General features: G+C 39.0%; 1 protein-coding gene and 2 pseudogenes across 1 annotated transcript; 2 read left to right on the plus strand and 1 right to left on the minus strand.

The window, feature by feature from the left end:
• The first annotated feature begins 4,937 nt into the window (after positions 1–4,937).
• On the plus strand, positions 4,938–25,751 carry TERB2 (telomere repeat binding bouquet formation protein 2). The gene is made up of 7 exons (XM_069105934.1): positions 4,938–5,052; positions 5,193–5,274; positions 8,858–8,997; positions 10,523–10,584; positions 16,283–16,371; positions 18,690–18,778; positions 24,322–25,751. The coding sequence occupies exons 1-7, from the start codon at positions 4,989–4,991 to the stop codon at positions 24,462–24,464; spliced, it is 669 nt and encodes a 222-aa protein (XP_068962035.1). The 5' UTR covers positions 4,938–4,988; the 3' UTR covers positions 24,465–25,751.
• Positions 25,752–31,847: 6,096 nt separating this feature from the next.
• LOC138175317 (large ribosomal subunit protein uL29-like) lies at positions 31,848–32,621 on the minus strand (annotated as a pseudogene).
• A 26,733-nt stretch (positions 32,622–59,354) lies between these two features.
• LOC138175319 (nucleoside diphosphate kinase B pseudogene) lies at positions 59,355–60,801 on the plus strand (annotated as a pseudogene).
• The last annotated feature ends 11,288 nt before the right edge of the window (positions 60,802–72,089 follow it).

Genomic DNA, 72,089 nt, shown 5'->3' on the forward strand with positions numbered 1-72,089 from the left:
AGAGGAGCAGCCCTCAAGTTCTCAGGATCCCTGTTCCCAAACGGCTCTGGGTAATAGAAAGGTCATATTGAGTTGGGGTTTTGGTTTGTATAATCTTATTCCTCACAGAGGGGCTTACCTTCAATAAACCCAAAGACAGCAATTACTGTGGGAAGAACTCACTATTCCCAGTTAATGGGGTAAAAAATCTCTGTAGCAAGTTTCTCTAATAAGTCTCATTTCTAAGATATATAAGAAGCAGATTGGAATATCTAAGAATCACAGTTATTCTCCAAGTCAACAAGATTAAGTGTCTCGTATGTGCTAGGCACTCTGTTAAGCTACTGGGATACAAGGAATGGTTAAAAACAGTCCCTAAAAGGCTCCTAAAAGTGCCTACAATCTAATGGGGCAGACAATATGCAAACCATTATGTACAAATAATATCTTGGAGATATTCAATAGAAGGAAGGCGCTAGCATTAAAGGGAGTTTAGGAAAGGCTTCTTGTAGAAGGCAGGATTTAGCTGAGACTTGAAGGAAGCTAGGGAAGTTTAGGAGATAAATGAGGGAGAGAATTCCAGGCATGGAGTCAGAAGAAGAGTCTTGTTCCAGGGACAGCAAGGAAGTCAGACTATGAAGTCAGTGTCACTTGATAGCAGAGTATGTAGAGGAGAGTAAAATATAAAAGAAGTGGCCAGGTTATGAAGGGCTTTAAAAGTCAAACAGAATTTTATATTTGATCCTGGAGGTAAGAGGGAGCAACTGTAGTTTCTTGAAAAGGGAGATGACATTGTCAGAGCTGCATGTTACGAAAATCATTTTGATAGATGACTGGAGGATAGACTGAAGTGGAGATAAACTTCAGGCAGGGAGACCAACCAGAGGCTATTGCAAATCAATAGTCCAGGGATGAGGTGATGAGGGTCTACATCAGGGTGCAGATAAATGGAATATATATAGGCAGTTCTTGAAGAAATACAAGTAATCAACAGTCACTAGTAAAAAAAACATTCTATTAGAGAAATGGAAATTAGAGCAATTCTGATCTATCTTAGATCAGCAAAGACGAGAAAAAAGGAAAATGATAATTGTTGGAGAGGAACAGGAAGACAGGCCTACTAATGCATGGTTGAGGAACATATGAATGGTTCAACTTTTCTGGAAAGCAAACTAAACTGTGCATACCCTTTGAACCACTGATAGCACTGTAAGAGCCATACTCTTTTAAGAGAGAAGGGACCAATATGTACAAAAAAAGTGTGGCTGGAACCAGATTAAAAAGTTAACTGGGAAATATATATTACATATAATATATAAATATATTATTACATATTATTTTTATATACTATATTAAATTTAACATACATTATATAATATATATTATATAAGTAAACTTATAAAAAGTTAACTGAGAAATATAATATAGATGTTAATTTGTGTTTTTTTTTTTTCATTTAAGTCAATACGTGGCTTGCAGGGATCCCTTTCTATCTGGGTTTGACATTACTGGTCCAGAAGTCAAAGTCTAGAAGACTTTCCCAATATGTCCTTTCATCACTTCACTGAAACTCAACATATTCAGAACCAGTCATCTTTCTCCCCACCCTCAACACCAAACAGACTCACTGTCAATGGCATTACTTTTATCCTAGTCCCCAGAACAGAAATTTGGAGTCATAGGACCATCTCTGACTCTTCCCTCTATTTCACCCTCTTTATCCAAGCTTCCTTTAAAATATTTCTAAGATCAAATCTCTCTCTTCACTCCACTGTCACCATTCCAGTCCTGGCTCTCATACCCAGACACTTAAGTAGAGCTTTCAACATAGTGTGTTGAGCTCTGGTTTTTCTACCTTCCAAAATATACTGTTCACTAGAATGATAATACTAAAGCAGAGATTTGATCACATTATTACCATGAATCTAAAATAGCTTGCTATCACCTATTCCATCAGATTTAAATTCCTCTTCCAGGTTGCTAGTATTCCATTATATCATGGTAAAACAGCTAGGAAGTTAACTTGGCAATCAGGGAGACCTCTGTGTGAATACTGCCTAGAGTTCAAACACTCCAGACACTTCCTAGCTACAGGACTCCATACTCCCGAGGTTCTGCCTCTTACCTGCAAAATGGAAATAACTCGGGACTTAGTTCACTGGGTTGTTGTAAGGGTCAAGTCAGCACTATATGTCAAGGCTCTCTTCTCGAAGCTTTGAAATGCCATAGGAATGTGGGCCATTATTACTCCCCAACAACAATCCTTTGCTCCAGTGAAGCTGGCAACCTCATTTCTAATCACTATGCTAATTTCAACATCCACCTTCTACTTTTCTTTCCATGAGCATCTCAAGTCCCAAACCCTGCATCACTTCAATGGACGTTTAAGTGCCTGGTACATATGTGGGGGATACTTGTTGACTGACTGAATATACTTGGTGCTAAGCTACATGCAGTAAGATTTAAAGTAGATGAACACCTAAATAATACCCTTAAATGCATGCTGGAACAATCAAAAGGGCCAGACGGAGCTCCTGGCTTCCTCCAGTATTCTGAATCCCATTCTCTGAAATCCTAATGAACTTCTTAAGGTCATTGCATCGGTGATCTCCCAAATTTATTGTAAACTTATTAAAAGCATGGTACCAAGTGAGGACCTGAGGCAGCCTAGCACCTACCTAGTCTCAGGTTTGGAGTGATAGGACCAGGGTTCGATTGAGGCCTCAGTTTCTTCTTCTGTCACCCCAGGAGGGCGGCCTAGGAGAAATTTTTTTTTAAAGCAATTGGGGTTAAGTAACTTGCTCAAGTTACACTGTTTCTGGGTGGGTGCTAAGTGTCTGAGCCCGGGATTCGATCTCCAGGTCTTCTCAACACTGGAACCAGTGCTCTTACTCACTGTGCTACCGTGTTTCCCCGATAATAAGGCCTATCCCGAAAATAAGCCCTACTGAGATTGCTACTGTAGTGAAGGTGATCCCCTGTGCTATATGCTACATTACGGTACCCTTTGTATGCACCGCCAGCGACCCCAGCAAGCAAATCACTGGGAGTGAAACGCATGGTGCGCTCCGAGCTGCATCAATCAGAGCTGCAGCAGTGAGCGCACCATCCTGTTCTTCCCCAGTGATTTGCTTGCTGGCGCCATTGAGAGCAGTGCCACGCAGGAGAGCTGAGGCAGGACAACATAAAAACCTGGTATGTAAGTGGGAGTGAGGGGGCATGATGGAGGATAAAAAGGGCATGATGGAGGAAAAAAGAAGAACTCAGGGGGCATGATGGAGTGAAAAGAAGGACTGATGGTCATAATTTTATTATTCTGTCTGTTTTGACCCCCAGACATGAGTACAAAAAGGAAGAGCTATACTGTTGAGTATAAGAAAGCAATTGTAGAGGAGTCACATGGCAAGAATCTTGCAGTTTTCTGTAAAGAAAAACTTTTGGATCTTTGAATGGTCAGAAAATGGAGAGCAGATTATAATAACCTCAATCAACAGGTGGATGAGGGAAAAGGGAAAAAGCGCAGGTCTGGATCAGGTCGGCAGCCCTTATATCCTGACTTGGAGATCCTCATTGGTGAATGGATTGCTGACAGGAGAGCAAAGGCTTTGGTTGTACGCAGGGCTGATATTCAAGCATTTGCCCTTTCAATGGCACCAGAGTTTGAAATAGTCTCAGAAGGATTCAAAGCATCACAACACTGGTTGGACAGTTTCCTTCAACGGTATGAACTGCCCCTAAGAAGATCAATAACACTGTTTAAGCTGGAAGATGCTGAAGTTATTAAACGTGCATTTGCATTCAAGTCCTTTATTGATAGGATCGACATTTCCAAGTACCAAACCTGCAATATGATTGCTATGGATGAAACTGAAGTGTTTATGGGACAAGGATCTCAAACAACAATTCATCACAGGGGTGCAACGTCAATCTACATTCCCACCACTGACTATGAAAGTGCACAGGTCACCTGTGTTTTGGCAATTCGTTTGGATGGAAAGAAAGCCACACCTCTAATCATCAGTAAGGGCAAGAAAGATAAGATTGAACGTGTATCTGGCATTTATGTTCTTGAAACCGAAAAAGCCTGGTGTACACAAGCCGTTATAAGAAAGTGGGTTGATTTAATGCTGCCACTTGTTATGCGAGGTAACCAAAGAGGTCTGATAGTCTGGGATTCAGCCAGCACTCACCGCGCTAAAGAAATGAAGAACTTCCTTGCAGAGAGAAGAATAGATCAAGTAATGATTCCTGCAGGAATGACTGCCTATCTCCAGATCCTTGATATTGCAATAAACAAGCCATTCAAGGACCATTTGCTCATGGAAGTCAATGACTACATTGAAAATAGAATGCAAAGAAATCAGCGTGGAAACTTTGTGAAGCCCTGTCTGCAAGAAGTCGTGACTTGGGTGAAGAAGTCATGGGATAAAATTACTGACAGCTGTGTCGCCAAGGCACTTCGAGCAGGTTACCTGGACAAGACATACTCATTTAAAGAGAGCTATATTGCTGGACATGACAGATTGGGTCCACTTCTTCTGAAGGAAATGGAGGTGCAAGACATCCAGGATGGAATTCAGGGTATGGACACTTATGACGATGTTGTTGAAGAAGATGACATGATCATTATTGAATAAAGGTACATTTTTTTGTTCACATTTACCTGTTTATTAAAATTGCTGTCAATGTTCATTAAAATAAGCCCTCCCCTGAAAATAAGCCCTCTGGTGTTTTTCTGTCCAAAAAAAATTAATAAGACAATGTCTTATTATCGGGGAAACACGGTACCTGGACGCCCCCAGACGTGACTTTTAAATAGTCATGTTAAGGTTACCCAAAGTCAGGTTTAACCTTCGTGGTGGAAGGCCGCGTCCCTCCCGCCCATCTCCTGGCGGAGACCAATCAGCGAACTGGCAGAGACCAATCAGCGAGCTCGGAGGAGGCCCCGCACGCACGCGCACAGAGCCCGGGGCGAAGGCGGCGGCGGCCGCGGCTGCAGCAGCGGCGACATGTTCAGGGGCCAGCGAGCCTGGTTCTGCCGAAGCGTGGGCCACGATCTGCAGGAGCTCTGGGGTAGGGGGGCGCGCGGCCTTTGGGGTCCCGCCAGGCCTAGCGTCCCAACCCCTCGGGGGGCCTGGGTCTTAGGGAGGGACGGGTAAGGACGCTGCAGCCTTCGACCTCCCCCGCTTACACTGGAACCCCTCACTCCACAGTGGCCCAAGGCGGCGTGATCTGTGGCGCTCGAGAGGCGGACTTTCTGTTCAGCAGTGACTCCTCGCACCCCGACACTATGAGGTATCCTTGCGCATTGGCTGCTCGCCACATGGCTGCTCAGCTCCGTCCCGGCAACCTCTTTCTCCTGGACTCGTCTCCTCCGCCCACTCTGGGGCTGGCAAAGCAACATAGTCCTCGTCTTCTCGTCTTACAGATGAGGAAGCTGAGGCCCAAGGCTGCGCAGTCTACAGAGAATGCCATGGCCGACTGGCGTCTCGTTGATCAATATACATTTATTAACCATTTACGATCTTTCTAGGAATCCTCTTAGGGTTTGGGGACTCGAGAATGCAAAAGTGAGAGTTCCAGCCCTCAGGGAACTTATAAAGAGGTTAGGGGTGCTGGTACCCCTAGAATGCCAAAGTGCAGTTACCTGGAATGTATTCGCATACTCAAGACCGTTTTTCAGTCACGTGGCGGTTTCTTGTAATGCCAATAGTATCAGGCGAAGCTCCTTTAAGGAACTTGAAACATAATGGGTGTGCATCTAAAACTTCTATAGAAAAAGGGCAGGTGGCAGTGATCTGTGGATGAGAAAGTGTAGGGAGTTTTGCAGAGATGACTTTGTTGATACCAGATATGGAGGGAGAAAAGTCAGTTTTTTATTTAGTTACCAGAGACATGGCCCTTGGGGATCTAGTGCCAATAGATTCTTTGGGCCAGCCAGGGACAAAAAGCCTTGGGCCAGGCACCCATGTGACTGTTCTGATAAGAGGATGTGTTTTGCAACAAGGGAAAATTTTTCATAGGACAATGACCAATTGAGCGATTGGGAAGCTTCTAGGGACATGATCTGAGGACTTTTTGGGGTCCAGGTCCCACTACCCCATCACTTAGACTCTACCAGAGGATGCAGCATGTTCACTCATAAAATAATGTGGGTTGTAAACAAAAACAAACACAGTTATGGGAAGAGAGAAAGGGGGAAAGACTTTACTCTTTTTTTTTTTTTTTGCTTTTCGGAGGGCAGTTGGGGTTAAGTGACTTGCCCAAGGTCACACTACTAGTTTTTGTGTTAAGTGTCTGAGACCGGATTTGAACTCAGGTACTTCCCTCTTCACTTCACCACCGAGCCTCCCGGAAAGACTTTATTCTTAACAATTGGGGGAAATCAAGAAGTGGGAGTGGCATGGTCTGAGCCTTGAAGAAAGCTAGGGACTCCCAAGTATCTAGTTTTTTTTTTTTTTTAAGCAATTGGGGTTAAGTAACTTGCTCAAGGTTACACGGCCAGTTATTTCTGGGTGTGGTGCTGAGTATCTGAGGCCAGATTTGATCCAGGTCATCCCGACACTGGAGCCAGTGCTCTTACTCACCTGGTCCCAAGTATCTAGTTGAGAAAGGTTTGAAGGATGGAATGTGGAGAACATCATGTAAGCTAATTAGGCTGGAGTTTGGAGAGTTAGTGCTCCATCCACCGGAAGGTAGCCTGGGGCCGGAGAACAAAGGCATTTGCACTTTATGCTAGAGGTAATTGCAAGTCCCCGAATCTAGGGAGAGATGTGGTGGAACCTGTGCTAAATCAAAGCTAGATCCTTTGTATATTAGGAGGCCAGGTGAGAAATGATTAAGGGTGATTGTAGGGTGAAAAAAAGAGATAAGGAGTTGGAAAAGAGAGTTATATAGGAGGTTGAATTGACTGGAGCTGGCCTTGTATTGGATATGGTGAACTTGGGTTGCTGAAAGAATGTTGGGGTCTTTAACAGAAAGAGGGAAGTAGAGGAGGGCTGAGTTTAAGGATAATAAGGGAAAAGATACTATGTTCTGTTTCAGGTGAGATCTGAGAGGACATCCAGTAGACAGACATTCGGAAATAAGAATTGATCTGATCATGAAAACTGATGCTATCATTGAGAGGGATTCTAAGGAGAAAAGATGAAGGGACAAAGGTCAGAGAGCTGGGGTACAGTCAATGATCCTGAAAAGGGGACTGAGAAGCATCTGTCAGACAGCTGGGAGGAGAACCATAAAAATTGAGGGAAGAAAGTTAACCAGGTCAGGGTGGCCATCTACTGAGGGATACAAGGAGAGGTAAAGCACTCGTTTAGAGGGGTCAGCCTTGTCAAGGAGAAGAGCCATCTTCTCCAGACAGCAAAAGAGAAGAAGATGTGGGATGGTGGTGAGATTATTTAAATGTGATTTGGGGAGGAGAGGGAGCCTCAGTTTTTATAGAGAATGAGGCAAGATTCTCACTCAATAATTGGGAGGAGTATTGAGGTGGTGGAGATGACTTGAAAACAGAAGGTTTGGAGCAGCCACTGTGGGAAATATGGTAGAGTCAATTAAGGAAAAGTCATGAAAAATTAAGGACAAGGCTTGAAGTCTTCCGCGAGGCCCCCTGGTGACTGGAGAACATAGACTTGTAGTGGACCCAGTGGGCACAATTTTGAGTTCCTTCAGTGGCCCTCAGCAGCATGTGAACAATTAGTCAACAAACATTTATTGAACAGCCACTGTGTGCCGAGCATTATTCTAAGTGCTGGGGATTAGAAAAGAGGCACCAGACAGTCCCTTCCCCAAGGAGCTCACAAGCTAATGAGTAAGACAACAAACAGACGTGTACAAGTTACATGCAGGATGAATGGAAAAGAAAACAGGGAAGGTGCTAGAATTAAGAGAGGCTGGGAAAGTCTTTATGTAGAAGGTGAGACTGAGAGGAAGCCAGGGAAGTCAGTAGTCAGAGTGCAGGAGGGAGACTTTCCAGATGTAGGGAAAGGCAGAGAAAATGCCCCAGAAGTGTGTTGTATGAGAGTGTCTCTTTCATGGAGCAGCCAGGAGGCCAATGTCCTTGGATTCAATAGTATGTGTAGAGGAGTAAGCTATAAGAAGACTAAAGGTAGGAGGGGGCTTGGTTTACGAGAGACTTTGAACCAGAAGCAGTGAAGTAGAATTAAGAAGGTAGGTGACGGAATAATCCAAGGTTTGTAAAGAGATGGGAAGTAACAGTTTATAGCCTCTGATGCTTATTGTGAGTATAATTTTGGGTAAGTCACTTAACCTTCTGGGTTCAGTTTCTTCTGTAGAATTAGGAAACCAGGCTAAATGGGTTCTGAGGTCCATTCTAGCTACAGCTGTGTGACCCTGTGTAGGGTTCAAGGGTCAAAGGTGATGTAAAATTGAATTGGTTATCTAAAAGGTTGATGTTTGTGGGGGGGGGGGGAAGTGAGGCCAGAGCACGCCTAATGGCCCAAGAAAACAGTAATAAAGACAGAGAGTGAGTTTAGGAAGGGTGAGATCCTGGGTAGATATGAAAATTTACTGTCACTTCAGGCTTTAAAATTGAAGGCTGCCTAAGTTGGAAAATTTGTGAGTATAGCAAGTCATCTAGGTTTTTTTTTTTCATCTGTGGGGGAAAAGATCATATTAAATGATCAATAGGCTCGTGTTTATTGGAGCTGATTAAATTATCTGTGTGGACTCAGTAGCTCACTTCTTTTCTTTTCCTCTAAAATTTACCCTCTTTACCTATTAAAGATTTGAAGTTTGAGTTTTAACAGGTCATTTCACCTTTCTCTTCTATTGACCGGATCTGTTCTCATGTTGACTTGATATTGAGTGTTTTAATGTCCATTTTACAAATTAAAAATATTTCCCTTTTTTCTCCTAGAATATATCAAAGCTTTGATTACATGGAAGATAATGCTACAGTATTTCATGCTTATTATCTCTCAGCAGTAGCCAATGCTGATGTGAAAAACACGGTGCCTTTGGGTCACTATGTCCTTCCACCTACCTGCCTGCAAAAAGGTTAGGAAAAGTAAAAAGTGTATTAAAGGTATTGAAACATTCTAACAAGTTCAGTTACTCACCCCAAACCAATTTCTTAACTACTAATGTATTCTAAATCTTCTTTTATGCTGTATTCTCCTACTTTGAGATCTTTCTTCACTAAATTTTATTTTCCTATCTTATTGCAAGAAAGTTCTTACTTATTCACAAGGTATTCATGATACTGTTTATTTTTTTAATTTCACATTTAATGCTAATTTTATTTTTCTCTGTTACATGTAAACAAAAATTTTTTAACATTACTTTTTAAAAACTTTTGAATTCCATATTCTCTTCCTCACTCCCTGCACCTCACCTTGAGAAGGCAAGCAATTTGATATATCGATTTTATATATACAATCATGTATGGAAATGTTCTGCATTTCAATATTAGCCATGTTGCAAAAGAAAACACAAACCAAAAAAACCATAAGAATAACAAAGAAAGTTTAAAAAAAGTGTGCTTCAATCTGCATTCAGACTCTTACCAGGTTCTTTTCTCTGGAGGTGGATAGCATTTTTCATCATAAGTCCTTTGGAATTGTCTTAGGTCATTGTATTGCTGAGTAACTGTGTATAGTGTTCTGATTCTGCTCATTTCACTTTGCATCGGTTCACGTTGTCTTGAAATAGAATGTCTAGGCTTAAAAAAAAACACAAAAACTTGGGGCAGCTAGGTGTCGCAGTGAATAGAGTACCAGCCCTAGACTCAGGAGGACATTAAGTTCAAATCTGACCTCAGACACTTAACACTTACTAGCTGTGTGACCTTGGGCAAGTCACTTAACCCCAATTACCCTGCCTTCTCCCCTCCAAAAAGACAAAGTATATGTTGAGGATCTGTGCCTGTAGATGACACAGCCACTCAGGTACCTTTTGTCCTGACTTGGATTAGTAGCACTTGAACACAAGGGATTATGTTATTTTATACTTAGTAGTGATTTAAAAAAGAGAAAAAGGAACTGGCATTCTTAACAAATTTATAGCAAGCAAACCCCAAGTACTTGTCATGAATGGGGTAGATTGTGATACATATGTAGATTTAAACAGTTCTTTTGGTGTTACACCTATGGAATAATTATTCACTCTGGTAATTTCTGCCTATGTGTTTCCCCTCTACTTCTCTACCTGATCTGATCAGACTACCTCAAAACCGTAAAAGAAAATTCTGTTGTGTCATTCATTGTTCTTAGTCACAATTACATTAAAATAGCATAATAACAATCGTGTTTTTTACTCAAACATTTGATGAGAATTAAAGTAATCCCAGAACTTATCCCCAAAATCTTCATACAGTCTGGGAGTACAAGCAATCATTAGAAGCAGATATAAAATTTAAACATTTGTAATCCTGATTATCCTACATATGCAAATATGCATTTAATAGAATTATCCTGCAAATTTTACAAATTGGAAGTTTCAGGTAAAGTTCTAGAAAATGCTGTAATGTCATATTAAAAATGTGTTTTTTTTTCTGAAGAGCATTTCTTTTTCTGTACTACAGAAATAAGAAAAAAAATCGGGAGTTTTATTTGGGAGCAGAGCAATCATGTAATGACAGAGAAGGTAAGAGTAAATGAATATGACTTTGATTAAAATGTGCATAAAGGTTTTGGGAAGAGAATAATGTGGTGATTTTTTATTTATTTGAAAAACCAATGTTATTGACATATTTCATTTATTATTATTATTATCTTGATGATGGTGATAGTGATGGCAGTAATACTAGTAATAGCTAGTGTTTATGAAATACCTACTGCCCCAAGCACTGTGCTAAGGGCTTTACAAATATTATCTCATTTGAGCCTCACAACCCTGGGACCTGGGAGGTAGGTGCCATTATTATCTATGTTTTAAATTGAGGAAACAGAGGTTAAATAACTTGCTCAGTCACATGGCTGGTAAGTGTCTGAGGCTGGATTTGAACTCAGGCCTTCCTGACTCTAGGACCAGAGATTTATTCACTGGATCGCTTAACTGCCTAAATTGTTTTTATATAACTTTAATTTTCAAATATATTCATCCTCACTCCCCTACCCAGAGATACATTCCTTATAATAAAAGATTTAAAAAGAAAGAAAAAAAAATAAGTGTTTTAGCAAAATAGGACAAGATGATGATTAAATATGTGAGTTGTTGCTATCATTGGGTTAAATGAATTCAGAAGTGCTTATTATTATGGTATGATTAATCAGCTGCTCTGTTGTGGTAGTTATGTAGATTCATGTAAATGTAAAATTACACATAAGAGAATCTAGCATGTGACCACATTTATTCCATTAAGTAAGGAATATCTATATAATCCCAGTAACTCCACTAATATAATCTTTATAACTCTGCCTTGTAAATTGTACCCATTGGATGGATGCCTTTTTTTTCTGTGCAAAAAGTGAAAATTAGCCAAATTTTCTACCAGTTTCAAACTGATTTGACACTTCTAATTATATTGGGATAATTTTACATTTTTTGCACTTTTCTTATGTTATTTTTTTGTACTCCCCCCATTGTTTTTCCTTTGGTAATGCCTGTATATACATAGTTTTATTTATTTGTGTGTATTAAAAAAAAGACCCTGAAGAAATACTGTTTAAGTTTTTGAAATTGTTGCCTTTGCATTTAGAAAAATTAAATTAGAATTTTTTGATGTTTTACTGATGCTTAAATTTTTTTTAATCTTAGTCACTTGCTAATCCAGCCTTCTCCCAATTGAACCTTACTTTAAGCAAAACCAATTGGCACAACTTGCCTTTGATTCCAAGCAGATTTCTAGGAATTGTTAACAAAGGGATGATTAGTGAATATCTAGACAAGGAACTTATGATCACAAAGAGCCGGATTCATTAAGAACCAGATATAACAAACTAATTTTACTTCCTTTTTGAATTAGGCTGGTAGATCAAGAAGATTCATTCTATGGACATGGTTTGCCTAGATTTTTAGCAACGTATTTGAAAAAAAAAATCTTTAATGCTTTTCTTTTGGAAAAAAATGGAGAGAGATCTTTCAGAAGCTAATATAGCTAGGTGGGTTCAGATTGGGTTTAATGACTAGACCCAAAGAGTAAACATTAATTGTTCAATGTCAGATTGAAAAGAGGCCTCAAATTGAGTGCCCCATGGATCTGTGCCTGGTTCTTAATGTTGAAAATTCTTGCCATTGACTTGAATAAGGCATAAGATGATATGCTTACCAGATTTGCAGATTAACAAAACTGAGCAGGAGAGCTAATGTATAAGAGTTAGGATACAAAAAGATTTTGACAGGCTTAAATCTTTTTTTAAACTGTTGCACAGCATATGTCTAAAAAATAACAGTGATTTAAAAGTATAAATGAGGTCCACTTTAAATCCTGTGTTCTTAACACTTTTTAAAAATAACTACTGCCTATCCATTCTCAATGACAGTAATATCTATAGCAATCACACCCCATTAAAGGCAGTGCATTAAAATGCTGTTTTTTTGTAACAAGATATGTAGTATATTTTCATCATTCCTCTTTGGTAGTGCCTGAGTTTTCATTCAGAGCAACACCAATCGATGCATAGCAATAAATTATATTGAAATTGGGGAGGCCAGATGGCGCAGTGAATAAGAGCGCCGGCCCAGCGGTGGGTGACCTGGGATCATTTCCGTCCTTAGATACTTGGCACCCACACAAAAAATAACTGGCCGTGTAACCTTGAGCAAGTTACTTAACCCCAATTGCTTTAAAAAAAAATTATATTGAAGTTAATGTGGAGCATCATATCATAAATATCCTTTTTTTTTGTTTTTAAAAAATAATTTGGTTCTCCCATTATGCCCCTCCCAAATAAACAGTTTTTTAATTTTAAAACAGAATTTTAATGAGAATAAATGTAAAGTTTTATACTTGGGTCCAAAAAAATTAACTTCATAAGATGGAGATGGCATGACTAGACAGTAATTCATCTGAAAAAGGTTTGGAAATTTTTATAGATTGCAGGCTCAACATGAGTAAGGACTGTGAGATAATAGCCAAAAAGCTAATGTGGTTTAGGGCTTCATTAATCGAAGTAAGAGTGTCCAGGACTAGGGAGGTGACAGCCCTGCTATATGCACTCAGCTCTGGTCAGGTTATGTTTAGAGTGCATGTTCCGTTTTCAGGGGTTGCTTGTTAGGAAGCACATTGGTAAACTGCAGCACATCTACAGGAGAATAGTAAGGACAGTGATGATGCCTCAAGATCATGCTATGGGAGGAAAGGGTGGGGTTTGTTTTAAGCTAGAATGGAAAAGTCATAGAGGAGACATGATAGCTGTCAAATATTTGAAGTGTTGTCATGTGGAAGATAGACTGGATTTGTTCTGCTTGGCCCTAGAGGGAGAAATTAGGAGCAATGGGTGGAAAGTTCAAAGAGGCAAATTTGGGGCGCCTAGGTGGCACAGTGAATAGAACACCAGCCTTGGAGTCAGGAGGCTGAGTTCAAATTCGGCCTCAGACACTTAACATATACTAGCTGTGTGACCTTAGGTAAGTCACTTAACCCCAATTGCCCTGCAACCCTTCCAAAAAAAAAAAAGAAACAAATTTAGGCTTGATAGAAGAAAACACTTTTTAGCAAATAGAGTGGAATGGATTGCCTGCAGAGGTAATGGTGGTTCCCCCTCATTTGAGGTTTTCCATTAAGGCTGGGTGATCACTTTTCTGGGATGTTGTAGGGGGCATTCTCATACAGAGAATTAGAGCAGTCAGAGCCCTTTCCAACATTGAGAGTTTGTGATTCTCTGAAGCAACTGTATATGTAGTGTTGCATACCCATAGTCCACCACTTCTCTTAGGAGGAAAGTAGGTTACATTATTTGTCCTGTGGAGCCAGGATTAGTCATTATATTTAGCTTAATTCTTGTCTCCTAATCTTGTTTCCATTTACATTATTGTAATCATCATGTATACTGTTTTCCTGTTTTTGTTTTCTTTGCTCTGCTTCAGTTCACATAAAACTTGTGTTCCTCTGAATTCTCTCTCAGTTATCATTTCTTGGGCCACAACGATATTCCATTCCATTCATATACCACACTTTTTTCAGGCTTTCTACAATTGATGGGCAGCTGCTTTGTTTCCAATTATTTGCTGCTACAAAAAGTACTGATATGAATATTTTGGTAGGTGTAGGATGTTTCAACATATCAAAGATGATGAAGAGTATAGTAATTTTTTCTTGAATAATTCCAAATTGCCTTCATACTTTATATGATAGAACAAGAGAGTCCATCAAACGATGCCCTTACGTGTTCAAACTTTGATTAGTAATGGAAGTTTGAGTCTGTATTTGCTGGGATGTGTAGTTGTTTGACAACCAACTTAGGTGTATAGAACTATTGAGCAGAAAGACACCTTAGCGATCATGTTGTCTAACTCACTAATTTTATATGAAAGGAAACTGAAGTCCAGAAAGGTAGTTATTTGTCCAAGGTGACACAAGAAATAACAAAACCCAGAACCAGAACTCTGACAATAATTAGGAAATTATTTGTTTGGACTATAATTAATGACCATAATCAGTGACCTGAATGGAGGCATAAATGGGCAAGCTTTTCATATTTGTTGATGACACAAAGCTGAGGGATAGTTAACACATTAAAGAATAGAATAGGGGCGGCTATGTGGTGCAATGAATCGAGCACCAGCCCTGGAGTCAGGAGGACCTGAGTTCAAATCTGGCCTCAGACACTTAACACAAAAACTAGCCATGTGACCTAGGGCAAGTCACTTAACCCCAGTTGCCCTCCAAAAAGCAAAAACAAATAAAAAAAGAATAGAATAAAGATCCAAAAATAAAGTAATAAAAACAGTTTTAAAAGAGTAGACTGAATCTTAATATGGTGGAATTTAAGAGTTAAATGCAAAATCCTGTAAATGGGTTCAGAAAATCAGTTGCCCAGGGTCAGGGTTTAGGGAGTAGAGGGGTAGACACAATGCTAAATAACAGTCTTTGTATAAAAGACCTGACAGTCTTAGTGGACACCAAGCCCCACATGAGTCAGCAGTATAACATGGCAACCAAAAAAATTAATTCTGTTTCAGTCTTCATTAAGAGAAGAATAGTATCCAGAACCAGGGAGGTGATAGTCCCATTGTACTCTGCCCTGGTCAGACCACATCTGGAGTGTTTTTTTATGGTTCTAGGCACCACATTGTTTTCTGTTTCTTTTTTTAAATAAGTTTTGTTGATATCTTTCAGTTTTACTTTATCTACATTTCCCAGTGTACCCTCTCCCTTTACTAGAGAAAAATTATAACAAAAAAAAAATGGGGAAGATAGTGAAACTAACTGACATATTGAAAAAGTCTTACTATATTCAGTGTTCCACATGCCTAGTGTCCTTACCTCTTCAAAGAGATGGGAGAGGAAGGAAAAGAGATTAGGAGAGAAAAGTTTAAGTTCTTCCAGATGGTGAAGGGATCAAAACCATGTCATCTGAGGCTCCCTTGAAAGAACCATGGGTGTTTATATTAGTGAAGACTTACTTGACAATAGGTGGGTGAGAAACCTTGATAGATGCCTTCCTGTATTTGAAGGTTTTCTAATCAGACTTGTTTTGCTTTGTCCCAAAAGACAGACTTAGGCACGATGGGCTATAGAGAAGCAGATTGAGGCATGATGCATGGGAATAATGATTTAAAGAGTTCAGAAGTGTAATGTATTGCTTCAGGATGTCAAAGGGACCTCATCACTAGTAATCTTCAAGCATGACCTTTGGGGGATATTATTGAGGGGATTCCTGATAAAGTAAGGTTTGAACTGGATGACTTCTGAGCCACCTGTCAACATTGAGATGCTGTGATTATAGGGACTGTTTGAAAGTTAATAGCTTATTTAATTGATAGTAATCCTCTTCTCAAGGGGCTGTCTGATCAAAATATTTTAATAAGCATTTGTGTATTAATGTTGGTGACAATAACAGGGAAAAATCCTGTAAGTTTTGGCATCCAATTCATTACATTATGTGAGGATACCAGTAATAAAAGTACTTGTAGTATCCATCCTTTGAATGATATTTAGTCCCTATTCAGTTACTTTAGAGCTAAATGCTCCATTTGGAACTTTAGGTTTTCATTTCTTATATTTCAATTTGATTTACTTCCCTGGCTGGTAACCATTATGGAATTTATCAGCCTGCCAAATGAGTCAGGAGTATTAAAAATTTTTTTTGTTTAAAACATTTTACTTTTGTTTAAGAAATTTTAGTAGTTAGGTCATCTGTGAACTGTCTTTTTATACAATTTATTTGCCTGTCCACAGCATGATGAGGTAAAGCCAAGTGAAATACAGAAGCAGCTCAGGGAAAATACTGAATTATTGACACAGCCTGAAAAAGATCTTTCCATAAGGTATTGTGTTTATCACTACTTGTTATTGGGATAATTAAAAAAATACGAATCAGTAATTCCATTTTTAATCATTGAATTTATAGGGAGTAGAATGGTGAATAAAAAAAAATTTTTGCTATTTTATTTCTCTAATGCCTAGGTGAACTACTGAAAGATCAGTAATACAACTATAAAATTTAATTTGTGTTACCAGTCCACAATTTTTTGTATTCCTTCATTGATTTGTTTATTCAACAAGCATTCTATATTAGGGAACTGAAAAGTTTCATTAGAATACAAGTTTATAGCTTTGAATTGTCAGTAAAAAGAATAAGAATCAGGAAATAAACTAGATTTTTGTTTGTTTTTAAATGGTGCTGCCATATTTTGAAACCTAGGCACTACCAAAATACCATTTTACTCAAAGCCTAGCCCTGACCCACTATTGTCTTGCTTATTGGGATCATTAAGGCCGATTTCCCTTTTCACTAACTTTAGAGAGGGCTCTTGGTGTTGAAGCCTTTTGATGGGAATTTTGGCATGATTCTGGTAGGCAGAAAAGTAGAGAGTAGAGAAAAAATATTAATATTAAAAAGATGTTCTAAGAAGAGAAAATACATGTAATTTTTAGGACTTTAAGAGGAATGATTAGGTAAAAGAGCAGCAGCCCAAATAAGAAAGGAAACAGACCCTACATGGAGCTTTCCATGCGGAACCACCAGAGGGCGTGGTGGGAGCACAAATAAAATCTAAGTGGTAGCCTTCAAAAGGCCTAAGGTCACAAGAGCTGAAGAAAAGGAAATGATTTGTGAAGATGCAGTTCTGGCTTTTATTGTTGTGGCAGAAGGGAAATTTATTTTGCCTGAATTAGCTGAATTGGATTTTTAGGACATACTCTTCCCAAATTCTTAATTTTGCGTAGCTTTTGTTTTAGTTCTTGGGAAACATAAAATATCTGTGGTTCCCATTTTCTATGAGCAATGTTATTCATTCCTAGAGGAGTTTAAATGAATCTTATTTTTAGACTTTTAAGATTTCTCGGGGCGGCTAGGTGGCACAGTGAGTAAAGCACCAGCCCTGGAGTCAGAAGGACCTGAGTTTGGTTCCGGCCTCAGAAGCTTAACACCCACACAAAAAAAACAAACTAGCCATGTAACCTTGGGCAAGTTACTTAACCCCAATTGTCCTCCAAAAGGCAAAAAAAAAATTTTCTTAATAATACATTTCAAGAAAACTAGCTTTTTATTTTTAATATGTTTTTATTTTGTTAAATATTTTCCAATTACATGTAAAAAAAGTTAACATTTATTAATTACAATTTGAGTTCCAAATTCTCCTTCCTCCTGTTCCTCCTCCACCCCTTGAGAAAACAAGCAATATGATAGTGAGTTAAACATGTCAAGTCATGAAGAACATTTCCATATTAGCTGTGGTGCAAAAGAAAACACACATACAAGAACAAGAAAAATGAAAGCAATTTTACAAGTATGCTTGTCTGTACTCAGAGTTTATCAGTTCTCTCTCTCTGGAGGTAGATAGCATTTTTCATCATGGAAAGACTAGCTTTTTAATTAAATTTTTATATTTGTGTTACCGTGCTCAGATTCATGGAATCTTGAGCTGGTTTTCAAAAGCTCCAGTGAAGAAAAAACTACTAAAGGAAGTTCTAAGTAGGGTAAATTATTTTATTTGGAATGAGTAGAGAGTGTGTTCTTGTTAATAAACAATAAACATTTGTAGCTTATTTAGCTTTTGAAAGTATTACAATTCAGTTAAATATACAAGACCAAATCACACCATAATTTAAATTTGTTTAATGGTTCAAAAGACATTTCAGAATCTTGAGGTTATTAGGGATATTATATCACTAAGGTAATGATGCATGGAGATACTACTTGATAAAGTTCTCAGTAATGGAGTGCTGAATAATAAGAGTTTTCTATTTTATGTTTTCATTATAAAATATGCAACAATTAAAAAATGTATCTACTGTCTCTGCCTCCTTTCTGAAATACTTGCTATTGATCCTTTGTGCAAAATTGCACAAAAAAATGAACTAATTTCAAGTATACTTTTAAAAGTATGGAGATGGTGGTTCAAATGAACCAAAGATGTACTCCCTTTAACTCTTAACTTTGTAAGCATGATTGCTGAGGATGACAAAAGATAATACATATAAAAGATGCCATTTAATATAGTTTTTACCCAGTAAGACCCCGAGTTCAGAACAATGAACCATTGAAGCTACATATGCTAAATTTAAATAAAATGTTCTAGGTTGTTTTTTTTTATCTGTATTGTAACACATGGGGCTTTGCCCTGTACATTTCATTTTGCAGCACAAACAAGCATTTCTTAAGGACTCCAGTTACAGGAAAACAACTATATTATCCTCTTCAGAATTATCCAGTGAATAACATGGTAACAGGTAAAAAAAAAAAAAAGAAGAGAAAAAAGTTTGATCAGATTTTTGTAGAGAAGATACAAGTGATTAAGTTGTAGGATGAAAATATAACACTTTAGTAGCTTGACAAATCTAGCCCATTTTCTGTCATTCATAGAAACGAAGGTGAAGGGAGCAAATTCACACTCAGATGTTATACTTAGTTGATATTTAATAGTATTAGTAGACTAAAAATAGGCAGTAATAGTTGGTTTTTTTTTTGTCATTCAAACCTGTGATTTCTTTGGTTTAGGAAGCTTCCAGTGAGGAAATACAATTCCCTCTCTCCATCTATCTATGCAGATCTGCAACTGTTTTGCAAGTTATAGTCTTGGAAAGTTGCCTGAGATATGTCAGAGACAGGACTTGAACCCTGGTCTTCCTAATTCTAGTTCTCTATCCTCTAAACCATATAACCTCTCAAGAGACCCAAATTGTGGGGGAAATGGAAGCCAGTGGCTCCCAAAGCCAACTTCAAATAGTAACTAATGGGATTATACCATTGGGAAAGGGAAAATAGTGAACAGATAGATAAAGTGTGTACTTAATAATTTTTTTCACATTTAAGTTTTTTATTACAAACTTAACAAACATGAACATTTCAGTATACAAAGAACAAAAAAGAGTATTGTATATGACCCTGAGTTTGTTCTATACAGTTTAAAAACATTGAATTTAACTCAGTGACAAAATTGTTTTGTGTTCCCTTCTGAACTTTTTTTCTTTTATATGCTTTTTTTTTTTTAAAGCAATTGGGATTAAGTAACTTGTCCAACATTACATGACCAGTTTTTTTGTGTGGGTAATTAAGTGTCTGAGGCTGGAACCAATCCCAGGTCCTCCCGACTCCGAGGTGGCGCTCTACTCACTATGCCGCCTTGCTGCCCCTATATACTTTTAAAATATTTTGTTGATGCTATTTTCTTTCCCTTTTTTGCATCTCTATCACTACCCACCAAATCACCCTTCCCTTGCCAGATAGAAGCCATCCCTTATTACAGTAAGTATAGTCATGCAAAACAATTCAACATATCCATATCTGCAAATGTATGTCTCATTCTGCACCTTAACTCTGTAACCTTTGTACCAAAAGTGGGTGCTGTGCTTCATCTTCAGTCTTCTGAAATTGTGATTAGTCACCATACTGATCAGAGTTCTGTAGTCTTTCAGAATTGTTTTGCATTTCATTGTTGTGGTCGTCATGTAAATTGTTCTCTTCTTTCTGCTCATGGCAGTTAGCACAGCCTTATGGGCGCTATGCCCCTCTGTGCTACTGCATTTATTTAAAAAAAAAAAATACTGTCGGGTGGCTAGGTTGCACAGTGAGTAAAGCACTGGCCCAGAATCAGGAGGACCCAAGTTCAGTTCTGGCCTCAGACACTTAACACCCACACACAAAAAAAATTAGCCAATTGCCCTCCAAAAGGCAAAAAAAAAAATACTGTCAGTAGAAATTAGTTGGCTTAGAAGAATCTTGGCTTTCTGGATATTTAAAGGTGATGAATTACATCTAAAGAAAGACCAATGAAAGACATTAATATTGATGATTCAATTAAGACATTAAGTAAGGTTTAGACATGTAATAGTGCTACTATGCTTCTTTCTTCATTGCTGGATAAAGAGAAGAATTAGACTATTATCCCCTCCCCAACCCCACCCCCACACACTGCCATCACTGCCTCTGCCACAAAAAAAGTCAAATATAGTTCTAGAAAATAATTGACTAGCATACTAAGACATAAATGGAATTATTTTATTCTGCCTAGGATTCAGTAAATTATATTGGTATATCTATGTGATAGAGTGAATAGTGTTGAATTTGGAGTCAGAAAGACCCGAGTTCAAATCCAGCGTCAGACATATACTAACAGTGTGACACTTACAACCTCTTGGTGCATCAGTTTCTTCTGTAAAATGGGGATTGATAGCACCAGTGTTCCAGGGTTTTTATAAGGATCAAATGAGATAATATTTGTAAAACTCTTTACAAATCTTAAAGCACTCACTCAATTCTAGTTATTATTATTGTTATTGATGAGTCTGAAGGAAAAATGTTTCTGGTTTTTATGCATTTATGCATTAACAAATAATTCTTCACCCCCAGCATTAGTATTTCTGTATTAAATTTTTTTTTAAATCCACTTTGAGGAGTGGGGGAGGGGGTTGGAAAGAGCAATTTGTTAGTAGATTTTCATATTCTCAATGGCAGCTTATGGTTCTTTGATCAGTCAGTCAAAGAACAAGTGTTTACTGATGCCTACAATGAGTTAAGGATACAGTGATAAAAAAAAGAGTCTAGTCCCCTGTGCTGAAAGTGCTCTCATTCTTTTGGGGGAAAGGACACCTACATTTCAAGGAAATACAAAATATGTATGAGGTAAAGGCAAAGGAATGAGGTGGGGAGGGGGCTCTCTAGTACCCGGGGGGAGCATGATGGGCCTCCTGTAGAAGATGACACTTGAGCTGAGCTAGGAAGGGAACCAGTATTCTAAGAGGTAAAGGTAAGGACAGAGTTCACTATAGATAGTTATGGGGGAACAGTCACCTGGGAAAAGATTCTTGTCCTGTACAAGGAACAAGAAAATAGAAAAAGTATTATATGTGTATATGGGAATACACTTATATGTGAATCTCTATAACATTCAGCCCACTTAAAACAACAACAACATATGTAGTGATTGAATGTTTGACTTTTAAGGTTGTCTTGATTGTTTTTGTTTCCTTCTGGACTTCATTCTCTTCTCTTCTGTATGTTTTTTTTTTTTTTAGCATACTTCAACAACCTTCTTTTCTTACTTTTTTTTGGCACTGTCACTAATTCCACTGTTTCTTGCCTCCCATCCTCAAATAATTCAATTTTCAATTTGTAAACATTTAGCACCTTCTATGTACCAGACACTGGGGACTTTCTTTTGTCCTTCTTTGTATCTCCCTGCCGTCAAGGAGCTTACATTCAAATGGAGGAGAAAACATGCAAACAGATATACACAGAGCAAGCCATATGAAAGATAAATAGGAGAAGACACTGAAGTTAAGAGGGGCTAGGGAAGGCTCCCTATGGAAGTTAGTATTTTAGTTGGGACTTAGAGGAAGCCAGGGACCTCAGCAATCAAAGCGGAGGAGGGAGGGCATTCCAGGCATGGGGGAGAGCCAGAGAAAATGCCTAGAGTCAACTGTCTTGTTTGTGGAACAGTCAGGAGGCTGGTGTCACTGGATTAAAGAGTATGTGCTGGGGAGTAAGGTGTAAGAAAACTGGAAAGGTAGGAGGAACCTACGTTATGAAGGGCTTTGAATACCAAACAGAGCATTTTGTATTTGATCTTGGAGGCAATAGAGAGCCACTAGAGTTATTAAGTAGGGGTGTCTAGCGCCAGTGCAATATTTACAGCGCCCACAATCACAATAAATACCGTGACTACAAATATCCGTTTGATTGCAAAATATATCAGATTCTCCAGATAGAGCATAGAACTGAAGGATTTATTTAGATACCAGAAAAACGAATCCCAAAACCAGTAAGCTAATTCCATCATAGTACCAAAGATATATAGAAACTATAATAATGTTGAGAGCCATGCCATTCTTTAGCCCCCACAAACCAATACAAGATCAATATTTACTCACAAACCTCAATCTCCTTGCCTGAGGTCCTCCTCTCTCCCCCAATGTCTGGCTAGCTCTGACCAGCTTCCTGTAGGCTCTGCTTCCCTTCAGCAAACCACTGCCACCATTAGGCTCCATGTGACTACATTCAGCTTATCAGGGGGTAGAGTTTATCTTTGTAGTAGGGAAGCTTCCTGTGGGCTCTGCTTCCCTTTAGCAAATTCCCTCCATCACAAGCTCCATGGGATTACATTCAGCCTATTAGGGCGCAGAGTTTACTTTCAAAGCAGGGGAGGTCTTCAAACTCCCCCCCACCCAGATCTATTAAGGGGCAGGGAAGATCTTCAGATTCCCATTCCCATTACAGGGTGTGACTTAATTAGACCTTTATTTTAAGAAAATCACTTTAGTAGTTAAATGGGGGATGGATTGGTGTGGGGAGACACTTGAGGTAAACAGCCCCACCCCCACCCCCTGCTATTGTAGTATTCCAGGTGTGAGGTGATAAGGGCCTGCACTAGAGGGGTGGCAGTGTCAGAGGAGAGAAGGGGGTATATCAGAGAGATGTGGCCAAGGTGAAATTGTCAGGCCTTGGGAGCAGCTTGGATATGGGGGCTGAGAGATGGGAATCCAAGATAAATTTATCTTGTGAGCCTGAGGTACTGGGAAGATGGTGCTGCCCTCTACAGTCATAGGGAATAGGTAGGGGAGAGTTAAGGAGAGTTCTGTTTTGGACATAATGAGTTTAAGATAGCTGTTGGAGTTTGAGATGTCTGCAAGGGAATTGGAGATGCAAGGTAGGAGGTAAGGAGAGACTGAGGAGGAATAGGTAGATTTGAGATTCATTAGCATAAAGATGGTAATTAAATCCATAGGAGCTGATGAGATCACCAAGTAATGTGTTTGGAAGTAGTTTGGAGGGAGAAGAAAAGAGGGCCCAGGACAGAACCCTGAGAGACATCTGTGGTTAGAGAGGGCATGATCTGGACGAGGATCCAGCAAAGGAGACAGAGAGGGAGGATTTAGACAAGTAGGAAAACCGAGAGAGTGGTGTCCCAGTAACCTGGAGAGAGCATCAGAGGAGTCATCAGCAGTGTCAAAGGCTGCAGAGGGCCCAAGGAGAGTGAGGCCGTTGGATTTGGCCCTTAAGAGACTATTCATGACTTTGGGAAGAGCAGTTGAGTGATAAGGTTAGAAGCTGAATTGTAAGGAGTTAAGAGAGTGAGAGGACAGAGTGGAGGCACCTGTTGTAGATGGCCTTTCTGAGGAGTTAGTTTAACTGCAAAGGGCAGAAGAGAAATGGAATGATAGTAAGCAGGGTAAAAACAATCCTTATGACATAAGCATAGCCAAGCGAGCAAATCCACACGTTTGCCATGTCCAGAAATGTATGTCTCATTCTGCACCTTGAGCCCATTTCCCCTCCATTAGGAGGTGAATAGCCTGGAGTCGTTGTTGGTCATTGCATTGGTCAGATTTTTTAAGTCTTTCAGACTTCTTTTTCTTTCTTTACAGTGTTCTTATTATATAAATTATCTGACCCTCTGCTTCCATCTATTCAAGGAATTCTAGTGACTCCTGCAATGCGAAGCAAAGGCAACTTCTAGGTTTGGATTGTGAGCATAGCAAACTCCATTTATTCAGTGAAATTATCCTGTATGTACAGGAATGTTCTGTGAATTTATCCTATATGTATCTGGTTTGTACATAGTCCTTTGCCTGCTTTCTCCTCCTTCAGAATATTACCCATCTAAGCAATTTTACTGCTATAGCTGGAATCTTTAAAAAAAATTTTTTAATTTAAAAAAATGACTGGAATCTTATCTTTTTTTTTCTGTGCAACTTTTCATTAATCCTAACTCAAATGATCAAAAAGATTGGAAAAAAGGAAGTCAAACACTTCAAATACATTTTTCCCTCTGTAGGTTATGTTTCTATTGATACAATGAAGAAATTCCTTGGTGAGCTTCATGACTTCATTCCTGGAAGCTCAGGATACTTGGCATATCATGTTCAAAAAGAAATCGTCTTTTCTGCTGTAAAAAATAAATTGAAGAGAAAATGTTAAATTAGATTATCCTCTGCTCATCTATTTTCTATAAAATGTTACTAAATTAAGCATTGTTTAATATTAATCTTTTAAAATTATATTTTATTTCCCTCAACATTAATTTAGAACTTCTTCTCATTAGAAAACTTGGAAACATTTTGATCAGATAATAGAAGATCTGTAGCAGATTATTTTGCCCTGATTTGTAGAGTTAATCAAACAAATTATAAAATTCCAGGGGTTTTTTGTATTGTAGTTGTTATTGAAATGTCCATTCTAATATAAGTCTTATATTTACCCTTATCAGTCAAAATGTTTCTTTTGACTTAAAACTGCTGTATAGTAAGTTCAGTGGCTCTAAACCTTTATAAATATGAACATACTTCTGATGAGAATTTAGTTTAACGTAAGGCATTATAGAATACTCCAGTAAATTTTCAGCGAACAAAAGAATGAGTCACTTTTCTTTGCTTAAAATGAGTAGCACTACAGTTTAGGAATTGATGTGTAAAAATAAATAAATAAACTTAATGCTGTGTAATTATGACCAAGCTTGTCCTGGAGAAGAGTTTTGAGAAAATGTGCCTCCCTCCTTTCTTTGCATAGTTGCTGGGAATGGAATATTATACACATACACACATATACATATGTATATGTGTGTATGCATTTATATGTATGTGTGTATGTATATGTATGTATAGTCTGGCTTGGTTTATGTGTTACTGTTTTTGTTGAGCTGGGTTTTTTCCCTTATTCCCAGAGATGGCTTGCCCAGTAGGGAAAGAGAAGGATATATTCAGAATTAAAGGTGATATTAAAACAAATGATAGTAATAAAAAATCTTTATAAGAGAACTCTGTAGATATGCTTTTAAATTTTCACTAACCAAAGTTATTAAAAGCTTTAATGCAAACCTGCAGTGTATTAACTGAAACTAACTCATCCCATGGCTCTGAGTCATTGACCTGGAAGAGACCTTTGAGATCATTAGTCCATTTTTCTCATTTTGCAGATGAAGAACTGAGGCTAAAAGATTGCCCGGGGTTATAGAGCTAATTAGTAAAAAGCCAGGACTAGTACTCAAGTCTCTTGACTCCCAGGCCTTTTCACTCATCACACTAGGTATACTACAGCATACATGTATCACAGTTACCTGGATATATTGCTGAGGGGAGCTTAGGAAGATGCCAGCAGACTTTGAAAGATTTGTTAAGCTTTCCTGTCTTTACAATATTATTGTGTAAACATTTTGGTCCTTTGCTAAGAGATTATAGTCATAATTATAATAATATAATCATAATTAGAAATCACAGCAGATAAAAGTTAGTAATACTTAATGCTCATGGAGAATAATTACCCTCTATATCAATTTGGGTCTTTTTGGTAACCTTGTTATCACTGTTAGCCAAGAACCAGGCCATTGCCATTTTCTTCCCTTCAGATAACCATATACAAGTAATTTCTATTTAAACCACAAGATGCATAGAACAAAATTGAAGCATTTTGCCATATGGAAGTTCTGCATATTTCAAAAGAATCCTGTATAGATTTAATAAGGGATTCCTTAAATAAAGGAATTTTTATTCTAAGTTTCATTATAGTATCATGAATATCAGAGTAAACAAATGGAAGACTTAACTGACAAGTGCTTTTCAGTAATGCTGTGGTATTTTGAGAAGATGACAATACCACATTACTTTTTGATGTTTTTTTATAGTAACTGTAACATGTCACAAAGAAACTGCTGTTAGCATATGGCCATTTCTAATGCACTGAATTCTGTTTTAAATGGAAACTTTTACAATGGGAGCCCCGACAATATAGGTAGCTGTGAAAGTATGGAGAAGCATAGCCTTCTCTCCATCCTATCCTCTTCATTTATCTGATGCTGGAGTTTACAGTTTAGTGAATTGTGTCTTCCTATAGCCCTCTTTCCCCCATGTTTTCACTATTGAATACATTCAAGTATCCTAATGCCAGGCCACTATGATAGTTATTGGGCTGATCCCATGGTAAACAAATTCTTGAGAGTGAATCATAAAGTCTTAGGTCACCAGAAGTGGTCATTTACCTATAATTAGTTCCTTTGTGACCTGTTAAAAGAGTATCTGCAGAAATACAAGGTAGCCTGGTATCATTCTCTCCTAACAGTTTGCTGAAATAGTATTGAGAAATAGTGCTAGGAAGAAAACATTTTCATTAGTATATGTGTATGCCGCATTTCGTTTGGTGAAATAGGGAAAGATTGAAACTCTTCATGGTTCTGGGATAGATAATTTCCACATGCTTACTTGGCTTTGACAATAAGAAGTTGTTTTCTGGTCCCCTTGCTTGCCTGAAGTCATCTTTCCCCCCAAACCCTCACTTCCAGACTTCCCTATTATTTTTGAGGCCACCACCATTCTCCTAAAAATACCACTTTAGGGTCGGTTCTTTAATATTGCTGTGATCTGTCCAGAGTTTCTAAAAACCCCAGATTTATTGATATGTCTGCCAGGGTTCTTCTTAACCTTTTTTGTGTGTGTGACATGTACTTCTTTTGTGTAAAAGCCTATAGATCCTTTCTCGGAATAATACTTTTAAATACATAAAATAAAATGCAAAGGATTATAAGGGGACCCAAAGGTTAGTGAAAATAAAGAGATAATGTTTTTTTTGCATTAAGCTTCATGGACCCCAGGTTAAGAATCTGTGGCTTAGAACAAGCTTCCTGTATTAACCTTCTTATTGATAGAACCATTACCTACTAGAGTTATACTGTCTATAGGAGTATCTAAGAAAAATATATGTACCAGAATCTAGACATATGTCTTTGATGAATTCATGTAATTTTGATTAGATTAAAGCAGTAAAAAATTGAAAAACTACCCTAGGCATAAGCGTTGAGAGCTTTTCTCTGGTGGTTTTCCTAATTTTTTTGAATATCTATCATAACTTCTGAACTTACTGCAAGTAAATAACTTTCTTGGATCTTTTCACTTCCTTAAAAACATTTCTGTATTAGTCACAGTAAATTAGAGGACATACATCTAATTAATTACTCTTCCCATAGAGAAAAGCAAACCTTCCTTTAGGTGTTAAAACTATTCTTGGAAATTGCAGGTAAAACTGAAACAAGATAATATGTATGTGAATTTCTTGGAAGTATTCAGCATATAAGAAAAATTTCTGAATGTTTTAGATTAAGAAACTCTGCTGTTTCTCAAACATCTGTATGTGTAAATAGAAAATGGTCAGAAACAATATAACCTTGGAATACTGCCAGCAGAGATATGAAATGGGCAGTCCCAATGATTCACAATGATATCTTTGTTGATTTAATGAGATACAGAAAACACTGAACTCTCAGCAATTATTCTGTTCTCTTATTTACTCTAGTGAGTCTAATGGATTTTGTGTCTCCTTTCTTAACACACTCTACACCTGTGAAATTGCTGGCATCTATTGCTTTCATAAACTCACTGCCTTTTGTGCATCTCCTCCTGTTCTTGGCATCAGGTAGTCACCCCACATTGCTCAGCATCACTCCCTAGTTATAATTTCATAAGAAAATTGTTTCTGTTTCTGTCTGTTTGTGGCTGGGTTTTTTGTTAAGACAGTACTGATTTGTGAATAATAAAAAGACTTCAAAACTTACCATTTTACAGGTTCCTATAAGGCAGAGAACCGAATGATCTCAGTCTTTGTACATGCAAAACACAGGCAGAGATATAACATTGGCATCCTTTGGGTTTTAATCCATACATCAACTAGACCTCAGCCTCTACTATAAAAGGGTTATTTTTTGGGGGGAAGGGAGAAGAATGACCTCGCAAAGTACCTCTGTCTTATATTCTCACCCTGGAAACATCAGAACCAGGCTTGTATCTATCAAAAAATATCTGACTCGTGCTTCCATGCAATAAAACTGGAAATACTAATTTTGGCACATCTCTTAGAAAAAGAGCTTTGCTCTTCCTTGTAAGCATTCAGGCTAAGAAAACTCTGAATATACAAAATGTCTCACTTAAACAAAAATATAGAAAGCACTCGTATCCAAGCCCATAGACAACCTAGAAAGCTCTTCCACCTTCCCCGTGGGGAAAGAGCTCAGAGATGCTAGATTCCATGTTTTCTCCCCACCAGACATACATTCCACATGACTCATTATGCCTGCAGCGCTAGCTGTTTCCAGAACACAGTTTCCTGATGTACTTACTAGTCTCTCATTCCATTGTGGTTCCCTGTTGTAATGTTTCTTGTCGAGACTCTTGTCTCCTTTATTTCTTTCTCTCTTTCTGGGAGAACTGTTCATATTTTGCAGCCTGTAGGTCTCCCTCCTGTTAAACCTTTCTCTGACTGCAGATCTTCACTCTCCATCTATATTTCTTTTGATGTTTCAGCCTCCATCCTGTGCTGGCTCATTGGTGCACATGGCTCCCCGTAGGGCCACATGGCTATGTAGTCCTCTCTCCAGGTCTGTTGTTCAATTTGGCATCTCTTCCCATTACCCTTTTTTTCTTTTGGTTAATTTTAAAAATTAATTTTAAGCATAAATACAAAGCAAGAAAAAAATTCCATGTACATAGCAGAACATAGGAGAGGATTCAATATAAAACAATAAATTTCCATTTCAAGAAAACCCATGTAATAAATATTACACATTATTATTAAAGCTACCCAGCTTTTCTTTGCTTCCTTCCAGATTATATTTTGTTCTCTACTGTGTACTTTTAACTTTTTATATCTTCCCCCTCCCAAAGAATGCTACAATTAAATGTGCATATATATATACACATATATATTTATGTAGATATCCTTAAACATACACATATACACTCATATACATACATGTAAAACTGTACTGTGCATATTTCCACTTGTCATCTCTTTCTTTGGAGGTAGACAGCATCTTTCTTCATTGGTCTAAGTCTTTCCAAGTTTTTCTAAATCAATGAGCTCATCATTTCCTACGCACAATAGTATTCCAAAACAATCACATCCTATCTGAAGGATTGTCTATGAAAGCTTCCCAGTTTTCTGCTTTCCTTCTATTCTTGGCTACATTAGTTTTCTTTATACAAAAAAGAATTTTAATTCGAAATCGAAATTACACATTTTACACTTCAACAATACTCTCACCCTATAATATATTTTAAGGACTGATACTGCTAAATCTCCTTCCTTTATGTATTTTTCCCTGGTTTCTTTGAACTCCCATTACCCCACATATCTGGAAGCTGTCTCATGTAATTGAGAGTAGGGCTTACCTACATGTTTACTAAATGGGTTACTCTGATGACATCACATTTGTTATATTTGTAATCAAAATAACCTAAGGAGTTAGGTATAGTAGAAAACTATTTGGAAAATGATTTCCATTATTTCTTCAGTAGGTCTGGCTGTCACCAGCATAATTACTCTTCGTGGGTGCAGACTGAAACCCTTCCCCATTTCATTCCATTCTTAAAAATTTGTCCTGTAAATCCTCCAAAGAGACTGTCCAATACACTGGAGATCTTCCACTTTAAAAAACCTAGAAAAATCCCAGTGGAATACCTATGTTCCTCTTGTATAGCCTCTCAGGTTTGATGCCTCGCTAACCTACTTCTTTTTTCTGCCACAAACAGTCTTTTATAAGGAGAACTCATTGTTTTATGACGCTTGAATATTTACAAAATGTTTCCCTCATGCAGTGGTCCAGGCCTGAACTTAAGGAAAAGTGACCGTTTGTGTTACAGACTGCTGCTTCTCTTTTGTCCTGATGTATGCAGACTATGCTGCAAGATACATGAGGTCCAACCAGGAACAGATCTACTGTGCTAGGAGTGCAGGGTGGTTTCTAAGTAATGGAGGGCACAAGCTTTTCTAGTTGGAACAAAGGGAGCTGATGACCTTTATAAATGATCCAGTCTGGGCTAAATAGGCCCCAGTCACCTTTGGATCTGATCATCGTGAATAGGTTCTAAGGATGTATAGGGTTTGGTGCTCATTGGTTACACTTATCGATTTTCCAAGTCACTAAACATTTCTGACTCTATTCCCCTACCTCCCTCTAGGGAAGGACCCTACCTTGACTATACTGCCTCATTTCACAACAGCCCTTTGAAATAATAATAGCTACCATTTGCGTACCACTGTAAAAAGCACTATACCAATATCTCGTTTTATCCTCACAATAACCTAGGAAGGCAGGTGCTATGATTATCCTCATTTTACAGGTGAGGAAACTGCAAATTGGGTAAATGACTTGCCCAGGGTCACACAGCTAGTAAATGTCTGAGTCTAGATTTGAACTCAGATCTTCCTGACTCTGGGTCCAGGGCTCTTATCCATTGTGCCACTTAGCCACCTATAAACAGATAGTACATGAATTATTATCCCTTTCTTGCAATGAGGAAATGGAAAATCAGAGAGAGTAAGTGACTTGCCCAGCAGGGTCACAGAGTTAAAAAATAACGATATGAGCCCAGGTCTTTTCATTATATCTCTTCAGTTTGATACTACTTCCCATGTGCAAAGCCATCTTGACAATATCCTATCTCCTACATGCATTGTCCATTTATGGTAAAAGATATTCTTCCCAAATGAGAGCCTGCAAAGGGAGCCACAGAGCAGAGTAGTCCTTACCCTGTTCTTTCATTTCATTCTGTACCCAATGCAGAATATACAATAACCAATGGTGAGCCAGCGGTTATAATGATTTAAATATTTATTTTAACACTGCCTATATCTGGCATGTGTGTAATTATTTGCATGTTGTCTCCCCGATTAGAAGGTGAGCTTCTTGAGGATATGCACCATGTATTTACATTTCTTTATTTCCCCAGTTCTTGGCACATAGTAAACACTTAATAAATGCTTGTTGATTGACTGGCCAACAAATAAGCCTGGCCTAAGAGGGGAAGTTCAGGCTAGGGAGCTTGTTATAGCATAGTATGAGATTGTTGTTAAGTTGTTTCACTTGTGTCTGACCCTGTGACCCCATTTGGGGTTTTCTTGGCAAGGATACTGGAATGGCTTGCCATTTCCTTCTCCAACTCATTTTTTTTTTTTTTTTACAAATGAGGAAACTGTGGCAAACAGGGTGAAATAACTTGACCATGGTCACATAGCTTCTAGGTGTCTGAGACTGGGTTTGAACTCAGGAAGATGAGCCTTCCTGACTCCAGGCCTGGCATTCTATCTACTGTGCCACCTAGCTACCCTAAGTATGAGATATTGTAGCATTTTTATATTCTTAGCTTCAAGTGAATGAGATTCAATACCTTGCTACTTCTATTAAGGTAAAGTTTTAGTGGATAAACTAGAAAGTGATTTTTAAGATACATTTATGGTACATAACAGCAAAGAGCAGGGTTTTTTTTTTCTCCTGTTTTTTTTTTCATAACAATTTGTCTTTTTATGGAGCACCTTAACAAATTATGCCTTAACAGCAAATTTCTAAAGGGGGTACAGGCATTCCTTTCTCTGCTGTTTTTGGTCTTCAGGCTTTCCTCATGCTTATTATTAAGCCTGTGGCACGTGTCACAGGTCTTCTTGGGCCAAAGGTCCAGGGGTTTATATTTCTTGCCCTTATAGAATTTCCTGAAGTTCTTTTTCTGTGTCTGGTTGATGACAGTCAGCACTTGGGCAATAGATTTTTGGAAAACTCAGATCTTAGATAACTTGGATGCAACTCCTCCAGTGACCTTGGACACTCTCAGTTGGGAAAGTTCTACCTTTAAATCATCTAACTGTTTGAGTAGCTCCTCCTTCTTCCCATGGAGATCCCTAGCCTTGATTTTTGCCATGATCATGGCAAACACATTGCCACTGGCTCCTAGGGGAAAGAGCCTGTTCATTTTTTTAAACATTAATTAATATAAAGGTTTGAGTTCCAAATTCTGTCCCTTCTTTCTTTCCTTCTGTCCCTGCACCAGATGGTAAGCAATCTGATATAAGTTATACGTGTACAGCATTTTCATATTAGTCATTTTTTACAAAAAAGAAAGTAAAAAATAGTATGCTTTAGTCTGTGTTCAATCAATACCAGTTCTTTCTCTGGAGGCAAATAATATGCTTCATCATTAGACCTTTGGGATTGTCTTGAATTATTATATTACTGAGGAAAGCTAAGTCATTCATAGTTCTTCATTGAGTAAATATTGCTGTTACTGTGTACAACATTCTTCTGGTTCTGTTCACTTCACTATGCATGAGTTCATGTAAGTCTTTCCAGGTTTTCCTGAAATCATCCTGCTTGTCATTTCTTATAACACTAATATTCCATTACAATTATATACCACAACTTGTTTAGTCATTGCCTGATTGATGGGCATCCCTTTGATTTCTAATTCTTAGAAACCACAAAAAGAGCCACTATAAATATTTTCGTACAAATGGGTCCTCTTCCCTTTTTTTGAATGTGTTTGGGATATAGACTTGGCAGTAGTATTGCTAGATTAAAAGGTATGCCCGGTTTTATAGTCCTTTGGGCATATAGTTCCAAATTGCTCTCCAGAACGGTTGGATTAATTCACAGCTCTTCCAACAGTGCCTTAGTGTCCTAGTTATCCCATATCCCCTCAAACATCCAACATTTCCCTTTTTTTGTCACATCAGCCACTCTTGATTGGTGTGAAGTAGGACCTCAGAGTTGTTTTAATTTGCATTTCAAACTACTCCAAAGAGTAGTTAAAAAAAAAAGTACTAGGCTAAGGGTCTTTCTAGTCTAGGCTTGACTTATATGACCATGAACAACTTAATCTTTCCATTTAAGTTTTCTCATCTTTGAACTGGAAATAACATCTGTCCAATGTTATTGTGAGGACCAAACAAATTAAAGTGTGTGAAAAACACTTTGAAAAGTACAAAACGTTATGCAAAAGAAAACATCAGCGTCTGTTGTTTTAAAATGTGGTCAGAAATCGTTTTAAGTGTATAATTACTTTAACAAGAAATAGCATAGTGTAGTAAAGCTGGCCTTGATGCCAGGAATACCTGGGTTCAGAACTTTTTCAAGACCAGTCTCTGATACATGCTGGCTCTGGGATCCTGGGCAAGACACTAAACCTGGTAGTGTTTAGAGCAACTCTCTTTAGATGCCAAGTTGCAGATAAAATGCCACCTTGTATTGATAGAAAGAGTTTGCTCACTTAGGAGTTTCCTGTACTGATAAAGTCACAGGTCCCACCTTCATTCCAGTCACTATCCCTATTAACTTTAACCCAAGAGTTACGAAATTATCTTTTTTGTTTCTGTGTCCTCTTCTGAGCATCTTTTCTTCTTGTGTATTTTCCAGATTTTGTTTCCATTGTTATTATTTACATAATTATAATCATTGCATGCACTGTATTGTTTTGGTTCTGATTTCTTTACATTGCTTCCTGTGTCTCCCCATATTTAACAATAATAATAATTAAAATTTATATAGTGCTCATGGAAACTAGGCGGTACAGTGCATAGAGCACTAGTTGTATGACCCTGGGCAAGTCATTTAACCCTGTTTTCCTCAGTTCCTCATTTGTAAAAATGAGCTAGAGAAGGAAAAGGCAAAACCACTCCAGTATCTTTGCCAAGAAAACCTTTAAGGGGGTCACAAAGAGTTGAACATGTCTGAAAAACAGCTGGATTACAACATAGCATTTACTATGTGCCATTGTACTGAGCTTTACACAAATATGATATTATTTGATCCTCAGAACAATTCTGGGAGGTAGGTGATATTATTATCCCCATTTTGCAGTTGTGGAAACTGAGGCAAACAGAAATTAAGTGACTTGCCCCAAATCACCTAGCTAGTAAGTGTCAGTCCAGATTTGAACTTAAGTCTTCCTGTTTCTAGACCATGTACTCTATCTACTGTGCCACCTTATGATGTAATAATAATTTTCTTGCATTCATATTCTACAGTTTTTCAGCCATTTCCCAATAGTTGGACAAATGAGTTTTTCCTCCATTTTTGTTTTCCTGAATAATGCTCCTCTGAATGTTTTCTTTTTAATAAAGATAGATCCGTTTTTCTTTTTAAACCTACAAATAACAATCCTTAAGGTATAATCAAAGTAATGGATCAGAGGGTATTATCAGTTTTGTAACTCTTATTGTAGGTTGCCATGTTGCTTCACAAAATGATTACACAATTAACTTCATCAGCAGTCTAATAATGTGCTTATTTCTCCACATTCCTGCCAGTTCTGAATTTTGTCCTTTTTGATTACCTTTGACAACTTTATGGCTTCAAGATGATATCACATAGTTGTTTAAATTTGCCTGTAGGATGAAAATATGAACTCTTCTGTTTAACATTTAAAGGCCTTCACAATTGGGTTCCAAACTATCTGCCCCAGACTGATTTCACATTATTCCTCCTTCCATGCTCTACATTCCAGCCAAACCAGCCTTCTTCCCGTTCCCTGTATACAGGGTTATATCTCTTGCCTTTGTACAGGGTCTCCCCCCATACCTGGAATTTTTCCCCTCCTTTCTACTGTCTCTTGGATTCCTTAGCTACCTTTTAGGCTTGGTTCATATGCCTATGTGAGTCCTTTCAAAATTAGAATAGATGAAAAGGAAGAAGAATCAGAAGAGAGCAAACAGAAATCAAAGACTCCATGAGAAAGAAATATTAACACAAAATCAAAAGACTGAAAACCTAAAAGAAAAGTGAAGGTATCCAACATCAAAAACAACTGACCCTGAAAACAGGTCAAAGTGAGATTTTTCTTTTGCTTTTTTTTTTGGAGGGGGGAAGGTAGGGCAATTGGGATTAAGTGACTTGCCCAAGGTCACATGGCTAGTTTTGTGTTAAGTGTCTGAAGCCAGATTTGAACTCAGGTCCTCCTGACTCCAGGGCTGGTGCTCTATTCACTGTGCCACCTAGCTGCCCCCTAGGTGAGATAATTTAAGTATTATAAGGAGGGAAAGAAATTAGGAGACTCACATGATCCTGGCATTTCAAATTGGAACTTTAAATACTTAGGCTACTATTAGTATAGTATAGTGCTATTAGTACAGAAAAGCAGAGACACAGAATTAGGGGAACACAAAGTTGGAAGGTACCTTGCCAGGTTATTGGTGACTGTCCCAAACCCAGGTACTGGGGAGAACCACATGGCTATCGACACAAGCAAGGGAATGTAAAAAAAAAAAAAATTTATTTAGTTTGTAAAGATACAGTTGTCAGGCCAAAGAAGACATGTTGATAGTCCCAGTTCTGGTTTTGTTTCTATTGGGCTCCATGGCCTCCCCTTTGTCTCCCTTTTTCTTAATGGAGATAGTACTTGAGTGGTGGTCAGTGTAATATACATGGCAGTGAAGAAACTACCAGTTCTGAGGATGCAAGGAGTACTCCTTTCTGGGTTCATTTCATAGGGTGATGGGGATGCTGCAGATCATGTCACCTCAACAAAGTCCGCCATCATAGATGAAACAAAGAAACCTTTATCTAGCTGCCTGTATGGCGGGAGCTAATACCCATGAGACTGGTAATCCCATCTACTCCATAATTTATCAACTTCACCCTTGCAACTGGCTATATCACAGGTCCTAGTGATGTGTATATGACCTATCACAAAAAGGGACTTCAAAGTCCATTTAGACCAGCCCATGCCTGAACATGAATCTTCTTGAGAAAATCCCAAACAAGTGTCCTTTGAACTTTGGAATGAAGACCTTCAGTGATGAAGAGTCCACTATCTCCCAGGGCAGCCCATTCCACTTTAGGATAGCTCTAACCTTTAGGAAGTCTTTCCTCATATCAAACCTAAATGTTTTTCTTTGCAAGTCCTACTCAGTGTTCCTAGTTCTATTGTCTGGAACCAAACAACATGAGTCTAAGCCTTCAAATGAAATAATTTATTTGTAAAGTGCTTAGTACATAATAGGTGCTTAATAAATGTTTATTCCCTTCTTTCCATCCCTGTGACAGCACTTCAAACACTTAAAGACAGCTATCATATCCCCCCAGTCCTGTTCCCTCAGTCTAGCACCATTTGTCCTGATCTTGAAGCCCTTCGCTATTCTGGTTATACTCATCAAGATCGTTTCCATTTTATCCATGTCCTTTTAAAAATACAGCACGTACACATGAATACATTACTCTAGATGTTAGTCAATCAGTAAGTCATTCAGTCACCTTGCATTTATTAGGTACCTACTATGTGCCAGACATTATATCTAAGCAAGGCACTATACAATAGAATTGTTACTTTTGTCCCGAATACTAAGCCTCTCAATCTAGCCTAATAATGCAGTTGACTTTTTTTCTTCGTAAGTATGAGACTTGACTCTCTTTTGTGCTGTACTCCTACACAAACAGTTCCAGAGACTTCTAGGCATATACTTCAAAGAGGTCATTGCCAAAAAGAAAAGTTCCATGTACACCAGTGTGTTTATAGCAGCACTTTTTATAGTAGGAAAGAATTGGAAACAAAGTAGATGCCTATCAATTAGAAAACAGCTGACAGCGAACTAGATTGTGGTACATAAATATTATGGGTTGTTGTGCTGCAAGGAACAATTAGCATGATGAATACAGAGAATCATGGGAAGATCTACATGAACTGATACAAAAAGAAGTAAGCAGAACTAGGAAAATATATACAGTGACCACAATGTAAATGGAGAAAACAATTACCACAAAATGATAGAAATAGAACATTGGGAAATTTACAGAAGAAGCTTATTCCCAAAGAAGATATATGAAAAGACACTGCCCCCAGCTCCTTTCAGGGGTAGAGCATTGCATATAATATCAGATTTTTTTCTTTTTAAATGCATTGATAATAGTTTGAGATTGATCTCCCTCCCCTTCCTGTTTTTTCAAAAAAAGCCTTTGTTATAATAAATGTCTTTCTGAAAGGGAAGGAGAGACAGACAGGAGATAATCTGGATGATATAAAAACAAAAAACCTTAATAAAATTTTATTTTAACAAAATTCTTTTGTGTACTCCATTGGGCCCAATGTTCTAGGCAACTATGTGACTCAGTGGACAGACAGTTGGGTTGTAGCACCAATGCAATATTTACAGCACCCACAATCATGATAAAGACAGTGACTATAAATATTGCATGATGTTCAATCACAAAATATAACAGATTCTCCAGGTAGAAGACAGAACTGAAACATTTATTTAGATACCAGAAAACTGAATCCCAAAACCAGTAAGGTGATTCCATCATAGTACCAAAGATATTCAGAAGCCATAATAGCACTGAGAGCCACAGCATCCTTCAGCCTTCCCACAAAGCAATACAAGATCACAAACCTTTCTATCTCCTTGCCTGAACACCTCTCTCTCCCACCATCTCTCTGGCTCTGGCTACCAGCTTCCTGTGGGCTCTGCTCCACCCTTCAGCAAATTCCCTCCATCACAGGATCCATGTGATTACATTCAGCCTATTAGGGGGCAGAGTTTACTTTCAAAGCAGAGAAGGTCTTCAAACTCCTCCATAGGTCTATTAAGGAGCAGGGAAGATCTTCACATTCCCATTCCCATTAATTACATGGGCCTGGAGTCAGAAAGACTTAGATTCAAATCTAGCCTCAGACACTTCCTAGCTGTGTGACCCTGGTCAAGTCACTTAAACTCTCTCAGGCTCAGTTTCTTCATCTATAAAATAGAATAACAGTAGTACCTACCTCAAAGGGTTTTTGCAAGAATCAAATGAAATAATCGCAAAGTCCTTATTAGCATGGTATCTGGCACATAGCAAGCTCTATTTAGATGTTAGCTTTTATTATTCTAGTTTGTCAGTATTTTAGAGGGCCCTGACTCTCATGCAGTGTATCATTTAGCTTTTGTCATCTGCAAATCTGTGTCTTTATCTGAGCTATAACAGTACTATATAAACCACTACAATGCTTCAGATATATTTGTGGAGCATTGTTTTTATGCAGGAGGGGGCAAAATGTTTTTTTGTAAGGACTTTTGCAACTCTAAAGATGAGGGCTGTTTGTTTTATTAATAATAAGAAGAGGAGTTGGTCTTGTGATTTCACTGGTACAGGGAACTAACTCTTGGGTAAATAAACTCCCTTTACCAATAATACACATCATCTATAATTTATAGTCTTAGGTTTGCCTGGGATGCTAAGAAACTAACTGACTTGCTCAGGATCACACAGCCAATACGTGTCAGAGGAGAGACTTGAACCCAGAACTTCCTAACTTTGAGGCTGGTGCTCTCTCTCTCTACCATGCCAGGAGTTCTCCTCTTTTTGTGTAAATCTTGAACCCCTTTGGCAATCTGGTGAAGCCTGCGGACCCCTCCTCAGAATAATGTTTTTAAATGCATAAAATAAAATACATAAGATTACAAAGGAAGCTAATGATATTGAAGCACAGTTATCAAACCATTTGAAAACCAAGTTCAGACTCCCTAATTCTAGAAGACCTGCCATACTTCCTCTTATTATTAATAGTGATATAATAGGCATCTCTGTCTCACTAATAGCTAGATTTCCTTTCAGGTCAGCAGAGGGAAAAAAGGCGTTTTATTTCTGTATGTCTTGTGAGTCAGCTACGGATAAGTTTCTTGTGTGTTTTATACAAAACCTGGCAGCGATGTTTGACTGCTTCCCTGAAATCTTCAGTAACCTAGCAGTCAAATGAGGTACCTAACTTTGTTCACCACTAGATGTCAGGATAATCCACTTGAAATTTTATGTGTGTATGCATGTATATGTATATGTATATGTATACACACACACACACACACACACATATATATACCTATACACACAAACACAAGATTCACAAATTCATAAATCTGGGTCACTGACAGCTTTTGCTCAGTTCTGTGTTTTCCCCACAGCATGCAGTGCAAACATAGTCACAAAATGATACTTTTGAATATTCCCATTTGCTGGTCATCTGGCATTTGCTAGACTCAAAATAGGACTGATGGTCACCTTAGGAAGAGGAAGTGGACATAATAATATCAACACTTCCCTTCTCTGTATCTCCTGAACTCCCTTTTGCTTTCTTCTGTATTTTAAACTTTTTCTATGGTGCCTTCTTCATCTTTCTCCTCCATGTCCTTCTTTTTCTCCCTCCTTGACAATGAGAGTTTATTAAATGACCACTATGGGTCAGACATTGTGATGAGGTGCCAAGGATACAAAGACAAAAACTAAATAGTCCCTGCCCTCAAGAAACTCACATTCTTCTGCATTAATAAATACCTTAAAGAAAAGCAGCATGGCAGATGGATAGAGAGCCGGCCTTGGAGTCAGGGAGATTGGGGTGCAAGCCCTCCTTCTGATTCACACTGTAGATGACCATGGAGAAATTTATTAACCCTATAACTGAACATTTTTAAGTAGAGGATGGAACACTATTTGTTGGGAATGTTGTAAAGAGGATTACTGCTCTGGTATGAGTAAGACTGTTATCTTTGGAGGCCCCTTTCAATTCTTGTTGTTGTTTAGTTGTATCCTACCCTTCATGACCTTGTGGACCATAGCACACCATTACCATTGTCCATAGAGTTTTCTTGGCAACAATACTGGAATGGCTTGCCATTTTCTTCTCCAGGGTATTAAGGCAAATAGAGGGTAAGTGACTTGCCCAGGGTCACACAAGTAATAAATGTCCGAGGCCGAATTTGAACTCGGGTTTTCCTGACTCCAGGTGATTCCAGGCCTGGAGTTCTATACATTGAGCCATTAGCTGCTGCCAACTCTGAGCTTCTGTAATTCCCTGAATTACAGAAATTCTCTGAATGGGGTGAGGGATAAGGGCTGGAGACTAAAAGTTAGGATACTGACTGAGAGGTGATTGCAGTAGTTTAGGAAAGAAGTAAAAGTAAACAAATGAAAGAATAAATTTTTAAAAATTTATTAAGTGCTTACTATGTGTATACTATGGTGCTGAATGCCGGGATACAAATAGAATGGCTAGACAGTACTTGTTCTCAAGAAGTTCATATCCTAATGAAGGCTGATAAGACCCTGGGTCAGTTTGATGGTAAATTGTGAACAGATTGCAGGGATAGGTTGTACCCTTGTACATACAGCCTTGGACATAGACAAGATCTGTTTGTAAAGTAAATTGTGTGTGTGTGTGTGTGTGTGTATTACTTGTGGGATAGTTTTTTTGTATGCTGTTTGCTTATTACCCTTACCATATCAGACTGGATCTTTTCTCTCTTCTTTATAATAATGTGGTCAGTTTGGGACTTTCCTGGAATTTCCAGTGAGTAGGAACTAGAATTAGAGCAGCTAGGTAGCACAGTGGATAGAGCGTTGGACCTGGAAGCAGGAAGCCCTGAGTTCAAGTCCAGCTTTAAGACACAGACTGTGTGACTCTGGAAAAGTCACTTAAACTCTGCTTCAATTTCCTCAACTATAAAATGGAGATAATAATAGCACGACCTTCAAGAGTTATTGCAAGGATAAAATGAGATGAGATTTGTAAAGCACTTAGCACAGTGCCTAGCACATCATGGTGCTTAATAAATGCTTATTCCATGCTCCTCATCCCACTTTTTGGGGTTATTTGAGAAAATGGCTGTCAAGACCATACCATAGTTTTATCCTAGAGCAGGATCAAATGAGATAACAATTTGTAAAACACACCACAGTGTGTGGTATGTAGCACTATCTAAGTGTTTCTTTTTCTTCTTCTTTCTTCTATATTCCTTCTTATTTCTCTTTCTTTTCTTTCATCTCCTCCTTCTGCTCCCCTTTCTTTTACTGTACATAGTAGCACCCTTCTCAGCTGCATGTAAATCCATGGTACTACTGGGGTATTATCTATTCAAATCCATAGCTTGTAAACTCCACTAATACTTCTTTTACAGTATCCAACCAGATGACCATGTGTTTGAAGTCAGTAATGGAGAACTTAATCAGATATCAAATGCTCTCTGCACGCATTCACAAATGACTTGTACTCATGCCTTCCTTGACTTCCAGGAAGTTAAGTTATCTTCCCAGTTCCTCCACATAGCAGTAGTGGCATACATATGTAAGTAGCAGCACAAAGGATCCAGAGTTCAGGACACAGCTGCCAATTTCTTCCTGTCTCTTCCCTGCAAGCCTTTGTACTTTTCCAACCCTGAGTCTAATCCAGGCTTCTCCTATTGTTTGTCAAAGCTTCCTGTGCTTGGAGGTTTCTTATACCTTGAACTCATCCACAGACTTTCAGGAGATAAGAGTATCAGTGCAAATATATACTATTGTTTTCAGTGTAGTTTCCTCTTTATCTGCATTTTAATTCAGCTCAAATCTTAGCACTGTACAAAGCACTCATCAAAAGTTCTTGCTGTGTAATGAGGACATTGTTAGGTGATACAGTTCCAATCATCAGGAGCCTAGTCTACATGTAGTGAATTAGCAAACAAAACATGTAGAAAAAAGGAGAGATCATGCACATTCCTTCACCTCAACCCTTTCCTGTTGTAAGTTCCGACATATTTTTTTCCTGTGTCGGGACAGGATGTGCAAGTATGGGATCACTGAGACAAGGGAAATGGGTTTTAGACTTTTAGGTAGGTTTTCCTCCTGATCAGAATTGTTTCTTTTCATGTCTTCAGAATTTCTTTTCTTGAGAGTTCCCCATCTCTACTGGTCTGACTTACCCTGTAGTATTTTCCATGGCCATGGGATCCTATCTATCTTTTCACAGAACACTTTGAAATTTGCTCTCCCTAAATCTAGGATAAAAGAGAAAACATTTTTTCCTTTGTTTTGTTTTTTTTCTTCTCAGTAACCCGTTCTAAGATGGAGGGGTCATTTTTCTCCTAGAGTTCCCATAATTTTAAACTCTGTAAACCATTTCTCCTTATTACTGCAAATTAAATCCAAAAGTTCCCTTCATTGGTTCCTCTACCCTTTGATGGATGGGATTATCATCCATCTCCTGCCTCCTTACCTCCTTTTGGCTTGCCTGGAAAACATGCCCCTCTCACCTTCCCTCTGCGAATCTTTGCCTTCCTTCAAGGTTCAACTCTGGTTTCAACTCCTATGATTTCCCAAGCCCTGCTTCAGTTTTCCTTCTGTATATGTAGATTGTGTTCCCTCAGTAGAATGTAAATTCCTTAAGGGTAGAGAGTATTTTAGTTTTATTCTTTGTGTCCTCAATCCCTAGCAGAGTACTTATTGAATTGAACTATTTGAAGTATAGAAACATAAGAAGAATTGAGGATTATGACTTTTTAATGATAAAAAAAATCAAAACCACTTGAAGAGCTCAAACCACCTACCATTAATAATCAGCTACTTTCTTTGAAGGAAATCATGTTTATATAAACAAAGACCTTGGTTATACAGAATTAATCACTATGTTATAAAGGATTGATTGTAACACAAAGAATTAGATCTGGATCATCTACTATGATATAAAATAACTTTATTTAAAAAACTATTCCTTTAAAAAACCATTTTCCTTTTTTAGATAAGGAAAATGAGGCCAAAAGAGGTATGAAGACTTGCCCTGGGTCACACAGGGTTTGGGCCCCTCCAAGAACAGCCCTCTCTCCACTAGCTCAGCTGCCTTTCTCCTGTTATCTTGTTTGGGTTTTTTTGGCCCCCTTCCTTTCTCCTTCCTTTGACTATTTTATCTATTAACATTTAACCTATGCACAAAACATTTCACAAGATACACTCCAGTTCTTATCCTCTGTTTAATTCAGGACAAAACTCCTTTTCTAGACTTTGTACCTTTGCCCAGAGTCCAGCGGAGGGGGCATGCAAAGTGTGTGTGACATGTGTGCATGCAAATATCTTAGACATTTTGGGTGACCCTGGCCAAAGCATTTAATCTTTCTCAGCTTCAGTTTCTTCAGCTGTGAAATGGGGATAGTAATAGTCCTTCCCTCACAGTGTTGTTATAAGGACCAGGAAAACTAATATATTTGAAAAGTGCTTTGCAAACTTTAAAGCACTATATGTTCACTTTTTTATATGTTTATTAGATTATTTTGTTGATCACTGTTCATTTTATAATGGGGAAAAAAAAACCCTTTGAAATCAAATAAAATTTGCTGCCAAGTACCAGTTCCTCCCCTCAATTTTTCTCTAACTGACATTAAACCCTAACCCAGAGCTGTAGTTGCAATTAAGGCTCACGTATTGGGTTATCCACAATTTGAGGACCCTTCTTTGGAGTATTCTTCTATGTTGGAATTAGGGGCCAGAGCACAGGTCTGAGCACTCAGGAGCTGAGAGTGAGAGTCAGTGCCTAACCCAATGGTGTTTCCTATGTTGGCCATTAGCCACTTGTGATAAACTAAAAGTATTATGGTATGATGGGAAAAGCACTGAATTTGAATGGTAATAATAATAATAATAATTAGCATTATATGATGCTTTTAGGTTTGCAAAGCACTTTAATCTTGTCTCATTTGATCCTCACAACAACCTTAGGAGGTAGGTGCAATTATTATCCCCATATTGAAGAAACTGAAACAGATAGAGGTGAAGTGACTTGGCCAAAAGTTAAATAACCAGTAAATATTCGAAACTGGATTCGAAACCAGTGGTATATCTACTGTTTAGCCCAAATTTGAATCCCGGTACTGCTTTTTACTACTTGTATGACTGTGGGCAAGTCCACTTTTCTTCTCTGAGCATAAGCTCCCTCATACCTAAAATGAAGGGGTTGAAGTCAATCCCAAAAGACGCATGATGGAGAGAAAAACGTGCATCCAGAGAAAGAACTAGAAAGAACTAAATTTATATCCAGGTGGAAGCAAAATACCTGATCTTTTTTCGTTCTCTTATTTGATTTTATGTCCTCTTTACCATTTTTCATTCCAGCTGGTACAATCCATCCTTATAACCTGACCATTGTATAATGTGAAAGTATTTACAGATCCTATACTTGATTATAAGATGCCATGGGGGGGGGAGGGGAAGGAGGGGGACAAAATGTGAAATTCAAGGAATTGTGGAATTGAATCCTGTAAACTAAAAGGAAACAAACAAATTAATAAATTAAAAATTGAATTAAAAAAACTAAATAAAATTAAGGGGTTGGATTTCAGTAGTATGCTGGCTTTAGCTCATACAAGCTTGTGAGAGTTGATTGTTAAATTTTCCATGTGAACTTGGAAATCAGCAAACACTACAAATCAGGGCTTAATTCTTTGTTTTGTTGACTGTCTAAATTTTAAAAAGTTATAGAGAAAATGTTAACGTATGTTAAACTTAAAAGTATGTGCTACATACATTCTTCACCCCAAACTCTAAGAACCAGTTATTAAACATTTATAAATATACCCCTAGTGTTGATCTCTAAGGTTCCTTCTTAGTTCTCAATCCTAATCCTGTGATGGCAGAACTGTAGCTCAGTGTTGATGTGGAATAGCTAAGAATCAGAGATGTCATTTGCATGAATGTCACCAGCTCAACCCACAAATCATCAAAACCATACTTCAATGCTGAATCGTCTAGTAAGTGGACTTTCCTTGAACTCTAAGTCTGACATTTCATCCCATCAGTGGTTGCTAATAGGGTGAGCTAACTGCCAAAGAAAGCAAGGAATATAGATCCTTTTAGAAACCGCTGGCCTAAGCCATCATCATTTAGCTCACACAATGAAGCAGAACTCATAGGTGATACAGTAAATAGGGCACGGGCCCTGGAGTCAGGAGGACCTGAGTTCAAATATGGCCTCAAACACTTAACACAAAAACTAGCCATGTGACCTTGGGCAAGTCATTAAACCCCAATTGCCCTCCCCCCCAAAAAAAACAGAACTGGGTCCTGAATAGGCATTTACTTAAGATTTATTGATTGGATGATTGAAAAGAAAAGAAAAAGAAAAATCATCTGATTTCCATCTGCCAAAAGAAACAGTCCATAATCTAGGGATGGGATGCAATAGATAATGAAAAGATTGATTACCAAGTGAACCTAGCCATGGAAGAATTTGTACTGTCAGCCTTAAAATCACAGAACATTACAGTTGGGATGAACTTTCACAATCATCTTGTTCTGCTGCCTGTTTTTATGGACGAGGAGGATGAGAAGAGGGACTTAGAGACTTGTCTGTGGTTGTATAACTGGTTAATAAACAAAGCCAGAAACTGTATCTCCTGGTTGCTATTCCAAAGCTTTTTCTTTCTTCTCATTCCCCTTATCGCTAGTGTCTTCTCTCTGTTGATTATCTTCCATGTATGCTGTCTATAGTTTATTTGCAATGTTGTCTCTTCCATTAGACTGTGAGATCCTGGCACTATGTTGTTCTGCCCCCCCCCCCCTTTCTTATATCCCTAATGCTTAGCAGAGTGCCTGGTACATAGCAGGCTTTTAATAAATGCTTGTTTGACTGACTGGCTGTCTGTAATAGGTGACCTTGACACATAAAGGGATTCTGAAATCACCAGGGTGCCCAGATTACTACCTAGAAAGGAAGAAATAAACAAGGTCAGGGAGCATCACAAACTTGCCCAGTAACATCCTGTCTGCCTGGACCCTTATCCAGGGCAGGGTATTCATCTCTATGAATAAGAAGATAGTCCCATACAAATGGGGTAGCTGGGTGGTTCAGTGGATAGAGTGCTGGGCCTGGAGTCAGGAAGGCTTGTCTTCCTGAGTTTAAATCTGACTTCAGGCACTTCCTAACTAGGTGACCCTGGCCCAGATACTTAGCCCTGTTTGCCTCAGTTTCCCCAATTGTAAAATGGGCTGGAGAAGAAATAGCAAATCGCCCCAGTATCTTTGCTAAGAAAACCTCAAATGGGGTCATAAAGAGTTGTACATGACTGAAATGACTGAGCAACAACAACCTGTACCAATGGAAAGGAATTACAATAATGACAACTATTTCTTGTTCTGAACAAAAGCAGAAAACACTAATAAGTTATTGACTTTCCATAATTTTACAAAGGAGTCCACCATTTTGTACAGGATTCTGACCCACAAAGAGGAACTGGCTGCCTGGCACTGAACTTGAGGAGAGGCAGAACCGGGTTTATATCCCACCTTGGCAACTAAATTAATCTCCCTGAATCTCAGATCTTCATCTATACAATAAAGGTTGTAGACTTGAATGGCTTATGAGATCACCTCTGGCTCTAAATCTATAATTTTTTTTTTGCTTTTTGGAGGGGAGAAGGAAGGGCAATTGGGGTTAAGTGACTTGCCCAAGGTCACAGGACTAGTAAGTGTTAAGTGTCTAAGGCCATATTGAACTCAGGTCCTCCTGACTCTAGGGCCAGGGCTCTATTCACTACACCACCTAGCTGCCCCAATCTGTAATCTTATGATTGGAGTATTTAGAAATGCCCCATCCATCATAGAATTTTTGATAAACATGACTAGAAAAGTTGATCATGTTCTAATAGGAATCTTAAATGTGTGGGGAGCAGCTTTCAAAGAGTACAGAAAAAAGGATACATTAAATCATAGCTTAAAGCTCTCTATAGCAAATTGGTACAAAGGAATGTGAAGCTTTCAAAAATCAGATTTGCACTCTATACACAGAGAATTCTGCTGAAGATGAAAAGGGGGATTATCCTCTCTAAAGACACTGATATGTATAAACAGGGAAATAATGCATCAACTTAGGGGTTTTTTTCTTCTTCCTTTTTTAGGTGCTCTGACTATCCTTAATAATGTTCTAGGACTTTCCCAAGAATTAAAATCAAGTTTACTGAGCCAGGATTTTCAGGCTCTACTTCCTTCCCATCTTTGAACATTGTGACATCCACTTCTCTGTAGTCATGTGTCACCACTCCCTTTCTCCGTGATCACTCAAAGGTCACTGTCAATGGCTTAGCAATCAAGCCAGTGCCAGCTTTTTCTTTAGTGTTCTAAAACCCCAGTTCTCAAAGTATATTCTGGGGACCCATTTAGGGGGTCCATGAGGTCAAAAATAGTTTCATATTTCATTTGCCTTTTAATATGGTAAATATTGATATAACCCCCATAAAAATATTGATAACCACCATGAACAAATCTCTTTTGGGGGAAGAGAGCCTCCATTATAATTAGAGTTTAAAGTGTAAATATTTAGAGTATAAAGGGGTCCTGAGACCAAAAACAATGTACTGACTCGAGAATGGACTTTATCTAGGCCTTTACCTGAATTCATCAAGGACAACTAGGTGCTCTCTTTCTGTTTTCCCTACTGCTGGACCTAAGTTACAACTGGTATTTGTGATTGCTGAGCAATCCTTGGAAAAGAAATTAAATTTTTAAAAGATATGAGATGTAAGCAACCGAAAATATTGTAAAATGATTACATAAGAATGAAACAGCCCTATAAGAATGTAAGTTTAATCTGCTTATTTAACATTTTGTCCATCATTTTATTAAGTCTAGACAATCAACAAAGCAATCAATCAAGGTTTGATTTCTAGTGTTAGCTGATTTCAGAAGGTTAAATGTTCATACACTGACAATTTTTCCAGAGCTGGCTTCAGCATACCCCTTCATTTATCCCTATTAAATTTCATTTGTTGAATCCTGTTCACCATTTTAGCCTGTTGAGAACTTTTAGAATTCAAACTCTATAATGTAATGTGCTAGCTATCCCTTCCAACTTTAAGTAATCCATATATCTGATGAACATATCATCTCTTTACTTTCCTTCCAGTCACTGATGAAAAATGTTGACCAAAATAAGGCCAAAGATAGAATCCCCTGGCACTCCCTTGGAGACCTCCATCCAAGTTCAATTCAAGAATAATTCAATTCAACAAGCATTTAAAAAGTACTGGTTATGGAGTATCTACTACAGTGCCTTACATACAATAGATGCTTAGTAAATGCATATTGGATTGGATTAGATATCAAGCCTATGACACAGTGCTTGGGAGTCAGGAAGACATAGGTTCGGATCCCACTTCTGACACTGGTTATATGAATATGCATAAGACTTTTGACTTCTTTGGGCCTCAGCTTTTTCATCTATAAAATAACAAAACAAATAAACATGTCTGCCTAAGAAGGTTGTTGGGAAGCTAAAATAATATGTATAATGCACAATGCCAACTTTAAAGCACTGTGACATTTAGTCAGCTATATAGTTTTTCTATACAAAGCATTATTGCTAAGCATGGAATGGGAGAGGTACAAAGCCTTTGCTCAACACAGAGTTTATAATCCAATAAGTAAAAAAATTCATATACTCAAATAGCTATGATACAAAGGGAAGGTGATGAATGCAAAGGATGAGATCAAGGAAAGTCCTAAGAGAAATGAGAGGAGGGAATAATAACTTTCAGGTGAGGGTGTCAAAGATTGGCTTCATGGAGGATGTAGCAACTGAGTTTAAGGAAAGGAAGACCTTCAATGGGCAGAGATGGGTGGGGTGCTCTTACAGGTATGGGAGATCAATCAATCAGTCAGTAAACATTTATTAAGAATCTGCTATGGGGGTGGCTAGGTGGTGCAGTGAATAGAGCACTGGCCCTGGAGTCAGGAGGACCTGAGTTAAAATTTGGCCTCAGACACTTAACTGGCCTGTGTGACCTTGGGCAAGTCACTTACCCCCAATTGCCCTCAAAAAAAAAAGCAAAAAAAAAGAATCTGCTATGTACCAGGCAGTATGCTAAGCACTAGGGAACCCCCTCCCCCCAAAAAAAAAGAATTGAAAAGAACAGAGACAGTCTCTGCAATCCAGGAGCTTACAATCTAATGACATAAGCACAGAGATAGAAGGGGGCAAGATAATAGTGCTGGGGTTAGGGAAGGGGGAAGGGCCTGGAGATGTCTTCCTTTGCTTCTCTAGCAGAGATTAGCCTAGCAGGAAAAGCAGGACACAGGGCAATTGTTGATTGAAGGACTTTTTAAAGATAAGGGGGAGGTGTTATTGTAGGTTAATGGGAAAGGGCGAAGAGATACATAGAAATTAAAGATTAGAAAGAAATTGGAGAAGATAAGGAAAATAATCTGGAGAAGATGGTAGGGAAAGAGCGGTAAAAGGTTTGATTGTGGAAGGGTTGGCCTTGGCTAGGAGAAGAGATATGATCAAGGAGCAAATAGTGGGAAAGATGTCTGAGTGACAGGAGATGAGAAAGAAGGAGCTCTTGGTGAAGGCACTCAACTTTTTCAGTGAAGTTTAAAACAACATTCTTGGCAGAGAGGGCAGGTTGAGGGGTCCTGAGGAGGGCATGAGGAGAGAAAAGAACTTTCAGAACACCTGGTTTGGTGAATGGGATAAAGATCTGGTACTAGCTATCCATTTGCTACTGGTAAATGGGACCTGGATAGTGGGCATTTGTAACTACTATTTGGTAAGTGCGGGGATTATAGGATCATAGATCTAGATCTGGAAGAGACCTTAGAAGTCATCTAGGTGAACCCCTCCATTTTACAGATGAGGAAACTGAGGCCCAGGAAGCTTTAATGATGCTCAAGTTCACAAGGTAGTTTTAGAGCCTGCTTCCTCAACTCTCCAACACTTCTGTCTTCTTGTATTCTAGGAAATCCACCTAACTTCTCTTTGGGCAGCTGGTAATTATAATATATTGAGTCTGCTTTCTTTGTATAAAAATATTTCCAAGCTCTCTAAGATAGTATCAGTATTCCACATGAAGGGCTTGCTTAAACCTTCAAAAGCCAACACAGGTGCATTTGTGAAGCAGCTAGGCAAATCTGTAAAAGGACTCTATGCATTTCTCTTAAGGCTATGAGGGTTTAATCCAAACTGTCCCATTTTTTCCTTCTATTTACAGTTCTTGAGTACCTACAGGCTGGGACATTTTCAAGGCAAGGCTTGCAAGAGCTGATTGCTAAATTTTAAGAATAGTTTTTTGCAGCCTACAAAAATCAGCGAATACTACTAATCAGGGTTTGATTTATTGTTTTGTTGATTTCAAGACTTAAAGTGTTAATAATGCAGATTTAGCTTAAAAGTGTATCTTTCATACATTTTTTCCCTTAGAGAGATAGTTGTTAAACATTTACCAGCACATTCACAATCTTCAACAGGTGATTGTGGAGATGCTTTGAGATGGCGAGACTCATGAAATCACAGGACCAGTCTCTGAACACATGTTGTGCGTATTTATATATGTACTTTTTGTTGGTCAATCAGTAAACATTATTAAGCATCTCCTGTGTGCCAGGCACTGTGCTAAGCACTGGTGATACAAGGAAAAGCAAAAGATAATCCCTGTCTTCTGAGAGCTCGAAGTCCAACGGGGAAGACGTGTGTGTTCACAGACATGTCACAGGAGATCCTGGACAGTAGTGACTTTTATTTTTTGCTTTTGTTTTATCAATGCCTGGCATGTAGTCTGTACTTAGTAAATGCTTGTTGATTGATGGATTGACTGATTAACTGAAAGGTCTGGTGTTATTGAGGTAGATGGTTCTTCTGAGAGGAATGAGTTGGTGTGCTTTTCCATCTGCCAGCAGACTTAGCCCTAGCGTCTTCACTGAGATCTGGTTGATTGGAGTTGACCTCTCTTTTGTTCTTAGTGACCCACAAATGAGCAGAAATCCTGAGACCGTGCCAGAATGACTTTTGTCACCTCCAACCACTCTCTTTGTCTATCACCTCACACTCAGTGTTCCTGATCAATATATCAGCTTTAAGTGGCATTCAAGAGAATGCTGCAAACATAGGTTACCTGGATTTTAGTAAAGCACTTGACAAGGTCTTGTATGCCATTCTTGTGTATTCCATGAAGAGATGTATTAGGAGTATGATGGAAGTGTTTAACAACTGACTCTCCAGGAAAAAAATGTATGCAAGTCACACTTATAAGTTTAATCTGCTCTGTTAACATGTTAATTTTCTCCATCACTTTGTTAAATCTACAATCAAAAAGCAATAAATCAAGGCCTGATTTGTAGCATTTTCTGATTTCTAAGGTATAAATGCCCACACTGGAAATTTAACAGCCTGCTCTCCCAAGAGCCGATCTGAGCTGGCTTTAGCACACCCCTAAACATAGTCTAGCTGCTAGAATAGTTAAATAGATTTGGAACCAGTTGAATAATCAGACCCAAAGAATAGCAATTAATGTGTTGGTGTCAGCTTGGAGGAAAGTCTTTAGTAGAGTGCTCCAGGGATCTGTTTTTTGTTTTATTCTGTCCAGTTTTTTTAACCATGGCTTGGGTGATAGCACAGATGTCATACATTTGAAGGGGACACAAAACTGGAAGAGATTTTTAATGTTAGGACCCCAAAAGATCTTGACAGGCTAGAATGATAGAATGAACCTTATAACATGAAATATAATAGGGACAAATGTAATGCCCTATATTTGAGCCAAAAAAAACCCCAAAACTGTCCAAGTATAGGATAAAGGAATTTGGCTAGACAAGAGTTTGTATGAAAAAAAAGTCTGGGGATTTTAGTGAACAATAAAATTCTTTACATCAGCAGTGTGACCTGGCAGGGAAAAAAAGTTAAGATGATTTTAGGATGTACCAATAAGAGGCAAGATACCAGGACCCAGTTATCTCCTGCTTGCTGAATAGGCTTCTGGATTCCCTCTCCCACTCCAAGTCATACCATCTGCCTCACTGCTAAGCAGTTGAAAGCTGATAAAGGGACTAGGCCCAGAGCAGACCTTTTGTTTATTTGCCTTTATCAGCAGACCTCTTGCCATCCACTGCTATTCTTCTTGGACTCATTCCCCAGTATATTCTCACTCCCTTTACCCTCCCTATTCCAGTGATACTGATCATCAAACTACCAAAAAACAGCCTCCACTTTTACAATCCCAGCCATCACATTACCTTTGACACTGAATCCTTGGCCATTGTTTCCAGCACTGATTGTGCTTTCTCTTATAACCCGGACTCACCAGTTCCTGTAATTGAGTGGGAATACAACTTATTCCTGAGTTGCTACTTCTAGACTCTCTCTCTACTGCTATCATTCAGCAACCTCTTCTCCTTTGAGGTCACTCCATTTAAATTTGTCATCCAATTCTGATCCTTGTGGCTGTTATCTATTGTCCTCCAGGACATTCTCCTTCTTTCCTTAAGGAGTTCAGTGCCTGGCTCAGAGTCTCTATCTCTACCTCAACTCCTACTTCCAAGGTAGGGGGTCTTGCACATATTGATTCTCCTTCAAATACACAAACTTCCCAGTTCTTCAGTCTACTACCCCAGGACATTCTCCCTCCATCCAGAGATCAATGTCTGGTTCACAGTCTCCTTCCCCTCCCCCAGTTCCTGCCCTCATAGTGGGGGACTTTAGTATATACTGGTCTGGTATTCCCTCAAATACTCTAACTTCCCAGATCTTCAATTTACTTAACTCCCATGACCTACACATAGAGATTGTCATAGGCTTGATCTTACCATAACCCACAAGAGTTCTACTTTCATGTTCAAGAATTCTGAACTTTCTTCATTTAACCATAATCATCGTAACAAGGCACTTAGGTAGTGCAGTAGATAGAATGCCAAACCTAGAATCAGGAAGACATCTTCCTGAGTGTAATGTTAATGGAATAGAAAGATCTTCCCTGTCCATTAATAGGTCTGTGTGACCACATGTGTCCCCTTTTCCCTTGGAACAGGAGCAGTGTTCCCAGGTCTAAAGGTATACAGGTATTTCAGTTACAGTTGTGATATATCCTGAGTCACATAGAGCCCACTGTGGGAGGAATTTGCCTAAGGGCTTGCTTAGGGGGAGGCTTGCTTGTAGGAAGGCTTTCACACCTTTTGGTACTAAGCAATTAGGCCTTGTGATGCCTTCATGGGGGTTGTGATGCCTTCTGGCTCTGAGCCTATTAATTGAAAACTATATATATTGGGACGTTGATATTTTATTTTGGGGGTTAGCTTATGACAAGGATCTTTTGATTCCCTGGATGGGACTCTGAGTAGCCAGACTCAGAGGTTTGTGCTCTCCCATCTGGTGGTATATATAGGTGGTTGTATTACTTTGTTCAGACAGTAGGAGCTTTGTCTGTTGAATCTCTGTGCTAATTTCTCTGCTTATATTTTCTACTTGTCTGTTAATTAAAGTAAAATTGTTAACCCCTTTAAAGCTGTCTTTTCTTTAGAAAAGCAGATCAAAAGAACCTATGCCAGCAGGCCATCCTGGGTGTGCTAGGGTGCTTGCTATTACATTGAGTTCAAATTTGGCTTCAGACACATACTAGCCGTGTGACCATGGGCAAGTCACTTACCCTTGTTTGCCTCAATTTCCTCATCTGTAATATGAGCTGGAGAAGGAAATAGAAAACCACTGTAGTATCTTTGCCAAAAATTTATGGTCATGAAAAATCAGACATGACTGAACAACAAACAAGAAATCCTAAACATCTGACCATCTTTCTTCCTTCTTCTAGTCACAATCTTTTATCATTTTTTCTTTCCCAATGCTTTAACGTCTCATCCTCTATTTTGTCTTCACTGGGACCTCCAAGGCCTCCACTCATTAGTAAAGACAGCTAGATGGTACAGTGGATAGAGAACTAGGTATGTGTTAGTATGACTTCAGTTTAAACCTGGCCTCAGATACTTACTGGCTATGTGACCCTGGGCAAGCCACTTAACCTCTACCTCAGTTTCATCAATGATAAAAAGGGGATAATAATAGCACCTCCCTCCCAGGGTTATTGTGAGGCTCAAATGAAATAATACTTATAAAACACTTTGCACAATGCCTTGGTATATAGTTGTCTCTAAATAATTATTCCTTCCTTCCTTTCTTTCAGTATTTTCCTAAGCCCTCATCCCTGCCATAATTACATTCTCCTACCTTCCCAATCTCAACCCCTTGGTGAACCAGTTCAATTCTACACAATCTTCTCCATTTGAATACTTTATTCTTTTGTCCTTTTGCTGGTCATACCTTACCTAACTCCAACCTGGGGTTATCCCCATGTCTCCCTCCTTTGCTCATTGGCTCCTGAACAGGGTAAGAAAAAAGTCATGATGAAACAGGAAAATGATAAACGTCAGAAAAATGTGGAAAATTGCAACACTGATGCATTGTTAGTGGAGTTGTGAACTTACCTAATCATTCTGGAGAACAATTTGGAACTATGCCCAAAGGGCTATAAAACTGTGCATACCCGGGGTGGCCAGGTGGCTCAGTGAGTAAGAGCACTGGCCCCAGTGTAGGGATGATCTGGGGATCAAATCCGGGCTCAGATACTTAGCACCACACCCAGAAATAACTGGCTGTGTAACCTTGAGCAAGTTACTTAACCCCAGTTACTTAAAAAAAAAAACAAAAAACTGTGCATATCCTTTGACCCAGCAATACCACTTCTAGGGCTGTATCCCAAAGAGATAAAAATGGGAAAAGGCCCACATGTACAAAAATATTTATAGCAGCTCTTTTTGTGATGGCCAAGAATTAGAAAGTGAGGGGATGCCCATCAATTGGGGAATGGCTGAACAAGTTGTGGTATATAAATGTAGTGAAATACTGTTGTTCCATAAGAAATGATGAGCAGGTGGCCTTCAGAAAAAAAACCTGCAAAGACTTATATGAACTGATGCTGAATGAAGTGAGCAGAACCAGGAGAACATTGTACACAGTAGTAGTAGCAATATTGTGTGATGACCAACTTTATCTGATAGACTTCTCAGCAATACAAGGGTCTAAGAAAATTCCAAAAGACTCATGATGGAAAATGCTATCTGCATCCAGAGAAGGAACTCTGGAGTCTGAATGCAGACTGAAGCATACTGTTTCCTCCTTTTTTTTTGTTTCTTCTTTCTTGTGGTTTTTCCCTTTGGTTCTAATTCTTCTTTACAACTTGACTAATGTGGAAATATGTTTAATATGATTACACATGTATAGCCTATATCAAATTGCATGCTATCTTGGGGAAGGGGTAGCAGAGGGAGGGGGAAAATTTAGAACTCAAAAATCTTATAGAAGTGAATATTGAAAACTAAGAGTAAATAAATAAATAAATACATTTTTAAGAGACACAAAAAAAGTCATGAAAACTATGCTTAGTGCTTCCACTACCAATTTGTGTTATCTAATCTCAACTGCCCCATTGTTGGAACTAGGAAATCCTTCTATTCCTCAGTAATCAATTCTCTGTCCCAGTCTCCACAGTGGCTATTCCAAACTTTCTCTTATCTCTTCAAGCCTCTCATAATACCCCACCCCAACCTTCTCAGCTTAAGGCCTTAACTCATAGCCTGCCACCCCAGGTTTTGAAGTCATTTGCCAAAAGCTATCTCTTCTGTCCTTTTCTTCATTTCACATTCTTTTGATATCATCCACCCCCTCCTCCCAGTATTTCTTCCTCAATCTGATAAAGAGACAGACTTTCACTTTACTAAGGCCCACCCCTCTACATATACCCTTGATCCTTAACCCATCCTCTCTAGTCTTCTCCATCAGATTGCCCATACTCTTGTCTCATACATGTATGTATAAAAATACATGCCTACATACATGTGTATGTACATATGTGTACATATATACACATATTATGTATGTATGTGTACATGCATACATACATATTATCTCTTCAATTTATCTTTATCTATTTGTTCTTTCCCCATGCCTACAAAGATGCCCCCTCTCCCCCCTTCCCCATTAAAAAACTCGAAGAGATCTTAACATCCCTGCTTAGTTTTCATCCTACAGTTTTCTTTCCTTTCCTGGCTAAGCTCCTTGAAAAATGCCATCTGCATTCAGTGCCTCCAGTTCTTCTCCTGTTTATGTAATGTTTTATCCCCCATTAGAATATATGTTCCTTGAGCATAGGGACTACTTTATATATCTTTTGTGCTTAGCAAAATCCTGGTACATGTTGTAAACCCAATAAATATTTCTTTTTTTAATTTATTTTTAGTTTTCATTTTAGATTTTTCTCCTCCTCTCTCCCCTACCCCTCCTCAAGACAGCATGCAATCTAATATAGGCTCTACATATACATTCCTATTAAACATATATATGTGTGTGTGTGTGTGTGTGTGTGTGTATTTGCTTTTGGGGGGGAAGGAAGGGCAATTGGGGTTAAGTGACTTATCCAAGGTCACATGGCTAGTAAGTGTTAAGTGTCTAAGGCTGGATTTGAACTCAGGTCCTCCTGACTCCAGGGCTGGTGCTCTATTCACTGCACTACCTAGCTGCCCATTAAGCATATTTTCACATAAGTCATGTTATATAGAAGAATTAGAACAAAAGGGAATAATCATGAGAAAGACAAACATAAAACAAAAAAGAAAATAGTCTGCTTCAATTTGCATTCAGACCCCATATTTCTTGGATGTGGATGGCATTTTCCATTATGAGTCTTTTGAAATTGTTTTAGATCCTTACATTGCTGGGAAGAGCTAAGTCTATCAAAGTCAATCATCACACACTGTGGCTATTACTATGTACAATGTTCTCCTGGTTCTGCTCACTTCACTCAGCATCAGTTCATATAAATCTTTCCAGGTTTTTCTAAAGTCTATCTGTTCATCATTTCTTATAGCACAATAGTGTTGCATTACATTCATATACTACAACTTGTTCAGCCATTCCCCAACTGATGGGCATCCCCTCACTTTCCAATTCTTGGCTGTCACAAAAAGAGTTGCTATAAATATTTTTGTACATGTGGGCCTTTTCCCATTTTTATGATCTCTTTGGGATACAGCTCTAGAAGTGATATTGCTGGATCAAAGGGTATGCATATTTTTATAGCCCTTTGGTCATAGTTCCAAATTGCTCTCCAGAATGGTTGGATCAGCTTACAACTCAACCAACAATGAATTAGTATTCCAACTTTCCCACATTTTCTCCAACATTTATAATTTTCCTGTTTTGTCATGTTAGCTAGTTTGATAGGTGAGATGTGGTACCTCAGAGGTGTTTTGATTTGCATCTCTCTGATCAATAGTGATTAGAGCATTTTTTTCATATGACTATAGATAGCTTTAAATTCTTCCTTTGAGAATTGCTTTTTCATATCCTTTGACCATTTATCAATTGGAGGATGACTTGTATTCTTGTAAATTTGACTCAGTTCTCTCTATCTTTTAGAAATGAGGCCTTTATCAGAGATACTAGTTGTAAAAATTCTTTCCCAGTTTTCTGCTTCCCTCCTAAATCTTGGATGCATGGCTCTATTTGTGCAGTAATGATGTAATCAAAATTATCCATTTTGCATTTCATAATGTTCTCTATCTCTTGTTTGGTCATAAATTCCTCCAATCTCCACAAATCTGACAGATAAACTCTTCCTTGCTCCCCTAATTTGTTAATAGTATCAGCTTTTATACCTAAATTGTGTATCCTTTTGGACTCCAGTAAATACTTGTTGATGAGTAGTTCCATTGTCTTCTATTCTTATCAGAATACATCTAAGGTTCCGTCTCCCATTTGGGGGACAGACATTGAAAAGCTCGAGTACATCTAGAGGAGTGTGACTAGGATAATAAAGGGGATTAGAAGCCATGCCGTGGCAGGGATTATTTGAAAGGACTAGAGATGCTTGTCCCAGAGAAAAGGTGATTGAAATGGAAGAGGGAGGGCAGGGAAGATGATAGCTGCTTTTAGGTATTGGAAGGGGAAAAGGATTAGTCTTGTTTTGCTAAAACCCAGAGACAAAACTATTTGCAATTGGAAGTTGCAGAGAGACAGGTTTACTTACTATGAGAACACTTAATTACAACAGTCTCTAAGGAGCAAATGAATATGAGGAATTTAGAGAGAGAGAGAGAGGACATGAATGATGAAGTGAATGTAAACAATCAGTTCAACGGTGTAATTAAAAACAATACTGAAAGGCAGCTGAATTCAAGACCTACAACATCTGTAACAGGGATGTGGCCGCGCCCTGGCTAGGGATGGCCTCCACAGTGTGAGACCCCATCCCCTTCTCTTTCTCTAGGCTACTTCATTGACCTCCAGTCCACGCTCGTTGTGGCAGGTCTGGGGAGTTTTCCCATACTGGGCCTGGGGGTGGGGAAAAGGGGCCGGCCATGGCAAAAACCATGTAGTTACTAGTTACACTGTCTTTTAGGGTGTTTGAAGTAATCCTGGAGCGTGGGGGGGTAAAAGGGGAAGGGAATAAACATTTATAGAGCATCTACTATGTCCCAGGCATCACATTTGAGCCCCACAACAACTCTGCAAGGTAGGTGCATTTACTATCTTCATTTTACAAATGAGAAAACTGAGGCGAACAGACGTTAAGTGACTTGGCCAGGGTCACACAGCTAGTAAGTGTCTGAGGCTGACTCTATACCCAGGGCTTTATTGATTATACCACCTAGTTGCCTCTGCTGCTTGGGAAGGTGAATAGAAGGGGGAGGTGACTATACTCCTACTACTTAGAACTCTGGGTCCTGAATATCAACTTAAAAAAAAATCAGTTGCAGTGACATCACTGCCTTTTTTTTTTTAATTTGTCCTAATTTAATTTATATTTGGCATTATATGTATACTTTCTGCACATCCAGGAATCTTCATATAAATCGTCAAAATAAATAAAAATTTTTAAAGAGCAAATATAAGTTTTTTTAAAAAATATCTTAACCTTAATTCTCAAACATCATTAACAGGGCATGAAGAAACACAGGCAAAAGTTTGTTATGTGTTTCTCAAAGTTTGTTGGAAAGTTAATATACAGACATGTATTACAAACTGTACTGAAAATACAGTTCTTTTCAGGCCAAACCAATGCAATGAAAAACAGACTCAAAGTTGTGTATTGTCATAACTAACCTTGAAGGTAAGCAAGCTCTCCTGTATTCACAAGACTTGGACTGGAGTATTTATGTGGTCATCTCCAATACAAGTGTTTTTGAGGAGAGCCTTAAACCTTTGAGATAGCACAAGACCAAAACTTTAAAATTCATTTTGTTTTTCAAAATAATGGAAGATCCTTTTGAAACTTAATATCTTCAGTTATCAATTTTACTGCATTTTGGAGCTAGTGCAATCCTACACAGCCTAGTCAAAAAGACAAGGCACAGTTTTAAAAATTAGACTATATGAACTAGAGAAGTCACTGATGATAATTTGAGGCCTTGCAGGGAGACATCATTGACTCAAACATGAAGCACTTATTGAATGATAAGACAAAAATAAAAATAATTGTACCATTTATTCAGTATAAGGTAAGAGACAAATAATGAAGATATAGCTCTCCGCCCAAAACCCTAGATTACTCTCTCCCACCAATACATGTGACATCCATGTATATATTTTTCTGTGGTGGACTGAAGTTTATTGTAGAAATTTGAATGAGTAGTAGCATAATCATTGTTCAAAATACATTCTGAAATTGGAGAAAAATTTGGTAGTCTTCCCATGTCTGCCTTTTGACCTATTTCCAGGTGGTTGATTGCAGCCTGTATATAAATTCTGATGTATTTCATCTTTAAGATAATACTAGGAGGCTGTATTTTAGGTGTTTTAATGCTTTTCTCCACCTTGTTTAGCTCATTTTTAGGTTTTACCAGTGGTATAGTGTATCCCATGATGTGGTGCTATAGATAGATAAATAGATTTCCTTTCATTCACTTTACATAGTCAGCTGATCTTTGACCTTTCTCCTTCTGATTATGGTAAAATGCTGTGATTTACCTCCAGCTTTCAGATTCTATATTCCAATGAGGTGATTTTCCTCCTTTTACAAGAAAATCAGTTGGGGCGGGTAGGTGGCGCAGTGAATATAGCACTGGCCCTGGAGTCAGGAGGACCTGAGTTCAAGTCCGGCCTCAGACACTTAACACAAAAACTAGCCGTGTGAACTTGGGCAAGTAACTTAACCCCAATTGCCCTCCAAAACCCAAAAAGTAAAAAATAAAAAAAATCAGTTAAGAATGTGGACCTCAGCTTCTCTGCCGCAGCCACAGACTTCTCTTTCTCCTGCTCCAGCCCGATCCTCCCTGGACCATGGCCAACACTGAGTGCACCTTCATTGCCATCAAGCCCGACAGTGTCCAGGGGGGGCCTGGTTGGGGACATCATCAAACGCTTTGAGCAGAAGGGATTCCGTCTTGTGGGCATGAAGTTCCTTAGGGCCTCAGAGGAACATCTGAAACAGCACTATGTTGACCTGAAGAACAGGTCATTTTTCCCTGGGCTTGTGAAATATATGAACTTGGGGCCTGTTGTAGCCATGGTTTCGGAGGGCTTGAATGTGGTGAAGACAGGCAGAGTGATGCTGGGAAAGACCAACCCAGCTGATTCCAAGCCAGGCACCATTCGTGGGGACTTCTGCATTCAAGTTGGCAGGAACATCATTCATGGCAGTGATTCTGTAAAAAGTGCTGAGAAGGAGAGCAGGCTGTGTAAGTTTAAGCCAGAAGAACTGGTTGATTATAAGTCTTGTGCTCATGACTGGGTCTATGAATAAGGGTTTTAAAAGTGGATATATACTGGACCTACTCCTTTTAATAGCTGTGGTATGCGTGTGTATGTGTATGTATGTCTCCATCCCTGAATACAGCATTTCATGCCAGGGGATTGAAAGGAATTGAAACCATCATTTTCTAAAACAACCCTGTAATCCTGTTCAATAAAGTCTTGGAAATAAGGAAAAAAAAAAAAGAATGTGGACCTCAGCAGAAGCATAAGAAAAACATAATCAGATTTGGCCATACCCTTCACATACTCTGTGATGCTGGATGACAGCCGCTCCTGTTCCTGTTTCTGTAATGTACTGTTGTCTTACTCCTTGGATTGTGTCTTTTCCATTTTGGGGATCTTATATTTTTAACCCAGATACAGAGCCAGATTCACTCCATCCCATGACTGCTTTTGTCTTGATTCATCTGACCAGGGCTTTTATCACCACCACCTGCATTCCATAGATGGCCATCTGATCAGTCTTTGCAAATTATTTGTCTTTGTCAGTGGGACTATATAGTCAGCTGATCTTATATAATACAAAATATGCATTAAATACAATATATTATATAAATACATAATCTATAATAAACACAATATATATCATGTAAATAATCTATATTAAGCATAATAAATATTACATGAATATATATTTAAAGATATTCAATAAAACATTTTTTTAAAATCCAAATATCCTTCCATTAAAGTCCTAACTGATCAGATGCCTTATTCAGCAAATATAAGTGAATTACTTGTAAATCACATACTGATAAACTTTGGGTTTCCCTTTGTCATATAACCAGTCTATCAGTAAGCTGTGTGCCAGGCACTATGCTAAGTTCTGGTCGTGGGGTGGAGGAAATTCAAAGACAAAACTGAAAAATGTAAAATTATACCACTCTCAGGGAGTTTATATTCTATCCAGATAGATAACATGTATGTAGGGAGGTAGAAGGGAATAAACATTTTAAGCCCCTACTATACGCCAGGCATGGTTCTAAGAATTTTTATAAATATTATTCATTTTATCCTCACAACAACCCTGAGAGGTAGGTGTTGTGGTTATCCTTATTTTACAGTTGAGGAAACTGAGGCAGACACAGGTTAAGTGACTTGCGCAGTACTCTATCACTTTGCCACCTAGCTGCCTTCACAAACTACATAAAAATATGAAAGAAATATATTCAAGGTTACTGAGGAGAAGATACTAGCAACTGTGAGATAGGGGAGGGACTCAGGAAAAGATTCATGTAACCAGGTGGTAATTGGACGGAGCTTTGAAGGCAGCTTAGGGATCCTAAGTGTGATTGGCATCGAAGATTATATGTCCTTGTCATTGGGAGTTGACTGTATTGGTGTTTTGTTTTTTTTAAATAAAGATCAACAATAAAATATCGTTTTAAAACAACAACATTAACAACATGGGTACCTCAATTAAAGGCCGAACTGACCAGATGCCTTTTCCAGAAAAAACAAGTGAATTTGGAGGGAATACATTCCAAGTGGTAGGTAGGTAGCCCTTGGGAGTTTACTGAGCAGGGCTGGGAAATGTGGTCAAACTTGTATTTTAGGATCATCACTTTGACAGGTAAGTGGAGAATGGGATGAAAAAGACAGAGAGATCAATTAGGAAGTTTTTGCAACAGAATGGGAGAGAGGTAATGAGGTCCACTACTGGCCATGTCCATGGAGAGAAGGTTGATCGATGGGAGAGATATTACATAGGCAGAAATGATAAGCCTTGGCAACTGATTGGATGAGGGGTGAAGGACAGTGAAAAGTCAAGGATGAGCCAAAGGTTGTGAACCTAGGTAACTGGAAGGATTGTGGTGGCCTCAACGCAAATAGGGACATCCCTTTGACTTGTTATGCTCTTTCCCTGGCAAATGATTCCCTTAGGACAGAGCTCTCTGGAAAGTTTCTTCCTTTCAAGCTGTAGCAGCTGCTGTTTCCTTAGCAGCTTCTCAGCTGTGAAACTTTATGTGTGTGAAAATATGCACCCTTGTTTTGTTATTACCATGTGAAATTTAATATACACTTTTAAAAACTCCAATGTAATACTTCACAGTTTCATATATAATTCTTCTTGCTGTTTTTCCCATATTAAAATATTCATGTTTGTCAGTTTCATAATTTAAAAAATCAAATTAAAAAAGCTACACTTTAGGCTCCATAGTTTCTATAACCCTGTCTCTTTCATCTGGTCCACTATTTCAGGAAAGCCCCAGAGACACTTCATTTCCTATTCTCTGGCCATCTCCTCTATAACCTCAACAGGTTATCCTTTATTCTTCCTCCCCTCCCCTGCTCCAATTTCTGGAACCACAAACTATAATCCAGTCAGTTCTGCCATTGTTCCAGGATAGGCTACACTAATTTGCTCTCTTACCACTCACCAGCTGGATAATTTTCCAGACCAAAGTGCTCCTTCTTGGCCACTACTTTCTTTAAGTACTGTCTCCCCAGTTAGCATGTAATCTACCTGAGAGCTGTGGTTGTCTTTGCTTTTATGTTTCTATCCCAAAATTTTAACTTCGTAACTCAGCCACAGAATAAGCACTTAAAAATTGCTTTTTCCTTTCATTTATTCTGTCTACTAGAATGGCTTGAACTAATATTGTCTCAGCAATTAAAGTCCCCAGTAGCAATTGGCTTCATCAGAAAAAAAAATAAAGGAAAAACTCAAAAGAACATCAGTCTTTTCCTTCTGATTTCCTCATTGCACACCTGTGCCATTGCTAGAGTTGAAATATATATGTAAAGTAATGTGATATATAATACAATTGTATATATACATATCTATGCGTATATGTGTGTGTGTGTGTATACATTTATCTATCTTGTTTCTACATAGTCTCTCCCATTCGATTGTGAGCTCCTTGAGATCAAGGGCCGTCTTTTGTCTTTCTTTGTGTCCCCAGGGCTTAACACAAATAAATGCTTACTGACTAACTGCCTATCAGTTGGGAAACAACTTACCAAATTATGGTGTGTGAACATTATACAATACTATTTGGCTGCAAGAGTGAAATGAGAAGAAGTAGGAGAATAATCTATGTAGTAACAAGGACAAGACAAACAACCTTTAAAGAGAGAGTCAAGAATTCTGATTAACTCAAAGACCAACTATGATTCCAGAGGGGGTAGATTTAGGGTACAGATTAAGAAGTGTCTTTTGGATATGGCTCATGAACAACTTTGTTTTTCTTGACTGAATATTTGTTATAAGGGTTTTCTTTTTCTTCCTAGGGGGAGAAGGAAAAGGGAGGGAAAAGAACAAGCATTTATTAAGTGCCAACTATATGCCAGGCACTATGCTAAGTTTATAAATACCATCTCTATGTTATCTATTAATCAAATTTTTGTTCATAAAACTAAATTTTGAAAAAAATGTTTCTTTTGTGAGTTTTTTTCTCATTATTGTGGGGCAGCTGGGTTTGATGGTTACCCATGGGACCACCGACACACTTGTTGTTCCATATGTGCACCTCTAGGTCCAGATACTGGCTTTGGAATTTAACAGCAACATTGGCAGTTTACATTCTGACTCAGGCAATCACTGTCAGAATCATCACTCTTTTCTCCTTCCCACCCTTTTAAGGTGTTTTCCCAGGCTGGTATTTCATTTCCTGTTCTAACTGCTTCTGCAGTCTCAGGCACCTGCTGAAAGAATCTAGCTGGGAAGAATCTCAGTGGCATGTTAGATACTTGCAGCCTCACCTGACCTGCCCACCTGTATGGTTCTGCTCTTTCTCCCCTTATCTGATCACTTCCTATCTCTTCTCTGTTGCTCTGGACATTTGCTTAAATCTTGGTGAGTGACATTCTTTACCAGATTCCCTTTCTCTTGATCAGAGGTGTTTCTCATTCCTCTGGCTCTTCCACTCTGCTGTGATGAGAACGTCACACATGTGACCTCATCTTGTGGAATTTCAGGTTCAGTTAAATCTTTTTTAAAGACACAGTCCATAGATAGCCCCCGCAAAAACACGGTCTGTAGATAGCCCCCACTAGGAATGAGTTTACTCTCACCTCATCAACTTCTCTCTCAGGAAAGCATCCCCTCACTTCCCTCCTCCTTGCTAATTAGTCCTTTCATTAAATCATGCCTCTTTTGGCCTGTGCTCTTTGTCCCCCTCAGAGATTCAGTTCTGTGCCTGACTTCTTTTTTTCTTGAAGTTACTCATATATGCCAGATACACTGGATGGTTGTATGGAGACATCAAAGAAATTGGGCTGAAGGTACCCCAGCTTGACATCTCACAGTTGTCAGTTATCAGCCTGGTAAGAGACTGGGGAAGCAGATCCTTGATGCTAGAAGGGAAGGGAAGGGCACTAGAATGGATGAGTGCAGGTTAGGACAGGAATTCTTAACTTGCTTTGTGTAATGGACATCTTTGACAATTTGTTAAAACATACAGATCCTGTCTCAGAATATTTTTAAATGCATAAAAATAAAACAAAGGGAACCAATTATATTGAAATAGAGCTATCAAGATATTAAAAAAAAAAGTTCACACAACACAAAATCAAAAACTGGTTCATGAGGCAAATATTCTTTTTCCTGGTGGACTTAGGATACCTTTGCAAAGATGTCACATAGGTCATTGGACATTCCTGGACAACCTATCTAATCTCAAAGGTGATGTCAGGTTGCTGAGGGGGAAGAGAGAGAAGTGGGAAGAACACAAATGAACAGTTTATACCACCTAGAATAAAAGGATGAGGAAACATAGATCCTAGAGCCAGGTCAAAGAGACTGGAGGGGAGCTGATGGTGAGCTCATCAGCCAAGGGCCATTTCCTTATTGAGGGAAGACAGAAACCCTGGGGCACATTTTCTGTTTGAGGGAAGACCGAGACCGTGGGATACAGACAGCTGTAGCTGGAAGGAGGCTCTGGGCCTCACAAAGGCACTCTGAAGGCTGCCCCTGGGGAGGGAACAAGATACAGCCAAGTGAGTGCCAGCATAGAAAAGTATCAGATGGTTGCTTCCTCTCCCAGGCCCATACCTCTTCCTGGTGAGGAGGAGCTCACCTGGCCCACTATGGGGTGGAGGTGGGGGGGGCACTTATGAGAAGTGGGCCATTTAACTAATTTTTCAGGCCAACTAAGGTCAGTTGTTTCTACTTGCTGGTACACAGGCAAACAAAGACTGTAACTACACTGGCCCTCTGAATTTCAGCACACTTGCATAGCTAGATGCCCTGGAGTCGGGAAGCACTGAGTTCAAATCCAGGCTCAGACAACTACAGCTGTAAAACCCTGGGCAAGTCACCTAACCTCTGCTTACCTCAATTTTTCATCTGTAAAATGGGGATAATAATACCTGCTTCCCAGGGTTATTGTGAGGGTCATGTGAGATCATATTTGTAAAACACTTAGCACAGTGCCTAACATGATAGGTGCTATATAAATGTTGCTGCTGTTGTTGTTAGTCAGAATCCCAGTTAAGAGTTCTGAACCCAAGAGATCTTTCTGTTTGTGATGGGAAAACCTCATCCAAAATTTAATCAACACAGAGATCTCTTAGGATAACAGGAATTTATTCTCTTCCCTGGGAGAAGAGGGCAGTCTTCCCCATGACTGATCAAGAGGAAGAGGCACGTTACAAAAGGCAGAAAAAGAATTTATATCCTAATACAGTCAAACCCCCTTCCCCCCAGCTGTCCCTTCTCCCATTGTCTGAGAGGTGGACTCAAGTCTCAGCACGAAAATCTTCCCCAATGGCAAACAACAGGGAAGCCTGCCACTATCCCTCAGTGACTGAGAGGTGGACTCAAGTCTCTGCATGAAAATCTTCCCCAATGGCAAATAACAAGAAAATGGGGAATGGCCAATTCAAATGTACCTATCCTCATTTGATAAACACCAAAGTTAAGAAGGGAGGGGCGGCTAGGTGGCACAGTGAGTAAAGCACTGGCCCTGGAGTCAGGAGGACCCAAGTTCGGTTCTGGCCTCAGACACTTAGCAGCCACACAAAAAAACTAGCCTTGTAACCTTGGGCAAGTTACTTAACCCCAATTGCCCTCCAAAAAGACAAAAGTCGCTAGCAAGGTTGCGGGTCAAAAGACTACTAAAAAGGGCTTGCTTCTGATTGACGGCAGAAATGGAGGGGGAGAGGGGAGAGGTGAAGTAGACAGTCAGAACTGACACCAATTTGTAAGATCCATTCTGAGAAGCTTTCAGGTCTTTGCTCCCCAGACAGTTCTGACTTGAAGCCACTATATAGGGTCAACTCTCTCCTTGGGCTGAATTGGAAGGTCTGAAAGACCCCATAGGAACAGAGTTTAGTTCAGACACTGATCTGTCATCCTGGCCTGAAGAAGACCCATTAAGAGAGAAAGAACCCAAGGGCTCCAGAAGCATGAGAGTACCCCATATGTCTTAGGCTGGGGACCCCTATAGTCTTCCAGGGCAAGACAGCAAATTGGAGGGTCAGTTCAAACTCTGCTACATCCCAATTTATTTTAGAGATGAGGATTATATCAACATAAATGTCATACTGATTTCCATCCACTGTTTATGCAGTATAATATGTTTTATTCGTATTTGTGCTTATCTTGTATCCCCACAAAGATTGAAATTTCTTCGGGGTCAGGAACTATGTCTTCTGCTTTCCAGCTGTACTTTGGAATATAATGCTGAGCACACAATGAAAGCTAAATAAATATTGACTGAGTCATCAGCTGACTTCACTGAAAAGCACAAGGTACAGAGAATAAGAAAACAGAAGCAGCAACATTGACCACACATCAAAGTCAACCCAGCACCCTTATCTTACCACCCCTTAGGGGCTGACCCGATTTAAAAGGAGAGTTTTAGTATCATGTCCTGAGAATCAATCGATCGAGCCTCTAGCAAGCTGTGGTAAGTAGAACTGTATCTGAAAAAACAAAAACAATAAAATGTAACCCCTGCATGGAAAGTGATTCTCCATCACCCACTGTTGAAATATAAGTCTAGAGCAGCAGTTCTAGACTTTTCTGTGTCGTGGACCCCAATCTGGTAATTGCCTTCTCAGTCATCAGATTGACCCTTTCTCAGATTCATGCTTTTAAATGTATAAAATAAAATACACAGAATTACAAAGAAAACCCACTCCATTGAATGGTCATTATCAAAATTTGACAAAAACAAAAACAACAGCAACTGCTTCCTGGACTCCAGGTTAAGAACCCTGGGATGAGAGTATTGTTCCTGGGGGCACCAACAGGAGTGATAGGCACCCAGACCAACATGCATCGCTACAGAAAAGAGGACGGCGAGAGAAGGAACTTTGCCATAGAAGACGGGGTGAGGAGGAAGGGCTGAAATAAAAGTAAAGATGACGCCAGCAGAATCCAAGCGAAGGGTTGACTGACTGAAGGGTGATGGAAGAGAACGTGAAGGAGCGGGAAAGAAAGAGAGGTCACTACAGTTCCTGGAGGGAGAATGAGACACATCCAGAAAAAGGAAGGAAATGAGAAGCAGTGGGAAGGGGCAAGAGGAACAAAGCTAGGCCTAGATTAATGGTGGTTTTTCCCTAAAGAAAGAAAAGGAAGTGGAGGAGGAAAATGCACAGAGCTGACTTTTCCCTGGACTAGGTCTAACTTCTCTCAAGAAGGAAATGAGCTCACTCAGTGCACTGGACATAGAGTCCAAAAGACCCGACTTCTTATTCTACCTCAGGTACACACTATGTGTACCCTTCGTAAATCACTTAACTTCTCTCAGACTCAATTTCCTCATCTGTAAAATGCAATGAATAGCACCTACCTAATGGGGTTGTTGTGAGAATCAGATGATATACTATTTGTAAAGTGCTATATAAATGCAATTTGTGCTAAGGGATCTGTAGCTGAGACTGTTTTTCTCAAACTCAGCATGTCCAAAGCTGAACACATTATTTCCCCCCCAAGTCCACCTTCTCTTTTACTGTTGAGAACATGATTAACCTAAGTGTAATCCTCTACTCTTCCCTTTCTACCTCCTACATCCAAGCTGTTGACAAGTGTTGTCCATTTTACCTTTGTAGCTCTTCTTATAGATGCCCCCTTCTCTTCTGTGACACTGGCCCCAGGCTGGTGCAGTCCTTCATCACCTCACACCTGGCCTGTGGCAGTAGCGTGATGGTTGGTCTGCTGGCTCAACTCTCCCCAGTTCAGTCTCTCCTCCACTCAGCTGTTGAACTAGTCTTTCTAAAGCGTGAGTCTGACCATGTTGCCCCCACCCTACTCAGTCAACTCCAGTGATTCCCCGTCATATCCAGGATCAAATCCTCTTTCTGGCCTCCAAAGACCTTAATTCGCCCCACTCGAACCCCCTTCCAATCGTTTTGCCCCTCTCCTCCCCACCCCCACATAGTCTTGGATCCAGTGACACTTGCCTCTGTGCTGTGTCTCAAATAAGACACTCCATCTCCTGAATCTGAGTCTTTTCACTGACTGCCCCTCTGCCTCCTGGCTTCCTTCAAATCACAGCTAAAATCCCTACCTTCTGCAGATCGCCCTTCATTCTTCCCTCTTGATTACTTCAGATTTATTCCTGTAAATGTTTTGTTTGCACGTTGTCTCTCCCTTTAGAGTGAACTTCTGCCTTTCTTTTCATCCTTATCAAGCCATCTATTGCCTGAAGGTGGAGATGCAGGGTCTTAATAAATGTTTTTTGCCTAAGGTGAGAGTCATCCTGAGCCTGTAGCAAAAATTCAGTCTGAACAATTTATAGTCCACTTATGTTTGGCTTTCTGACCAAACTGATTTTGTGGTCTTCATGGAACCCCAGGGTCATCTCTAGTGAGATGTAGCAGCCATTTCAGAAACCTGCATGGTGTCTTTAACTAGAAGGGACCATAGGTCAGGGAGAAGGAAGGTAAGACTGGTCTTGTCCCCAAGACCTTTCCTAATCTAACTAGACTGGAGGGAGCAACAATATAGAAAGAATGGGATGGGTAGATGGAGGGACTTGCTTGGTTTCCATTGCTGTGCCTTACACATACTAAGAGACCCTGAGCAAGTCACAATCTCTCAGGGCTTCTAGGTAGTTCTCTAAGTTAAATTAAAGAACTGTGACTAAACGACATAGGTAGAGGGAGTTCCCTCACAGTGAATTCCCTAAATTCATTAATAAAACTTCTGATCTGGACAAAAACCACAATCTCACACCCAGGAATGACTAAGAGAAAACAGGACAAAGTTCAGGTAAATAGTGTTTTCCCCATCCCTTTCACTCTCATGAATGTTTCTCAGCTCTGATCTCAGCCCCCAGGAAGTAAACATAATCCATTCCAACCCAACCCTGGATATCATTCAATTTAGGACCCCTTAAGACAAACCTCCCAAGCCTGTTATGAACTTGAAGGAACTTTAGGCCTAATTTGGAATTTACTCTTATCCTTAGGCCTGGAACACATCAGTGGAAGAATGGAAGAAAAACTGTGTGTGTCCTGGGATTCATCCAGATACACTTAAAGCAAAGAGCATGGACTTATAGGACCATCAATTTTACAATTCAGTAAACATTTATGAAAGCACCTACTATGGGCCAGGCACTACTATGTGCTGGGGATACAAAAAGAGACAAAAGACACTCCCTACCCTCAAGGGGCTCACAGACTTGCACACAAAGTTGGTATTTGAACGCAGGTCACAAAGAGTCTGACACAACTGAAAAATGACCAAACAACAAAAATTTCTAACTCAAAATTCTGCATTCTTTTCATTTCACTTTTATAAGATGTTCCACACTAAGGTACCTAATCTCATTTGTATAAAACCATTAACAAGGCTGCAAAATCCAGCATATACCAGCTCCAAAGCAGGAAGAAAACTGTGCCACCTATAGATAACCTCATTTCCCCACAGTATCAATTACAGTCAACACTAGGTTGAGTACTGTTCATGATTACCTGAGAAGAGTATTTTGTTCACTGAACAATGAGAGAGAATTTTTTTTTTCTCAATAGATTGACTTGTTTTTCAGAGAGAATGAGATTTGTTCCTAATCAAGGGATATCCTGCACCCAAACCTGATGTGATCATTTGCTTATGGGAAAATATCTGGTGCTTTAGGTCAACAACTGACATTTTTTTATGACCCTTTCCACACATTCTCTTATGTGATACTCACAACAACTTGTGAACTTGTGCAACAGATATCCCACCCATTTTGCTAGTGTAGAAACTGACCCCTGAGGGAAGTGAAAAGATTTTCCCAATGTCCTATCAGCAGTTAAATAAGGACCTGAGGCAGGATTGAATCCCAGGTCTTCTAGAGGCCAATGCAGGGTGTCACCATCTGGAATTTAGCCTTTTAAACTAAGAGCTTGGGGCTGTAGATTCATCTGCTGGTATTGGCTTTTAAAGAAGTAATCAGATTGTTATAAGTTGAGTAAGAAAGCAAGCTTGGCCATTTCTTTTCCCTGTTTGGAAACAGCCTGTTCTCAGTAACTGTTATCAGAAAAGAAAGGTAGACTTTGAGATGGCTTGAGACAGCTGCAGATGACTCTTGGACTCCAGGGTTTCTGGGGGAATGATTTAGCAAACGAGGCACTTAAAATCCTACCTCTGAGAACAGCTACTTGTATGACCTTTGCTTAGGGGAAGAAATAGAGAATAGACCCATGATTTCGTTGAAATAACTCCTGAGAACTAGCATTAAGGAAGACTGGGGAAGTTTTCCTATAGAAGCTGGGATCTTCACTGAGCTGTACATACCATGAGATTCTGAGGCAATTTGTCGTATTTTTGCTCCTGGTTTGGGGGGTGGAGTGAGGAGGGGAAAGGGTGAGAAATTCTTTTCCCCTAACCTTTTCTACATGGTGAAAAAGAGGAATTCCTCAAGACCGGGGAGTCCCTAGAGTATTTTTAGCTTGCTTAAAGGCCAGGACAGCAGCTGCTCAGGGAGTCCAGACTCCTTCTCCACCCTCAACCCCCCATACATGGTCTTAGGTATTTGCCTAGAGCACTAAGAAGGTTGTGACTTGCCCAGGGTCACACAGCCAGTATATAGCAGAGGCAGAATTTAAACCCAGTTCTACCCAGCTCTGAAGTCAGCTTTCTCTCCACCATGCCATGGCTATCTCTTGTTCCTTTAGTGTGTGTGTGTGTGTGTGTGTGTGTGTGTGTGTGTGTGTGTGTGTGGTTGCTGTTGTTTTCAGAGGCAGCTACATGTTTGTTTTTGGAAAAACTTGGCTGCAAATCATTCCTCCATGTAATTGTTTAGCTTTTACATTTTAGATACATTAATTTCTTCATGTGATTAAAAAAAATCCCTCATTTTTTTTCTATATGATCTCCACCCCTTCTCTGGGGATGTACTTTTCCCCCACTCCATAATTACAAAATGAATCTTCATCATGGTTCCTCTGGTTTGTTTGAGGTGAACTTTCATATCTCAGGCATGTATCCATTTGGAGCTAATCCTGGTCTACACTATGAGATGCTGGTCTTTTCCCAGTTTCTGCCACACTACTTGCCAGTTTTCCCAGCATTTTGTAAGTCCATTCCTAA

This window comes from Petaurus breviceps, unplaced genomic scaffold, assembly GCF_028583685.1.
Source record: "Petaurus breviceps papuanus isolate PSGF00001 unplaced genomic scaffold, PetGlider_PUasm1.0 77, whole genome shotgun sequence".
Classification (NCBI taxonomy): Eukaryota; Metazoa; Chordata; class Mammalia; order Diprotodontia; family Petauridae; genus Petaurus; species Petaurus breviceps.

Bases quoted from the DNA above. Each gene is read 5' to 3' on its own strand.
- TERB2 (XM_069105934.1), top strand. From the start codon at position 4,989: ATGTTCAGGGGCCAGCGAGCCTGGTTCTGCCGAAGCGTGGGCCACGAT. The intron at 10,585-16,282 runs GTAAGAGTAAAT...GCCTGTCCACAG, and splicing joins ATCATGTAATGACAGAGAAG to CATGATGAGGTAAAGCCAAG. The intron at 18,779-24,321 runs GTAAAAAAAAAA...TTCCCTCTGTAG, and splicing joins AGTGAATAACATGGTAACAG to GTTATGTTTCTATTGATACA.